This window comes from Triticum aestivum, chromosome 4A (genome assembly GCF_018294505.1).
Source record: "Triticum aestivum cultivar Chinese Spring chromosome 4A, IWGSC CS RefSeq v2.1, whole genome shotgun sequence".
Taxonomy (NCBI): domain Eukaryota; kingdom Viridiplantae; phylum Streptophyta; class Magnoliopsida; order Poales; family Poaceae; genus Triticum; species Triticum aestivum.
In genome coordinates this window covers 277,761,220-277,833,308 of record NC_057803.1, presented here as the reverse complement: position 1 = coordinate 277,833,308, position 72,089 = coordinate 277,761,220, and positions in this window count along the sequence as shown.

The window sequence follows — 72,089 nt, the reverse complement described above, 5'->3', positions numbered from 1 at the left end:
ATTGAAGAAATTGGCCACATCCCCATAAGGATTTCGTAGGATTTACCTCCGTAACTATTCCTTATGGATTCTATTGCTCCCGAAGTCCGACCTTTTACTTGATGTTCTAGTTATCAAACCATATCTATGAATGGGATACACTAGCACATCAAGGAGAACATTAGAAGCGGAGTGCTAAATGTCTCTCGGTCGATTATCCAGATTTTATTTCCTTGGCCCCGCCAATGGTGAAATCTGAGAAAGTGTTATCTTCCTTTGCATCTGCATCATCCATCATCATTCATCATGGTAGCAAGTTGTGTTGCCAGGATCCTTGACACGGATGTTGGTAAAACCTTGATGATTGTGGAAATGCTCAAGTTCTTGAGAGCATGCACAAGCGTTAGGTGTTACCATCGGCATTAACTAGGGTTGCTCTCAACTTCCTCGGTTATGCTATAACTTCTCAAACAGTGAATTCACTCTCTATTGTTGGGTTCTTCCCCCAGTTACCAGAATCATTCCCAGCATTTGCATTTCGTTCCCAGCTTGCACCGCCAATGTGCCATTCTACCATGGGTCTCTTCCATTTCCGGTGGTAAGCAAGTTCATCCATTACGTTGTCTTCAACAAGGTAATCCACATCATCCAAGTCCAAGTATGCCATTCTACCGACCACGCCAATCGATTGCTGTGATTTGCCTTAGGCTGATATAGAGAGTCTCAATGATCTCTATATCAAAGGTAATTCTTTTTGCCACTTAAGATAATAATCTACGAATCACCCTTCTCCAGGATGTTTCGTCGTGGTATCATGGCAATTCAACTCCTCGCTACGTGACAACCGTTCACCACCCTTTTAAGCGTGGAATTATTGTCCACCTAGTGAACCTTCGTCATCCGTTTCTTTCCACCCCTCTTGATGTGTATCTCGTGTCTCAACCCGAGAGATGGTGCTATGTCTCATTCCGTGAGTAATCCTGAGTTGTTCGATCTTCGAGGAGAACGACCCTTCCAGAGTCTCCTTCTTCTCTCCATGTCATGTTGGCAGGATTTCTCAGAGCAAGACTTCAAGATAAAGATGGTGATTGAATCAATGTTCATTTGGCGTGCAACCTGGATCGTGAAGATTATACTAGTCTGCGTTACCCCTTCACCTTACCCTACGCTTGAATCTCGAGACGAGATTCTTGTTTAGTGGGGGTGAGTTGTCACATCCCTAGTTCTGGCCTGTCCTATGCTTGCTTCCATCTGAGCATCATGTTTAAATTTTTGAAAAACCTGAACTAAGGAAGTCAGAAGCCTCAAAACCCTAAATAAAAGAAGGGCAAAAACCCTAAAATCTCATTCATTGTTCCAAAATGTTCTTCTTAGATGTTTAATATTTTTGGCAAGGGTTTTGATCTAAACCAAAAATAATGAACATTTTAAAAGGATTTATTTTGGGATTTTGATTTTAAATCAAAACTATTTTGAATTTGAACTTATATCCAAATATTACTGAATATACCAGCATCCCCACGCCCAGCCAGTTAGGCCACGAGCTCCGCCTTGGATCCGGGAAGCTCTACCACGACGCACGCGACGCCGGGTGCCCTGAAGCCACGCCATCACCGCCATCTTCATCGCCACGGCCGGCGATCGCCGCCGTTCGATTCGCAGCACCGAAGACGCCCCCGAGCTCGCTGACCACCTCATCGGTCTCCCTGTGAGCTCCTGCTGCCTCCTCTTTGCTCGCCCCCTCTGTTCCCGTCCCCTAGCTCCATCTTCCGACCACGGCCGAGCTTGCCGCTGCCGTGCCATGTCGTTGCCGTGGCCAGGGCCATCCCAGCGTGCGCCTGAGTGCGTCACCATGTTCGCCGCCCTCCCAGGAGCCCGCAGCGCCCTTCGGTCTCTCCTCTAGTGCTCTATAGCGCCACCCCAGGATTGCCCGAGCTGCTGCCGCCGCCAAACCTCGTCGCCGACCACTTTTCCAGCCACCCCAGCACCTGTCACCGCCACCACTAGATGCGCGCCACTGCGCGCGTTCGAATGCAACAAACCACGGCCGAAACGATGCCATGTGGCTCGTTTCCGAGCCCTCCGCCGCGTCTGGACTCGCCGGCGGCTAAACGCCGGCGACCGCTGACCCGATGACCGGCGTGGGTTGACCCACTGCCCGGTTTGACCCCCCCTCTCTCTCACTGACCTGCGGGCCCCGCCCGGCTAATTAGGTTAGGTTAGTTTAACTAAGCTAGGTTAGTTTAGTTAGACGCTGACACTCGGGACCCACCGGTCAGGGGTTGACCGGACTGTGCCACGTTGACCTGCTGACGTCATCATGACATCAGGCTGACGCAATAAGTATTTTCTGGATTTGAAAATATTCAGGAAATTCCAGAAAATTGTATAAACTTCAATAAATCATAGAAATTCAACCGTAACTCCAAATTAAATAATTTATATATGAAAAATTATCAGAAAAATCCAATCTATCCATCTGTACCATTTTCATGCATGTTAGAACAACTTATCACTACTGTTTAGGACAAATGAAGTGAATGACATTTAAATAACCACATATGGAGTTTGAATTTGAATCTTGGATTCAAACCAACTTCATTTAATCTGGTTTTAGGTGCATTAGCCCAAAACACATTCATATTGCCATGTCATAGCATGCATCATATTGTGCATTGCATTGATCGTGTCTTTTCTGTATTTGCCGGTATTTGTCCCCTCTCGATAGACGTGTACCGACGATGTGATCGATGACACCAATGAAGAGCTATATCATCTTCAGAAGTGCCAGGCAAGCAAAACCCCCTTGTTCATTCCGATAAAATCCCACTCTCTCGCTCCTGCTCTCTTTTACTGCATTAGGACAACAACGACATATTTGTTACTTGCTGCGGTAGCTGAACCCCTTTATCCTTTGCATGACCTGTCATTGTCACAGTAAATAGATGAAACCCACTAGCATGAGTAGGAGTTGTTTGAGCCCTGATGTGCCTACTCATTCATGCTTGTTTGTCATGCCTGCTACTGCTTAGAGTTGAGTCAGGTCTGATTCATCGGGGATGAATCAGAGGCGTGTGAACATGTCCTACTGTGTGTGAGCTAAGTGTGTGAACACGATTTGGTAAAGGTAACGGTGAGAGGCCATGTAGGAGTACATGGTGGGTTGTCTCATTGCAGCCGTCTTCAGGAACTGAGTTCTGTGTTTGTGATCCATGACCAGTTACTACCACACATTGGGTTCCGGTAACTCGACCCCTCTCGACTTATTAATCAACATGATCTCTGTCCAGGAGTTGCAACTAGTTTCTGGTGTTTGTAGGTAGTGTTAGTAGTCTACCAAGTGGCACCCGGTACAGGTGGGCTTGGGACAGACTAGGCACAGTGGCACGGTGTACCAAGCGTACATCCACCCGTCAAGGTGGGCTTGGGAACCCTGCACACATCGTTTGGGGCCGTAAGCGACACCCCGGCCGGATCTCCTTGCGGATGGAACCTGAATAGGCGATAAACCTGGACTAGAGACTTGTTCGATTAGTCAGGTCGTGGCCGACTCCCTCGCCCGACTTCCGCTTGAAGGTTGCCGAGGTACATGACGTGTACAGGGCGGTAAGTGGCGAGAGCGTGTGTGAAGAAGTACACCCTGCAGGGTTAACATCATCTATTCGAATAGCCGGATTCCTCGGATATGGAAACTTGGACCCCATTGCATAGTTCATAGACAAGTGAAAGTGGATACCCTAAAATACGCAAGATAAGCGTGAGTGCTATGGATGGCGTTCTCGTAGGGAGACGGGAGCGGATCCATAGTGGTGTATTGATATGGTGAATATGTGGACTCGTGTGCGCCACCTCAAAAGAGTTACTTGCAGTCGTAGTTCAGGATAGCCACCGAGTCAAAGCTGGCTTGCTGCAGTCAAACTCCACCATCCCCTTTGTTGATAATGATGCATGTGTAGATAGATCTGATGTAAGTCTTGCTGGGTACATTTGTACTCACGTTTGCCTATTTTATGTTTTTGCAGAGATACTTCAGTGTCACTAGTAGTTCCGCTTGGACTTCGACGTTTAGCTTGATACCTTAGCTACGATCTTGTGCCCTCGGCAGGATCTGATCGATAGTCAGGCTTCTCAGCCTTTTTCATTTATAGATGTCTGTACTCAGACATGATAGCTTCCGCTTGTGCTTTGACTTGTATGCTCTGATTGTTGGGTCATGAGACCCATGTTTGTAATGTCTCGCTCCTCGGAGCCTATTGAATAAATTACTTGAGTCGTAGAGTCATGTTGTGATGCCATGTTGTATCTGCACATATCGAGCATATTGTGTGTATGTTATTGAAATGCTTGGTATGTGTGGGATCTGACCATCTAGTTGTTTATCTTTAGTAGCCTCTCTTACGGGGAAATGTCTCCTAGTGTTTCCACCGAGCCATGGTAGCTTGCTACTGCTCCGGAACACTTAGGCTGGCCGGCATGTGTCCTTCTTCGTTCCTGTGTCTGTCCCTTCGGGGAAATGTCACGCGATGAATACCGGAGTCCTGTTAGCCGCTACAGCCCGGTTCACCGGAGTCCTGCTAGCCCAGTGCTACAGCCTGGATTCACTCGCTGATGACCGACACGTTCGATGCTGGGTCATGGATGCCTGTCCCTGTAAGTCTGTGCCACTTTGGGTTTACGACTAGTCATGTCAGCCCGGGCTCCTTATCATATGGATGCTAGCGACACTATCATATACGTGAGCCAAAAGGCGCAAACGGTCCCGGGCAAAGGTAAGGCGACACCCGTGGGGATACCGTGCGTGAGGCCGCAAAGTGATATGAGGTGCTACAGGCTAGATCGATGTGACATCGAGTCGGGGTCCTGACAGCGTTGGTATCAGAGCTTGACTGCCTGTAGGATTACCAAGCCAAACTGGTCGAAGTCGAGTCTAGAAATTCTTTAGTTATATAAGGGAATTGATTGTGGGATGGAACGTAAGGCTCTTTTTACTCCTTATACCTCATGGCCTTCTGATCTGAGTCATCATCTTCTCTTCTACGGGGATTAAGAACTAGGCTATCTCTTCTTTCTATCAGGATCACGTGTTACTAATCAGTGGACTTATAAGATTGTTGGACTTAAGCCTCGTTTCAGTTCCTACTACTTCTGTATGTTAATTATTGATCTCGAGACCTTGATATTGTGCTTCTGAGTGGTTATGCCACCATTTTGTGAATGTCTCAAATCTTTTCTGAGCATTTACAGCCGTTATGCTGTCCGAGTCATTCCAGGTTTCTAAATAGTCTGATGCATTTGCAAAATCCTTTCCCTCTGGTTTCGATGTTCCTTTATGCCAGCTCAATCACACTAATTGTTGAGTTGAGGTACTCCGTTACCTTGGCATATATGTTGGAGATATTATTATGACCCTAGGTGTCTTAGGGGATCATCTAGTAATTTAGCCATGATTTGTGTTCCCAGTGTGATGATTCTGGCCATCATTCTCGAAAGCATCCCGTGATGCTACTTAGTAATAGGTATTCTGTTCCTGGGTTCTTGAACCCGAGATTCACTCTACCTACTTCATGTTGATAGTAATTGCTAGTGCCTTTAGGATATTAGTAACCTTTGCGATAGTCCTTGAAGTCCGTGGTATCTTCTTCTTCCAAATACCATGAACTACTTATGGCAGAAGTTCCTCGTTGAACTGAAATATCACAACAGGATTATTCTTGATGAGTTCTCCATTATATATTGTGGCTCTGCCAGTTCTACCTTTCTGCATGGGTTATCCGGAAAAAATATGTTGAACTTCGTTCGACATGCTAATCCATGCATCCACAACTCAGAAAATCATATGTTCTTTTGAGTTGACCCATCTTAGTTGTTTCCGACCCTCGCCTATCAATTGATAGTCAAGAGTATGCGTGCATTCGTTCGTCGATGCCTATTACCCTTGTGGTCCGCCAAGCCATTCTATTTTAGAATGAATAGGAGAAACAAACTCCAGTACCTCATCCATATCTAGGATTGGGTCAAAGTAGTTGTATTCCGCAGATCAAATGCCAATCCAGCTTTTGGTTCTGTTCTACCTTGGAGTATTACCCCCTTTATGTCAGAATTGTCATGAGAACTGCACCAACTTTCATGAATTTTGACGTAGTAATACTTCTCACCATCATTAGTCATTCCTCGGCCATCGTGTTGATGCAACCGGAATACCGACAAATGAATTGTGATGTGTGAAATCAATACTCCCAGCAACCTCGTTGCTTGGTAGTTAAGGGACAATAATTTCATTCTTAGCGTGTTGGTTTTTGAATCATCCTTCTAAGACTGATCGTGCTACCTAGTCCTTATTTCGGTGCACCCTTCGATTGATGAGTTAGGATCTTGTCAAGTCCTCACTCATTTGATCATATCGTCTTGCCCTCAAAAGCGAGATTGTTCTCAAGCTTAGTAACATACCGGTGGTTCGTGATTTTCCGAATATCTTCTTGGAAGTATTACCAGGTTGTCACCTGACTGCTATGTTGAGCTCGTGATCAAGTCGGGTTCTTGTGAACCACCCTTTCTCCAAGAATCTGTGATGGATATCCCGGAGCTAGTTGGTTAAGCTAGACAACAACGGCGGTAAGTGGTGAGAGCGTGTGTGAAGAAGTATACCCCTGCAGGGTTAACATCATCTATTCGAATAGCCGTGTCCGCGGAAAAGGACTTCTGGGTTGCTTATATCAGTTCATAGACAAGTGAAAGTGGATACTCTAAAATACGCAAGATAAGCGTGAGTGCTATGGATGGCGTTCTCGTAGGGAGACGGGAGCGGATCCATAGTGGTGTATTGATATGGTGAATATGTGGACTCGTGTGCGCCACCTCAAAAGAGTTACTCGCAGTCGTAGTTTAGGATAGCCACCGAGTCAAAGCTGGCTTGCTGCAGTTAAACCCCACCACCCCTTTGTTGATAATGATGCATATGTAGTTAGTTCTGATGTAAGTCTTGCTGGGTACATTTGTACTCACGTTTGCCTATTTTATGTTTTTGCAGAGAGACTTCGGTCTCACTAGTAGTTTCGCGTGGACTTCGACGTTTAGCTTGTTACCTCAGCTACGATCTTGTGCCCCGGCAGGATCTGGTAGATAGTCAGGCTTCTCAGCCTTTTTCAGTTATAGATGTCTGTACCCAGACATGATAGCTTCCGCTTGTGCTTTGACTTGTATGCTCTGATTGTTGGGTCATGAGACCCATGTTTGTAATATCTCGCTCCTCGGAGCCTATTGAATAAATTACTTGAGTCGTAGAGTCATGTTGTGATGCCATGTTGTATTTGCACATATCGAGCATATTGTGTGTATGTTATTGAAATGCTTGGTACGTGTGGGATCTGACCATCTAGTTGTTTATCTTTAGTAGCCTCTCTTACGGGGAAATGTCTCCTAGTGTTTCCACCGAGCCATGGTAGCTTGCTACTGCTCCGGAACACTTAGGCTGGCCGGCATGTGTCCTTCTTCGTTCCTGTGTCTGTCCCTTCGGGGAAATGTCACGCGATGAATACCGGAGTCCTGTTAGCCCGCTACAGCCCGGTTCACCGGAGTCCTGCTAGCCCAGTGCTACAGCCTGGATTCACTCGCTGATGACCGACACGTTCGATGCTGGGTCATGGATGCCTGTCCCTGTAAGTCTGTGCCACTTTGGGTTTACGACTAGCCATGTCAGCCCGGGCTCCTTATCATATGGATGCTAGCGACACTGTCATATACGTGTGCCAAAAGGCGCAAACGGTCCCGGGTAAAGGTAAGGCGACACCCGTGGGAATACCGTGCGTGAGGCCGCAAAGTGATATGAAGTGTTACATGCTAGATCTATGTGGCATTGAGTCGGGGTCCTGACAGGAATATACCGTGTTGGATCAATGAACAATCACACACGATTTTCTCTTGAAAACTGTTTGCGTTAGGCCACCTTGCGCAAACATTTACCACATAAAAACTATGTGTGATGGAGAGCCTTTGCCAGACAGTTTCTTATACGGACCGTGTGTGATACATTCAATAACGCAGATGATTTAACGGGAAAAAATGTTTGTGATGTACCTGTGAATGGAAACGTTTTCCTTGGAGCGACTGTGTGGGATGTACTTGCGACCGGAAACAATTTTGCCATATAATTGTATTTTTTAGCTCTACTATACGTATTTCCGTATTTGAGCACTCGCCGATCGCACATGTTCTCATTTTGCCGAGCCTGCGTGCTAGGAGGGCATATCCCCGACGGTTTCTGGGTCGTGTGGGAAGGACCCCCTATCACCGACACTCACGTAGTGACGCTTCCAAATGCCGTCGCGGAAAGGGGCTAAAAACCATTTGTTAAGGATCTCGTTGTACTAGTGAGCTCTCATTCCAGGAAGAGCGCGGCTCGCGTGTTCTCCTGCTCCCGCGGGTGTGTAGCACCGTTAACGCGGCATGGCTCGAAGATCGCCTGGTGGCACGGTTGCAGCGCAGCGCGGGAGTGGGTGGTGGTGATCCGTGCCGCCTATGGCCGAAGACGCTGGGCGGTGCGTGGGCTGTGAGGAGCGTGAAGTGGAGGTCTGATATGTCTCCAATGTATCAATAATTTTTTATTGTTCCATGTTATCATATTATCTGTTTTGGATGTTTTATATGCATTAATTGTTGGGGAACGTAGCATGCAATTTCAAAAAAAAATCCTACGATCATGCAAGATCTATCTAGGAGATGCATAGAAACGAGAGAGGGAGAGTGTGTCTACGTACCCTCATAGACCGAAAGTGGAAGCGTTAGGTTAACACGGTTGATGTAGTCGAACGTCTTCACGATCCAGCCGATCTAGTACCAAACGTACAACACCTCCGAGTTTAGCACAAGTTAAGCTCGATGACGTCCCTCGAACTCTTGATCTAGTGGAGGGTCGACGGAGAGTTCCATGAGCACGACGGTGTGGTGACGGTGATGGTGATGTGATCCTCACATGGCTTTGCCTAACCACTATGACGCTATGACCAAAGGAGTAATCTGTGGTGGGGGGCACCGCACACGACTACGGGAACAATTGATGTGCTATGGGGTGCCCCCTGCCCCCGTATATAAAGGAGGGGAGGAGGAGGCCGGCCACCAAGGGTCACGCCATGGGGGGACTCCTACTAGGACACCACTCCTTGTAGGATTCCCCCCCCCCTTTTCCTTTCTCATCGGAGGGGAAAAGGAAGGAGAGGGAGATTGAGAGGGAAAGGGGGGCGCTGCTCCCTCCCCTAGTCCAATTTGGACTCCATGGGGGGGGGGGGCGCGGCCACCCCTTGCGGGCTCCCCTCCCCCTCCACTAAGGCCCATGTAGGCCCAATAATTCCCTGGGGGGGGGGGGTTCCGGTAACCCCTCGGTACTGCGAAATATACCCGAACCTTTCTGAAACTACTTCAGTGTTCGAATATCATCGTCCAATATAGCAATATTTACCTCTCGACCATTTCAAGAATCCTTGGCATGTCCGTGATCTCATTCGGGACACCGAACGAACTTCGGTCACCAAAATACATAACTCATAATAGAAATCGTCATCAAACGTTAAGCGTGCAGACCCTATGGGTTCGAGAACTATGTAGACTTGACCGAGACACATCTCCGGTCAACAACCAATAGTGGAACCTGGATGGTCATATTGGTTCCTATATATTCTATGAAGATCTTTTATTGGTCAAACTGCAATAACAACATACGTTATTCCCTTTGTCATCGGTATGTTACGTGCCTAAGATTCAATCGTCGGTATCCTCATACCTAGTTCAATCTCATTACCAGCAAGTCTCTTTACACGTTCTGTAATGCATTATCCTGCAACTAACTCATTAGTCACATTGCTTGCAACACTTATAGTGATGTGCATTACCGAGAGGGCCCAGATATACCTCTCCGATACTTGGAGTGACAAGTCCTAATTTTGATCTATGCCAACCCAACAAAACACCTTCGGACACACATGTAGAGCATATTTATAATCACCCATTTACTATGTGACGTTTGATAGCACACAAGGTGTTCCTCCGGTATTCGGGAGTTGCATAATCTCATAGTCAAAGGAATATGTTTAAGTCATGAAAAAAGCAATAGCAATAAAATTAACGATCATTATGCTAAGCTAACGGATGGGTCTTGTCCATCACATAATTCTCCTAATGATGTGATCCCATTCATCAAATGACAACACATGTGTATCGTAGGGAAACTTAACCATCTTTAATTAACGAGCTAGTCAAGTAGAGGCATACTAGGGACACTTTGTTTTGTCTATGTATTCACACATGTATCAAGTTTCCGGTTAATACAATTTTAGCATGAATAATAAACAGTTATCATGATATAAGGAAATATAAATAACAACTTTATTATTGCCTCTAGGGCATATTTCCTTCGGTCTCCCACATGCACAAGAGTTAATAATCTAGATTACATAGTAATGATTGTAACACCCATGGAGTCTTAGTGTTGATCATGTTTTGCTTGTGTAAGAGGCTTAGTCAACGGGTCTGCAATATTCATATCCGTGTGTATTCTGCAAATCTCTATGTCTCCCTCCTTGACTTGATCGCGGATGGAATTGAACCATCTCTTGATGTGTTTGGTTCCCTTGTAAAATCTGGATTCCTTCGCTGAGCCAATTGCTTTAGTATTGTCACAAAAGATTTTCATTGGAACCAATGCACTAGGTATTACACCTATATCGGATATGAACTCCTTCATCCAGACTCCTTCATTTGCTGCTTCCGAAGCAGCTATGTACTCCGCTTCACACATAGATCCTACCACGACGCTATGCTTGGAACTGCACCAACGGACAGCTCCACCATTCAACATAAATACGTATCCGATTAGCGACTTAGAGTCATCCAGATCAATGTCAAAGCTTGCATCGACTTAACTATTTACGACAAGCTCTTTGTCACCTCCACAAACGAGAAACATATGCTTAGTCCTTTTCAGGTATTTCAGCATGTTCTTGACCGTTGTCCAGTGATCCACTCCTGGATTACTTTGGTACCTCCCTGCTAAACTTATAGCAAGGCACACATCAGGTCTGGTACATAGTGTTGCATACATGATAGAACCTATGGACGGGGCATAGGGAATGACTTTCATTTTCTCTCTATCTTCTGCAGTGGTCGGGCATTGAGTCTGACTCAACTTGACACCTTGTAACACAGGCAAGAACCCTTTCTTTGACTGATCCATTTTGAACCTATTCAAAACTTTATCAAGGTATGTGCTTTGTGAAAGTCCAATTAAGCGTCTTGATCTATCTCTATAGATCTTGATGCCTAATATATAAGCAGCTTCACCAAGGTGTTTCATTGAAAAATTCTTATTCAAGTATCCTTTTATGCTATCCAGAAATTCTGTATTATTTCCAATCAACAATATGTCATCCACATATAATATTAGAAATGCTACAGAGCTCCCACTCACTTTCTTGTAAATACAGGCTTCTCCAAAAGTCTATATAAAACCATATGCTTTGATCACACTATCAAAGTGTATATTCCAACTCTGAAAGGCTTGCACCAGTCCATAAATGGATCGCTCGAGCTTGCACACTTTGTTAGCACCTTTAGGATCGGTAAAACCTTCTGGTTGCATCATATACAACTCTTCCTTAAGAAATCCATTAAGGAATGCAGTTTTGACATCCATTTGCCAAATTTCATAATCATAAAATGCGGTAATTCCTAACAAGATTCGGACATACTTAAGCATCGCTACAGATGAGAAGGTCTCATCATAGTCAACTCCTTGAACTCCATTAGGGTTAGTCTTCTCCTTGAAGATCCACTTATTCTCTATGGCTTGCCGATCATCGGACAAGTCAACCAAAGTCCATACTTTGTTCTCATAAATGGATCCCATCTCAGATTTCATGGCCTCAAGCCATTTCGCGGAATCAGGGCTCATCATCACTTCTTCATAGTTTGTACGTTCATCATGGTATAGTAATATGACTTCCAGAACAGGATTACAGTACCAATCTGGTGCGGAACATACTCTGGTCGACCTACGAGGTTTGGTAGTAACTTGATTTGAAATTTCATGATCATCATCATTAACTTCCTCACTAATTGGTGTAGGCATCACTGGAACTGATTTCTGTGATGAGCTACTTTCCAATTCGGGAGAAGGTACAATTACCTCATCAAGTTCTACTTTCCTCCTACTCACTTCTTTTGAGAGAATCTCCTTCTCTAGAAAGGATCCATTCTTAGCAATGAATATCTTGCCTTTAGATCTATCATAGAAGGTGTACCCAACAGTTTCCTTTGGGTATCCTATGAAGACACACTTCTCCGATTTGGGTTCGAGTTTATCAGGTTGAAGCTTTTTCACATAAGCATCGTAGCCCCAAACTTTAAGAAACGACAGCTTAGGTTTCTTGCCAAACCACAGTTCGTATGGTGTCCTCTCAACAGATTTAGATGGTGCCCTATTTAACGTGAATGCAGCTGTCTCTAAAGCATAACTCCAAAACGATAGTGGTAAATCGGTAAGACACATCATAGATTGCACCATATCTAATAAAGTACGGTTACGACGTTCGGACACACCATTACGTTCTGGTGTTCCAGGTGGCGTGAGTTGCGAAACTATTCCACATTGTTTCAAATGAAGACCAAACTCATAACTCAAATATTCACCTCCACGATCAGATCGTAGAAACTTTATTTTCTTGTTACGATGATTTTCCACTTCACTCTGAAATTCTTTGAACTTTTCAAATGTTTTAGACTTATGTTTCATTAATTAGATATACCCATATTTTCTCAAATCATCTATGAAGGTCAGAAAATAATGATACCCGCCGCAAGCCTCAACTCTCATAGGACCGAATACATCAGTATGTATTATTTCCAATAAGTCAGTGGCTCGCTCCGTTGTTCCGGAGAACGGAGTCTTAGTCATCTTGCTCATGAGGCATGGTTCACTAGCATCAAGTGATTCATAATCAAGTGATTCCAAAATCCCATCAAGATGGAGTTTCTTCAGGCGCTTTACACCAATATGACCTAAACAACAGTGCCACATATAAGTTGCATTATAATTATTAACTTTGCATCTTTTGGCTTCAATATTAGGAATATGTGTATCACTACAATCGAGATTCAACAAAAATAGACCACTCATCAAGGGTGCATGACCATAAAAGATATTACTCATATAAATAGAATAACCATTATTCTCTGATTTAAATGAATAACCGTCTCGCATAAAACAAGATTCAGATATAATGCTCATGCTCAACGCTAGCACCAAATAACAATTACTCAGGTCTAAAATTAATCCCGAAGGTAGATGTAGAGGTAGAGTGCCGACGGCGATTACATCGACCTTGGAACCATTTCCGACGCACATCGTCACCTCGGCCTTAGCCAATCTTCGTTTAATTCGTAGCCCCTGTTTCGAGTTGCAAATATGGGAAATAGAACTAGTATCAAATACGTAGGCGCTACTATGAGCATTAGTAAGGTACACATCAATAGCATGTATATCAAATATACCTTTCACTTTGGCATCCTTCTTATCCGCCAAATACTTGGGGCAGTACTGCTTCTAGTGACCAGTCCCTTTGAAGTAGAAGCACTCAGTTTCAGGCTTCGGTACAGACATGGGCTTCTTCCCGGGAGTAGCAACTTTCTTGCTATTCTTATTGAAGTTCCCCTTCTTCCCTTTGCCCTTTTTCTTGAAACTAGTGGTCTTGTTAACCATCAACACTTGATGCTCCTTCTTGATTTCTACCTCCTCAGCCTTTACCATTGCGAAGAGCTCGGGAATTGTCTTTTCCATCCCTTGCATATTATAGTTCATCATGAAGCCTTCATAGCCTAGTGGCAGTGGTTGAAGAACTCTGTCAATGACACTATCATCAGGAAGATTAACTCCAAGCTGAGTCAAGTGGTTATCGTACCCAGACATTCTGAGTATGTGTTCACTGACAGAACTATTCTCCTCCATCTTGCAGCTATAGAACTTGTTAGATACTTCATTTCTCTCAACTCGGGCATTTGCTTGAAATATTAACTTCAACTCCTGGAACATCTGATATGCTCCATGACGTTCAAAACATCTTTGAAGTCCTGATTCTAAGCCGTAAAGCATGGCACACTAAACTATCGAGTAGTCATCAGCTTTAGTCTGCCAGATGTTCATAACGTCTGGAGTTGCTCCTGCAGCGGGCCTTGGACCTAGTGGTGCTTCCAAGACATAATTCTTCTGTGTAGCAATGAGGATAATCCTCAAGTTACGGACCCAGTCCGTGTAGTTGCTACCATCATCTTTCACCTTAGCTTTCTCTAGGAACGCATTAAAATTCAAGGGAACGTTAGCACGGGCCATTGATCTACAACAGCATAGATATGCAAAAACTATCAGGACTAAGTTCATGATAAATTAAAGTTCAATTAATAATATTACTTAAGAACTCCCAGCTAGATAGACATCCCTCTAGTCATCTAAATGATCACATGATCCATATCAACTAAACCATGTCCTATCATCACGTGAGATGGAGTAGTTTTCAATGGTGAACATATCTATGTTGATCATATCTACTATATGATTCACGTTCGACCTTTCTGTGTTAGTGTTTCGAGGCCATATCTACATATGCTAGGCTCGTCATGTTTAACCTGAGTATTCTTGCATGTGCAAAACTCTCTTACACCCGTTGTATGTGAACGTAGAGCTTATCACACCCAATCATCACGTGGTGTCTCGGCACAACGAACTGTAGCAGTGGTGCATACTCAGGGAGAACATTTAAACCTTGAAATTTAGTGAGGGGTCATCTTATAATCCTACCACCGTACTAAGCAAAATAAGATGAATAAAAGATAAACATCACATGCCAAAAAATGTGAGATGATATGGCCATCATCATCTTGTGCCTTTGATCTCCATCTCCAAAGCACCGTCATGATCTCCATCGTCACCGGCTTGACACCTTGATCTCCATCGTAGCGTCGTTGTGGTCTGACCAACTATTGCTACTACAACTATCACTACTGCATAGTGATAAAGTAAAGCAATTACATGGCGATTGCATTTCATACAATAAAGCGACAACAATAAGGCTCCTGCCAGTTGTTGATAACTTTTGCAAAACATGATCATCTCATACAACAATGTATATCACATCATGTCTTGACCATATCACATCATAACGTGCCCTGCAAAAACAAGTCAGACATCCTCTACTTTGTTGTTGCAAGTTTTACGTGGCTGCTACGGGCTTCTAGCAAGAACCGCTCTTACCTACGCATCAAAACCACAATGATTTTTCGTCAGGTGTGATGTTTTAATCTTCAACAAGGACCGGCCGTAGTCAAATTCGATTCAACTAAAGTTGGAGAAATAGACACCCGCCAGCCACCTTTATGCAAAACAAGTTGCATGTCTGTCGGTGGAACTGGTCTCATGAACGTGGTCATGTAAGGTTGGTCTGGGCCACCTCATCCAACAATACCGCCGAATCAAAATAAGACGTTTGTGGTAAATAGTATGACTATTATCTCCCACAACTCTTTGTGTTCTACTCATGCATATCATCTACGCATAGACCTGGCTCGGATGCCACTGTTGGGGAACGTAGCATGCAATTTCAAAAAAATTCCTATGATCACGCAAGATCTATCTAGGATATGCATAGCAACGAGAGGGGGAGAGTGTGTCTACGCACCCAACCGATCTACTACTGAACGTACGACACCTTTGAGTTCAGCACACGTTAAGCTTGATGATGTCCCTCGAACTCTTGATCCAGCAGAGGGTCGAGTGAGAGTTTTGTCAGCACAACGGTGTGGTGATGGTGATGGTGATGTGATCCGCGCAGAGCTTCTCCTAAGCACTACCACACTATGACCAGAGGAGTAAACTATGGAGAACAATTGATGTGCTATGGGGTGCCCCATGCCCCCGTATATCAAGGACGAGAGGAGGTTGGCCACCAAGGGGCACACCATTGGGGGAGTCCTACTAGGATTCCACTCCTAGTAGGATTCGCCCCCCCCTTTCCTTTCTCATTGGAGGGGAAAAGGAAGGAGAGGGAGAGGGAGAGTGAAAGGGGGACACCACCCCCTCCATAGTCCAATTCAGACTACCATGGGGGGGGGCACGGCCACCCCTTGCGGGCTCCCCTCTCTCTCCACTAAGGCCCATGTAGGCCCAATAATTCCCTGGGGGGTTCCGGTAACCCCTCGGTACTCCGAAATACACCCAAACCTTTCTGAAACCATTCTGGTGTCCGAATATCATCATCCAACATATCAATCTTTACCTCTCGACCATTTCAAGAATCCTCGTCATGTCCGTGATCTCATCCGAGACTCCGAACAAACTTCGATCACCAAAACACATAACTCATAATACAAATCATCATCGAACGTTAAGCGTGCGGACCCTACGGGTTCAAGAACTATGTAGACATGACCGAGACACATCTCGGTCAATAACCAATAGCGGAACCTGTATGCTCTTATTGGTTCCTATATATTCTATGAATATATTCTATCGGTCAAACCGCAATAACAACATATGCTATTCCCTTTGTCATCGGTATGTTACATGCCCGAGATTCGATTGTCAGTATCCTCATACCAAGTTCAATCTCATTATCGGCAAGTCTCTTTACATGTTCTGTAATGCATTATCACACAACTAACTCATTGGTCAGATTGCTTACAATGCTTATAGTGATGTGCGTTATCAAGCGGGCCCAGAGGTACCTCTCCGATACACGGAGTGACAAATCCTAATTTTGATCTATGCAACCCAACAAAACACCTTCGGACACACCTGTAGAGCATCTTTATAATCACCCAGTTACATTGTGATGTTTGATAGCACATAAGGTGTTCCTCTGGTATTCGGGAGTTGCATAATCTCATAGTCAGAGGAATATGTATACGTTATGAAGAAAGCAATAGCAATAAAACTTAACGATCATTATGCTAAGCCAACAGATGGGTCTTGTCCATCACATCATTCTCCTAATGATGTGATCCCGTTCATCAAATGACAACACATGTCCATGGTCAGGAAACTTAACAATCTTTGATTAACAAGCTAGTCAAGTAGAGGCATACTAGGGACACTTTGTTTTGTCTATGTATTCACACATGTATCGAGTTTCCAGTTAATACAATATTAGCATGAATAATAAACATTTATCATGATATAAGGAAATATATATATAACAACTTCATTATTGCCTCTAGGGCATATTTCCATCATTAATATTCTATTTTATATGATTTTTGGGACTAACCAATTAACCTAGAGCCTATTGCCAGTTTTTGTTTTTTTCCTTGTTTTATAGTTTCACAGAAAAGGAATACCAAACGGAGTCCAAACAGAATAAAACTTTCGTGATGATTTTTCTTGGACCAAAAGACACACGGGAGACTTGGAGTGCAAGTCAGAGGAGCCTTGAGGTGGCCACAAGGGTGGAGGGCGCGCCCAGGGGGTGGGGCATGCCCCTCGACCTTGTGGGCCGCTCATAGCTCCCCTAGCCTAATTCTTTCACCTATATATATACTAATATACCCAAAAAGCATCCAGGGGAGCCACGAAACCACTTTTCCACAGCCGCAACCGTCTGTACCCGTGAGATCCCATCTTGGGGCCTTTTCGGGCATCCTGCCGGAGGGGGAATGGATCACGGAGGGCTTCTACGTCAACACCATTGCCTCTCCGATGAAGTGTGAGTAGTTTACTTCATACCTACGGGACCATAGATAGTAGCTAGATGGCTTTTTCTCTCACTTTGATTCTCAATACCATGTTCTCCTCGATGTTCTTGGAGATTTATTCGATGGAATACTCTTTTGCAGTGTGTTTGCCAAGATCTGATGAATTGTGGATTTATGATCAGCTTATCTATGAATATTATTTGAATCTCCTCTGAATACTTATATGCATGATTTGATATCTTTTCAAGTCTCTTCGAACTATCGATTTGGTTTGGCCAACTAGATTGGGTTTTCTTGCAATGGGAGAAGTGCTTAACTTTGGGTTCAATCTTGCGGTGTCCTTTCGCATTGACAGTAGGGGCAGCAAGGCATGTATTGTATTGTTTCCATCGAGGATAAAAAGATGGGGTTTTCATCGCATTCCTTGAGTTAATCCCGCTAAAAATGTCATCTTGCTTAATGCGTTACTCTATTCTTATGAATTTAATACTCTAGATGCAGGCAGGAGTTGGTCAATGTTTGGAGTAATAGTAGTAGATGCAGAATCGTTTCAATCTACTTGACACAGACACGATGCCTATATTCATGATCATTGCCTTAGATATCATCATAACTTTGCGCTTTTCTATAAATTGCTTGGCAATATTTTTTGTACCCACTGTAATAACTTCTATCTTGAGAGAAGCCTCTAGTGAAACCTATGGCCTCGGGTCTATTTTCCATCATATAAGTTTCCGATTTACAATTCTAGTTTCCTATTTACTTTATTTTGCAATCTTTTACTTTCCGTTCATAAACCAAAAATATTACTTTACTGTCTATCCATCTCTATCAGATCTCACTTTGTGAATAATGGTGAAGGGATTGACAACACCTTTCTCGCGTTGGTTTTAGGTTGGTGTTTGTTTATGCAAGTATTCTGTGGCTTGTTTCTTAGTCTACTTCTGGATTGATACCTTGGTTCTCAAAACTGAGGGAAATACTTACACTCCTTCGGTGCATCACCCTTTCATCTTCAAGGGAAAAACCAACGCAAACTCAAGAGGTAGCAAGAAGGATTTCTAGCGCCGTTGCCGGGGAGATTTACGCCAAGTCAAGTCAAGATTTGATCTCCCTTCAACTTGCCAATTCTTGGCGCCGTTGCCGGGAAGATTTACGCCAAGTCAAGTCAAATTTTGATGTCCCGTCAACTTGCCGATTTCGGACGCCGCTGCCAGGTAGATCTACACCAAGCCAATACATACCAAGTACCCATCATAAACTCTCATCTCTCGCATTACATTATTCGCCATTCGCCTCTCATTTTCCTCTCCCCCACTTCTAAAATGATTTTCGAAAAGATTCACCTTTTCTTTGCCTCTCTTTTGTTCGTCTTCTTCACTTGCTTTTTGTGTGCTCATGTGTTGGATTGCTTGCTTTGTCACGATGGCTCAAGATAATACAAAATTGTGTGACTTTTCCAATACCAACAACAATGATTTTATTAGTACTCCGATTGCTCCCGATGCTAATGCGGAATCTTGTGTGATAAATACTGCTTTTGCTGAATCTTGTTATGAAAGATGAATTATCCGGCCTTCCCAATGAAGATGTCGTATCCCATCTTAATAATTTCGTTGATTTGTGCAATATGCAAAAGAAAAAAGATGTGGATAATGATATTGTTAAGTTTAAGATATTTCCGTTCTCTCTTAGGGATCGCGTTAAAACTTGGTTTTCATCTTTGCCTAAAAAAGTATTGATTTATGGAATAAGTGTAAAGATGCTTTTATTTCCAAGTATTTTCATCCCACTAAGATCATCTCCCTTAGGAACGATATTATGAATTTTAAGCAACTTGATCATGATAATGTTGCACAATCTTGGGAGAGGATTAAATTGATGATTATAAATTTCCCTACTCATGGTTTGAATTTGTGGATGATTATACAAACCTTTTATGCTGGATTGAATTTTGCTTCTAGAAATGTTTTCGATTCAGCCGCGCGAGGCACTTTTATGGAAATTACCTTAGGAGAAGCTACTATGCGCCTAGATAATATTATGGTTAACTTGGCATACTGAAAGATCTTCCACTAGTAAAAAAGTGCATGCAATTGAAGAAATAAATGTTTTGAGTGGAAAGATGGATGAGCTTATGAAATTGTTTGCTAGTAAGAGTGCTCCTATTGATCCTAATGATATGCCTTTGTCTACTTTGATTGAAAACAATAATGATTCTATGGATGTGAATTTTGTTGGTAGGAACAATTTTGGTAATAACGCGTATAGAGGTAATTTTAATCCTAGGCCGTTTCCTAGTAATTCCTCCAATAATTATGGTAATTTCTACAACAATTCTAATGGAAATTATAATAAGATGCCCTCTGAATTTTATAATAGTGTTAAAGAATTTATTAGTTCGCAAAAGAATTTCAATGCTTTGATTGAAGAAAAATTGCTTAAGATTGATGATTTGGCTAGGAACATGGATATAATTTATCTTGATGTTGATTCTTTGAAACATAGATCTATTCCACCTAAGCATGATATCAATGAGTCTCTCAAAGCCATGAGAATTTCCATTGATGAATGCAAAGAAAGAACCGCTAAGATGCGTGCTAAGAAAGATTGCTTTATAAAAGTGTGTTCTTCTAGTTTCTGTGAAAATAATGATGAAGATCTAAAAGTGATTGATGTGACTCCTATTGAATCTTTGTTTTACAATGTAAATCTTGATTAAGATGGGACTGGAGATGAGTCAACTTCACTTAGAAGGCATCCCAATGATTCAGAGTTTTTAGATCTTGATGCAAAAATTGATAAAAGTGGGATTGAAGAGCTCAAAATTTTAGATAGCAATGAACCCATTGTTTTGGATTTCAAGGACTTCAATTATGATAATTGCTCTTTAATAGATTGTATTTCCTTGTTGCAATCCATGTTGAATTCTCCTCATGCTTATAATCAAAACAAAGCTTTTACTAAACACATTCTTCATGCTATGATGCAATCTTATGAAGAAAAACTTAATTTGAAAGTTTCTATTCCTAGAAAATTTTATGATGAGTGGGAACCTACTATTAAGATTATGATTAAATATTATGAATGCTATACTTTGTGTGATTTGGGTGCTAGTGTTTCCACGATTCTGAAACCTTTATGTGATGTGTTAGGTTTCCATGAATTTGATGATTGTTCCTCAAATTTGCATCTTGTAGATTCCACTACTAAGAAACCAATGGGAAGAATTAATGATTTTATCAATGTTGCAGATAGGAATTATGTGCCCATAGATTTCATTATTCTTGATATATATTGCAATCCTACATGTCCTATTAGTCTTGGTAGACCTTTCCTTAGAATGATTGGTGCAATTATTGATATGAAAGAAGGAAACATTAGATTTCAATTTCCATTAAGGAAAGACATGGAACACTTTACAAGAAATAAAATAAAATTGCCTTATGAATCTATTATGAAAGCCACTTATGGATTTCTTGTCAAAGACGATAATACTTAGATCTATTCGTGTTTTTATGCCTAGCTAGGGGCGTTAAACAATAGCGCTTGTTGGGAGGCAACCCAATTTGTTTTTGTTCTTGCTTTTTTAGGTCCTGTTTTGCTTTGAATAAATCATCTAGCCTCTCATTAGATGTGGTTTTGTGTTTTAATTAGTGTTTGTGCCAAGTAAGACCTTTGGGATAGCTTACGATGATAGTTGATTTGATCCTGCTGAAAAACATAAACTTTTTCGCCTAGCAGATTAGTTTTATTTTTTACAGGGCACGATAAAATACTGATTCTTTTCGCAGAGGATTAATAAACAAGTTATCTAGGACTTCCTAATTTCTCAGAATTTTTGGAATTACAGAAGTATTCTAAATCTCCAGATTGCTATAAACGGTTCTGTTTTTGACAGATTCTGTTTTTCTCGTGTTGTTTGCTTATTTTGATGCATCTATGGCTAGTATTGGGGGGTATGAACCATGGAAAAATTGGAATACAATATATATTACACAAATATAATAAAGAATGAGTTGACTACGGTTGTGTATTTTTACAATATTACAATATTATGATATACTGGCTTATGTATTTTTACAATATTATGCAATCCCTGTGCCTGCATAAGGAAAATCTGTCCAGGCGGTTTACCACCGGACGGGTCAAAACACCCAACACAACTTGGTAAGCAACTATGGTTACAGCAATAATAAATCATACCTGTGATATAAAACATTGCTGTTGGTTTACCAATTGTGATTTGAAGAAAGGTGAAAACCCAACTTCCACAATGCCATGTTGGTATATATATATATATATATGATATAGAACCGGGTTGTGATGAACACTGGTCGATTGCTGGAGACAAAGTGTCAAAGCCAGACCAGTTTTGAGGGATGCCAGATTACCTTTAATTGTATATTTTAACAGAAGATCCGTAAGCCATGCCGGGTTAAAAAACTCCGGTTTAACATAGACCTCACGAAAAAGAAAAACTTGGGAAAAAGCAAACAAAAAACTGTAGTCGAGGCTTTTTGAGGGCTGCCAGGCCCAAATCGAGGCTTTTCATGGGCTGTCAGGCCACTGAGTTAAACCATTTTGGCAAAGCCTTTTAAGATGGCCCTCCAACTAACCAATCATCGTTTTAACTTTGACAAGTTCAGGGTCTCAATGAGAGTAACTGTCAAACATTCGACGGGTCGTGCCAGGATTACCTGGATAGGAGTGGCTTACTTGATGAAGGCAGGTTAACCCGGGGTTTTAGGTGAATACACCAGGCTTCCAAGCCGTGGGTCGATACCCAGCTACAAGGGTCCTTTCAAACTCTTTGGTATTTGACGCAAAGAGCCCCCAAGTAACTTTGTGAGCTGTGCTCAATGGGTGCCTATGTTTGAGTTGTGCGTAGCAACAAGACTCTCTTTGGCCCCTTGGGTGTGAAGCTCCCAAGCTTTGTTGTGGCGTGATATCTGCATCAAGAGGGTAGTAACACTATGTTCTCTTTGGTGCATACACCTATGTTTGAACAGGAAGCCCCCACGTTAACAGATATTTGAAGAAAAAACGGTGGAAGCCCTGCTTGATAGCAAGGATGCCGGTTTATTATATTAATCATAATATATATATTGTTGAAATATGTACATATGAAAAGCCTGTGGCTTCAAGTGTAATTAGGCCGTAGGAGAGCTATGTTCCATGGCCGTCGGGTCTCCTCCTCAGAGCTACGTGAGTCTTCTTGAACGTCAATGAGGTAGTATGATCCGTTGTGCAGATTTTTGCTGACCACAAAAGGCCCTTCCCAAGGTGGCGATAATTTATGCATATCAGTCTGGTCTTGAATGAGCCGAAGTACCAAATCGCCTTCTTGAAAGGTTCTTGTCTTAACCCGGCGGCTGTGATAACGCCGCAGGTCTTGCTGATAAACCACCGACCGAGCCAAAGCCATGTCTCGCTTCTCATCTAACAGGTCCAGCGCCTCTTGGCGTGCTTGCTCGCTATCCGCTTCAACATAATTCACGACCCGGGGCGAGTCGTGACGAATATCACTTGGGAGGATAGCCTCAGCCCCATAGACCAGGAAAAAGGGTGTATATCCCGTAGATCGGTTTGGGGTGGTATTTATGCTCCATAACACAGATGGTAATTCCTCCACGCAACAACCCGGCATCCGCTTCAAAGGGACCATGAGCCGAGGCTTGATACACTTTAGGATTTCTTGATTCACCCTCTCAGCTTGACCATTGGACTTGGGGTGAGCCACGGACGCTACATCAAGCCGGATGTGCTCTCGTTGGCAGAACTCCTCCATCTCACCTTTAGAAAGATTCGTACCATTATCTGTGATGATGCTATGTGGAAAGCCGAAACGGAAAATAATCTTTTTGAGAAATTGAACCACCGTGGCTGCATCACATTTACTGATGGGCTCCGCTTCAACCCATTTGGTGAACTTGTCAACCGCCACCAACAAGTGGGTCTTCTTGTCTTTAGAACTCTTAAAGGGTCCAACCATATCAAGCCCCCAAGTAGCAAACGGCCAAGTGATGGGGATCATGTTTAACTCCTGAGCAGGAACATGAGCACGACGTGAAAATTTCTGACAAGCGTCACACCGCTTTACCAAGTCTTCTGCATCAGAATGAGCTGTCAACCAGTAGAACCCATGTCAGAAAGCCTTAGCAACCAAGGACTTTGAGCTGGCATGGTGACCGCAATCCCCTTCATGGATTTCCCGTAGAATCTTTTGTCCTTCTTCAGGAGAAACACAACGTTGGAATACGCCTGAAACGCTAGAACGGTGCAACTCGCCATTGTGAACAACCATAGACTTGGACCGCCGGACTATCTGCCTGGCGAAAAGTTCGTCTTCTGGTAATTCGCGCCGGTTCAGATACGCCAAATATGGAACCGTCCAATCCGGAGTGGCATGTAAAACGGCTACCAACTGGGCCTCCGGATCAGGAACAGCTAAATCCTCCTCTGTAGGCAACTTTACAGACGGGTTATGCAAGATATCTAGAAAGGTATTAGGTGGTACCGGTTTACGCTGAGATCCCAGTCGGCTTAGAGCATCTGCTGCTTCATTCTTGCGCTGGCTGATGTGCTCCACCTGATAACCCTTAAAGTGACCTGCTACAATATCCACCTCGCGCCTATAAGCCGCCATGAGCGGGTCTTTAGAATCCCAAGTACCAGAAACTTGCTGAGCCACCAGATCAGAATCTCCAGAGCATCGAACCCGTCTTAAGTTCATTTCCTTAGCTACACGAAGACCATGGAGCAAGGCCTCGTACTCCGCAGCATTGTTAGTACAAGGAAACATTAAGCGGAGAACATAACAAATCTTATCTCCTCGAGGGGAAGTGAGGACAACTCCAGCCCCCAAGCCTTCCAGCTGCCTGGATCCATCAAAGTGAATGGTCCAGTATGTATTATCCGGTTTGTCTTCTGGTGCCTGTAACTCGGTCCAATCATTGATGAAGTCCACAAGCGCCTGACATTTGATAGTTGTTCGGGGTGTATACCTCAAACCATGGGGACCAAGCTCGATCGCCCACTTCGCAACCCGGCCAGTTGCCTCTCTATTCTGGATTATATCGCCCAAGGGAGCAGAACTGACCACTGTGATAGGATGACCTTGAAAATATTGCTTGAGTTTCCTACTTGCCATGAAAACTCCATACACTAGCTTCTGCCAATGCGGATATCTTTGCTTTGATTTGATCAGTACCTCACTGATATAATAAACAGGTCGTTGAACCAGATATTCTTTTCCGGCCTCCTTACGCTCAACCACAATTGCCACACTGACCGCCCGGTCGTTGGCAGCCACGTACAACAATAGAGGCTCATTATCAACTGGAGCAGCGAGGACTGGCGGTTCAGCTAGCTGCCGCTTCAATTCCTCGAATGCCGCATTGGCGGCGTCAGTCCAGACGAATTTATCCGTTTTCTTCAACATCTGATATAGGGGAATCACCTTCTCTCCCAAATGGCTGATAAATCGGCTGAGGGCTGCAATCCGGCCCGCCAGACGCTGAACATCATTGATACAGGCCGGTTTAGCCAAGGATGTGATTGCTTTGATCTTCTCTGGATTTGCCTCAATACCCCTGTTAGACACAAGAAAACCCAAAAGTTTGCCTGCCGGAACACCAAAAATGCATTTGTACGGGTTGAGCATCATCTTGTAAACCTGAAGATTGTCGAACGTCTCCTTGAGATCATTTATCAGGGTTTCCTGCTTCCTGGATTTCACCACGATATCATCCACATAGGCATGAACATTACGCCCGATCTGGTTGTGAAGACAATTCTGCACACAACGCTGGTAGGTTGCTTGGGCACTCTTGAGCCCAAAGGGCATAGAAACATAGCAGAAGGCTCCAAAGGGAGTGATGAAGGCTGTTTTCTCCTGGTCCTTAACTGCCATCTTAATCTGATGATAACCTAAATAAGCATCCAGAAAACTCAGGCGCTCACAACCCGCCGTTGCATTAATGATCTGATCAATATGTGGGAGAGCGAAAGGATCTGTCGGGCAAGCTTTATTCAAATCAGTGTAGTCCACACACATACGCCAAGTGCCATTTTTCTTAAGAACAAGCATCGCATTAGCCAACCATTCGGGATAAAACACTTCGACGATAAACCCAGCTGCCAGCAGCCGGGCTACCTCTTCGCCGATGGCCTTGCGTATTTCTTCGTTAAAGCGGCGATGGTACTGTTTGACCGGTTTAAACTTAGGATCAATATTTAGCGTGTGCTCAGCGAGTTCCCTCGGTACACCTGGCATGTCAGAAGGTTTCCATGCAAAGATGTCCCGGTTCTCATGGATGAACTCGATGAGCGCGCTTTCCTATTTCGGATCTAGATTTGTACTGATACTAAACTGCTTGGATGAATCACCAGGGACGAAGTCAACGAGTTTAGTCTCATTAGCCGGTTTGAACCTCAGGGCCGGGTCATGCTCCATTGTAGGCTTCTTCAGAGGGGTCATGTCCGCCGGATCAACATTGTCTTTATAGAATTTCAGCTCCTCTGTTGCACAAACCGATTCAGCATAGGCCGCTTCACCTTCCTTGCAATCCAAGGCAATCTTTCGACTCCCATGTATTGTGATCGTCCCCTTATAACCCGGCATTTTGAGTTGTAGATAAACATAACAAGGCCTCGCCATGAACTTCGCGTAAGTCGGCCGTCCAAATAGCGCGTGATATGGACTCTGGATTTTCACCACCTCAAAGGTCAACGTCTCAGACCTGGAATCAAGCTCATCTCCAAACACAACTTCCAAAGCAATCTTCCCCACAGGGTATGCCGATTTACCTGGTACTACACCATGAAAAACAGTGTTTGACGGTTTAAGATTCTTATCTGTCAACCCCATGCGATGGAAAGTCTCATAATACAGGATGTTGATGCTGCTCCCTCCATCCATCAGAACCTTGGTAAACTTATAGCCCCCTACCTGAGGGGCTACCACCAAAGCTAGTTGACCCGTATTGTCAACCCAGGGTGGGTGATCCTCTCTGCTCCATACAATGGGTTGCTCCGACCATCGTAGATAACGTGGTACGGCCGGTTCAACAGTATTGACTGCCCTCTTGTGAAGTTTCTGATCTCGCTTGCACAAGCTAGTAGTGAACACATGATACTGTCCGCTGTTCAACTGTTTGGGGTGACTTTGGTAACCTGACTATTGATGATTCCCTTGGTTATTCTACTGGTTATTACCATGGTTGTTCTGATGGCCCTGGTTGTTCTGAAATCCAGAGTTTGAACCGCCGCCTCCATGGAAACCTGGGCCTGAACCACCTAGTGGATCCTGGCCATACCGGTATAAATCAGAATTTTTGAACTCTCTCATTATGTGACAATCCTTCCAAAGATGTGTGGAAGGGGCCTCCTTGGTTCCATGCTTCGGGAAGGGCTCGTTTAACAAACGCTCTAGATTCATGCCACGCTGGGGCGGTTTACCTTTGCAACGCTGCATATTTGTGTTAGCCACCAAATCTGAATTATCCGCTTTACGCTTACTGTTATTCCCATGGCCCCCTTGGTTGTGGTGCTGCCCTTTTGCACCGCCGTTCTTCTTTCCCTTCTCCGGTTTGTCCTCCTCTGAATCCGGATCCTTGGTATTATCTGAATCGGCATACTTGACTAAAGCGGCCATGAGTGTTGACATGTCATTGCAATGACGTTTGAGCCTTCCCAACTTCTGTTTTAACGGCTTGAAATGGCAATTGCCCTCCAACATTAATACTGCGGTATCTGAATTAATACGATCTGACGAATGCAAAATCGTCGAGACCATTTAACCCAATGGGTCATGGACTCCCCCTCCTCTTGGACACAAGCGGCCAGATCTACAATTGACATTGGCTGCTTGCACGTGTCCTTGAAGTTCCGGATAAACCGGCGCTTTAATTAGGCCCATGAATCAATAGAGTTGGTTGGCAAGCTCTTCAACCAAGTGCGAGCTGTTCTTTCCAGCATCATGGTGAAATATTTAGCACATACCACCTCATCCACATCTAACATCTCCATTGCCATCTCATAGCTCTCCACCCATGCCTCTGGCTGGAAATCGGCGTTGTAATTTGGTACCTTATGAGGTCCCTTGAAATCCTTGGGCAATCGCACATTACGCAATGCGGGAGTTAAACATGGTACCCCTAGGGAACTAAACATTACCCCTGGCTCCACGGAGGCAGTGCGGTGAACCGGAGTATGTTGTCGGTGGTGCGCACTGCTGGACACGGCCGGTTCATCTCCCACGTGTCTGCTTTAACTCTGGATTGGTCGGGGAGTGGAATGAATCCTCTCACGGCTGTGTGAATATGCTTGCTGTTGATTCAGTGCTGTCTGAAGGAGATCCCTGGCCCGACGCGCTTCCACTGCAACTGGTGATTCGCCATCGGTTGGGAGAGCCGCCAGGCGTGAAGCGGCGGCCACAATATTATCCAACGGGTTGGAATAATGCCCGGGCGGCGTTGAAGATATAACGTTGTTCTGGCGAGGCAGGTTTGTTGCGCGTGGCTGAACCTGTGCTCCTGCTTCTGGTGCCCCCGCCCGGTTTGGCGCGGGTTGGTTACCAGCTCCTGCACCTGGCATGTTGAAAAGATTCTGCGGCTCATAAACCGACGGCAGACGTGATCGGTACCTTCTTATCATGACCTCTTTTGAAGCATTATGATCTAGTCTAATCCGGTAAGCCTATGCTTCCAACTCGGCCCGCTCTGTGGCCATCCTGGCGTTCTCTACTGCCAGGTCCGCTTTAGCCTGGGCTATTTGATCTTTCACTTTTAGAATCTCCGCATCGTGCTGATACCTAGCTGCTGCGTCCACCTCCGCGGACATCAGTGCCGCTAGAGCGTCGAACAAATCAGACAAGACTTGGGCCGGAGGCGGCGCCGAGCTTCCTGCACCTGCTGGCGTGGCTGTCGTTGAACCGGAGAGTACTGCTGCGGCGGTAGATGAATGAGGCGCCGGTCGTGTGCCGGCCATGAAGACAGCGGCCCGGTTTGGCAAACCGGGGGAATCCGGAATACTGTTTCCCTCGGATCCTCCCTCAATCCGGCCGTCATTCAACTGGTAAAGCGATTCGGTTTCTCCGGAAGACTCGTCATCACTGCGGACTATGGTTTCTCCATCGGAGATCGGTTCCTCTTCGTAACCCGAACCGTGGACGACACCTATGAAAACATGCCTGGCCTCAGGCTGAACCGGTGAAGAACTTGCATGCCGAGCCGTCTCGATGATGTCGGTGCAGGTGTTCGGCTCGGGGGCCGGTTCGCCGATCTTGCTGATGAAGACGTGAATCCCACCAAAGGGGACCCGGTACCCGTATTCGATTGAATTAGCCTCGGGACCCATCCTGCGTTTTCGATGTAGAGCTTGCCGCGGCGACTCTTCGTCATCCGGCCCACAGCGTATCCCTTAAGTCCATTGAAGCTGCCCTCCAAGAACTCGAAACCATCATGCGATAGCCCCACGGTGGGCGCCAACTGTCGTGGAATTGTCACGGCAGATGTCCTCATGAAAGGACTTAGTCGTGGAGCCATCGCTACGGGTTAGCTTGAAAGGGTTAAACCGGACAAGGGGACACGAGAGTTTTATACTAGTTCGGCCCCTTCGATGAAGGTCAAAGTCTACGTCTAGTTGTGATTGGTATTACTGGGGTTTCGAAGGCCAGGGAGCGAGTCCGCTTTGTATGGCTTCGAGTTGTCCTTTTTTCTCTCCCTGAACTGCCGCCGGGTCACCCCTTTATATACTCAGGAGGACCCCGACCGGTCTACAGAGTCCCGAGGCTGGCTCATACAAGTGTCCGCCTCGGTCTCTTCTTTCTTATCTTACAATGCAAGTTTATACAATCATGGCAGTTTACTATCATGGGCCCTAAATCGCCTGCGGGCTCTAGGCCTCTAAGTTTCATCTGTAAAGCGCCATCTTCTAGGTTTCCTTGGGCTTCAGTATAACTGAAGGTGAACCGGCCCCTCGTTGGCGGTTTACCGTCAGTAGTTATATCCTCAACAGGCAGCAAGGCATGTATTGTATTGTTGCCATCGAGGATAAAAAGATGGGGTTTTCATCATATTGCTTGAGTTAATCCCGCTACATCATGTCATCTTGCTTTATGCATTACTCTGTTCTTATGAACTTAATACTCTAGATGCAGGGAGGAGTCGGTCGATGTGTGGAGTAATAGTAGTATATACAGAATCATTTTTATCTACTTGACATGGACGTGATGCCTATATTCATGATCATTGTCTTAGATATCGTCATAACATTGCGCTTTTCTATCAATTGTGCGGCAGTAATTTTTTCACCCACCGTAATAACTTCTATCTTGAGAGAATCCTCTAGTGAAGCCTATGGCCCCCGGGTCTATTTTCCATCATATAAGTTTCCGATCTACAATTGTAGTTTCCTATTTACTTTCTTTTGCAATCTTTTACTTTCCGTTCCATAAACCAAAAATATTACTTTACCGTCTATCCATCTCTATCAGATCTCACTTTGCAAATAACTGTGAAGGGGTTGAAAACCCCTTTGTTGCATTGGTTGCAAGTTGGTGTTTGTTTGTGCAGGTATTCGGTGGCTTGTTGCGTAGTCTCCTACTGGATTGATACCTTGGTGCTCAAAACTGAGGGAAATACTTACACTCCTTTGCTGCATCACCCTTTTCTATCCAAGGGAAAAACCAACGCAATCTCAAGAGGTTGCAAGGTCTTCTTGGGCGGAAGGTGCTGCCCGGGCAGGCCGAGCGGCCCACTGCTCAGCGTGCACTCGAGGAGTGTCAACCATGATAGATTCGAACTATAGGGTGCATGCGAAGAACTCAACCTCCTTAGTCTGTCAACTCATCGATCTCTCAGCCTAGCTCAATGAACTGAGGAAGAATGGGACAAGGCAGTTTACCCACGTTCGGGCCACCTTGCGGTGTAATACCCTACTCCTGCTTTGTGGTGGATTAGCCTCGAGGCGAGCTGAGGATGACCTAGTACAGGGGAAGAACATCCTCAGGAGGTGTGTTCTTGTGCTTGTGTGAGCTGGTGAGGATGGTCTGGATGATCCGTGCCCTATGGTGGCGGCTAGTCTATATTTATAGTGGCCTTGGTCCTCTTCCCAAAATGAAGGCGGGAAGGGATCCCTCAACGACCAAATTCAAAGGGAGACAACTAGTACATCTTATCCTGACGGAAGGTCGTCTACAGCTGCAAAGCATCTGGTCATGATGTCGTGGTGGGCTTGACGATGACCTCTGTCCTGCCAGCCTGGTGGTCTTGGTCTTGTAGCATAGAAATGGAAACCTTTGGTTGATTCCTCGGGACTTCACGCCTACGCTTGCCTCTTTAGCACCAAAGAGGAAACCTATTGTACCGCGACCGCTGGCGCTTGCCTGGCCTAGGTCGTGATGGCTTGCGTCATCTGAACCTCACGAGGTGAGGGCTCGCATGGAAATCTCCGCTCCTCAGGAGCCAGCCTGAGGAGGCCACTCCTTCTGGAGGTCTTGGCATTATTCGCCTCGCGAGGCTTGGCCCCTTGTGAGGGTCTTGTGTCGTTCATGTTGAAGATGGGTCATACTAGGCAGTTGATGGAGCCACACCATGGCCCGTAGGAAGGCAAGTCTGGGTACCCTGGTTCCTAGAATGTCGACAGTATCCTCTAAGGAAATTTCAGTCAAGAATAAATCCTGTGATAAGGATGAGGCACCTAATGTGGCAAAGCAATCCACAATTCATTCTGAAGAGTTGGCCAAGAGGGATGACTCCCTGTATTCAGATCCTACTGAAAAGGAAAACAAGCAGACCCAGCCAAACAAAGCTGCAATTTGTGGTAAGCAAACTGGTGAGCAATCTACACCACTTTGGAAACACCTCCTGCAACAACATTATGAAAAATTCCAAACAAGGTGCTTCTTTGATGGTGCTACAAAATTTACAACTCATGGCCTCTTCTTCCTCAAATGCAGACCTGTCTGATGAAGGTCTTCAATTATGGCAGTAAGACTTTGCAAAAAAGCCAGCAGAGGCCAAAGACATCTTTAAAGTTAAGGTACCAGTAAGTTGATTCAATTTTATCATGCACCTACTCATGACACCTGATAAATTCATTTGGCCTGTGCATATGCTGAAATCAACACTTTGGGAGCTTTTAACACCAGACAATCTACATGAACAAGCAATTAGTTTCCATATCCCTGATAAGTGTATGGTCTCACAGGCACCAGTGTGCAAAGAAGCTGCTGCCAAAAACATAGACATGGAAAGAGAAGGAGAACTTAATCCTTCTGAGGAAGCAAACAATGAACAAGCCCTCATGCTTCCCTTTGGAACTGAGAACCCAAGGAAAAGGAGGGGTGACAAAACTCCCCTAGTGGAGACAGAGGTAAGAAGGAGTGACAGGATAAGCAGAGAAAATGCTGGTTTTAGGAGAACTTCATTATCAAACAATAAATGTATACCATGTAATGCTATGCCCCCTGTTCAGACAAAAACAATGGTTAAGAACCTTATAAGATCTTTTTGCAAGGTGGCTGCTGGAGAACTGGAGCTCAAGCTGGCAAAGAAGTAGAAGAACAAGCAGCCTTTGATGGAAATGGGCAAGGTTTCCTTGGCCATGGAGGAAGAAAATGTTGCAAACCATCCTAAATGATTAGTACATCAACTAGTTCTACTTGTACGGGTCTGTATCCCACTTTTAGAACTGACAATGATGCTGCTTTGGTCAGAACTATTATGATGTTTTGTGTTATGTATGAGATCTGCCTATCTTGCTGTTAGACTAAACCGTTAATCTGTAATGTCAAGCTATGAGCCACTATATTACTCAGTTGCTGTGAGCTTTGTGATTATGATATGCTGAAATGGTCTGTTTCTAGTCTGATCAGCACAGACTCTGAAATCTTTCATCATGAGTAGCAACAGGACATGGAATATTTTGAACTGGAATATTAGAGGATTAAATGCTGAGTCCAAATGGCTATACTTGAAACAAAAAATAGAGGAAAGTGCTTGTTCAATAGTTTATCTGCGGGAAACTAAAAGAGAGAATTTTGATCTGGCTTATATTAGGAACTTCTGCCCCACTAGGTTCAACATATTTGAGTATCTGCCTTCTATTGGAGCTCAGGTGGCTTGCTGGTGGTATGGAATGGGACCCTTTTCTCTAGCGAACAAATCTTCCAAAACAGATTCTCACTATCCATTCAATTTACTAGTTACTTATCGCACCAAAGTTGGATCTTAACAAATATCTATGGCCCTTGTGAACACAATGACAAAGCTGTTTTCATAGATTGGTTCTCAAATATTCATATGCCTCCAGATGTGGACTGGATTGTCATGGGCGATTTCAATTTCATTAGAGACCCACAAGATAAAAATAGGCCATGAGGAGATGTTAATGATATGTTACTTTTCGATGAGGACATCAACAACCTTAGATTAATTGAGTTTCCTATGAAAGGCAGAAAATACAGCTGGAGCAAAATGCAAGACAACCCACTTTTAGAGAAATTGGATTGGTTTTTCACTTCAACATCCTGGATGACCTCTTTCCCAGTTACTTTTGCACTTCCCCTAGCCAGGCCAATTTCAGACCATGTACCTTGCATGATAAAAATAGGAACCATGATTCCAAAGTCTAAGATTTTCAGATTTGAAAACTATTGGCTGCAGCATAGTGATTTTAAAATCACTGTTTCATCTTCTTGGAACATCCCAGTAGGACATACTGATGCAGCTAAAGGTATCAATGCAAAGTTGAAGAATTTGAGAAGAGCTCTTAAGAAATGGGCCAAAAGTATTTCTTGATTGAGAAATAAAATTGATCACATCAATGCTAGAATTTTCCTTTTGGTTCTATTTGAAGAATACAGAGCATGATCTGATTTAGAATGGAACTGCAGAGAGATCCTCAAAGGAGAGTTAATGATACTACTGCAAAATCAGAAAATTTATTGCATGCAAAGAGGAAAGATTAAGGGAGTAAGATTTATTGATGAAAATACCATTTTTTCATACAAAGGAAACAATCAACCACATACATAATTACATTGCTGTGTCACAAAATGAGGAGCAGGTGGAGTTTACTGATCATGACAATCAAGCAACAATTCTCTGAGAAGCTTTCAAAAAGAGAATGGGAAAAACACATAACACAACAATGCACTTTAATCTCAATTCACTTTATGGCAATGTTGAGGACCCAAGTATGTTTGCTAAACTAGAAGAACCTTTCGCTGATGAAGAAATCAACTAGGTGGTTGAAGAACTCCCATCAGACAAATCACCAGGGCCAGATGGGTTTAATAATGAATTCTTTAGTCATGTTGTGATATTATTGGGCCTGATGTCAGGAGATTGATACATGATTTCTATAAAGGAGATATATACTTGGAGTGCGTAAATACCTCCTTCATCACTCTCATACCTAAAGTGGCCAACCCTGCAACTCCTAATGATTTCAGGCCAATTTCGCACCTCAATAGTTGTCTCAAGATCATCACAAAATTGCTTGCCAAAATATTACAAAAGATTATATTGAAGGTGATACACATCAATCAGTATGGATTCCTGCAAAACAAATCAATACGTGATTGTCTTGGTTGGGCTTATGAATATATATACACCAATGTCACAGATCAAGAAGAGAATGTGTTGTCCAAAAACTAGACTTTGAGAAGGCCTTTGATACCATTGACTTCAAGGCTTTAATAAGCATTTTGCAAGCCAAGGGCTTTGGGAATAGATGGATCATGTGGATGAAATTACTATTCCAGAGTGCCTCTTCTGCCATACTGTTAAATGGAGTCACATGAAAGAAATTCTATTGCAAGCAAGGTGTCAGACAAGGTGACCCACTATCACCTCTTCCTTTTGTCATTGCAACGGATCTTTTGCAGACAATTATAAATAAAGCAATGAGACAAGGTCTTATATCCCCACCTTTGACCTTCAACTCAGCTCCAGAATTTCCAGTGGTACAATATGTAGATGACACACTGGTTGTCATACAAGCAGACACAAGACAGTTATTCTGCCTAAAAGCCCTACTAAACACATTTTCAGATGCCACTGGTCTGAAAGTGAACTACAAAAAGTCGAACCTCATTCCAATTAACTTGACTGAGGAAAGGATAGAGATCATGACACACACTCTCAATTCACTACTAGGGAAAACCTTATACACAGAATCTTACTAGCAGCACGGCCTAAAATAGGGCGCTACTGCTGCTTAGTGGTAGCACGACAGAAAAACTGTGCTACTGGTATGACATAGTAGTAATGCGGGAGCAAAAAACCTGCGCTGCTACTAGATGATTTCCACCCTGCCCCCTCAACAGACAATAGTAATAGCGTGGGTATAAAATCTGCGCTACTACTAGATGGATAGTTGTAGCGCAGATGGGACACATCGCGCTACTGTTGTGCCACCAACCGTCAACTCCACATTCTCATCACGCCACCCACCCCGAGCAAGATAGATCTAGATCAAGACTGCTCACTCCACTCCCCACCAGCCTGTCCATCATCGTCCTCTGTCGGAGATGCTTCGTCGACTGGCCGCATGGCGGCCCCGTCCAGGCGGCACCCGGGCCGCCGCCGCCGCCTACCGCTCCTCAGCTGCAGCCTCCTCCTCGGTCCTGCCCGACGCGCTCGACCGGAGCTCCGATGCCTACGCCCGCAATGCCGCCGCCGTCGGCGGCCTCCTCTCCGACCTGCACTCCCGTGTCTCCCAGGTGTGAGTGTGCCGCCGGTCTCTTTCCCCTTCCTCGACCCGACCCCTTCATCTCTCTGTCACCTGACAAAACAGAGGGCACTGGGCGGCGGAGGCGCGGGGGCGGTGAAGCGGAACGAAGGGCGGGGGAAGCTACTCCCCAGGGACCGCATCAACTGCCTGCTTGACCCAAGGGCCTCCTTCCTTGAGCTCTCTTAGGTCAGCCATCGATGTCACATAGACCCCTTCTCCTTCAGGTGACTAGTTTTATCAAGCGACAGCGTGAAATAAAATCTGTAATAGTGTGTTCACCTGCTTATCCTAGTTGACATGCGTAGATGCGTGATTTACTGCCGACCTGCATGTGTAATCCATGTTTGTGACCCACTAATAGGTCTAATTTTAGTTGGCCAATGTTGATATTCTGCACGTGTAAGAGGATCTGGTTCATGTGAAGGGCTTCGGATGGTTTTCTTCCTGCATTATATTTCTTGCTCATTGGTTGTTAGTGCTTAGGTTGTACTAGTAGCAGCGGCAAAAGTACAAGAAGGGCTTCAGATTTCTCATTTGCGCAAAGAATAAGTTCAGTCAATCTAATAAGTGATTACGCAACCAGGTTTACTTTACTCAAGTTCAGTTTTTGTCGTGCTGCTGCATCAAGATTTCCCCTTGACAATTTTTTGTTGTATCCTTGATTAATGTTGTAGGGATTAATTCCCACATCTGTCTGAAGGTGTCCACCAACGTACTTAGGTGAAAAGATTGAGTTTTCTTTTTGCGCCGGTGATGAGCTTCTATGCGATGGGGGCGTGCGCCCGTGCTGTATGTGATCGATGGAGGCGTTGGATGTGGAGCAGCGGACCTGGAGTGCGGACCAAGCGGTGGATCTAGAGCGACGCCGGAGCAGTGGAGCGTCGGACCAGCGGAGCGGCATCGTCATCCTGATGGTGTCCCCACCTTGGTAGCGCGGGCCCTGCCCCGCCACGCCATGGTGCCACGGCATCGTCATCATCATGGTAATCTCCTTGTCGTCCATCCATCCATCCAACACCGTAGTTGATTTGTTAATCTTGCATGTCTTTGTTAATCTTCTCATGAAGCTTCTGTAGCTTCTGTTACTCCAACTTCTGTAGCTTAGTCATGAATGTGCAGCTTCGCCAAGGCCAACCTTTGTTAGTCATGAATCGTCCTTCGAAGTAGCTTGTTGATTTTCTGTAGCTTTGTTAATCTTGCAGTTCCCTTGCTACTACTGCTAACCTGTAACATTGGATTTAGTGAAATAAAGTTGTACTCCTAATTCTGAAATGAAGTTATAAATTTGTCTGAAATGAAGTTGTAAATTTGAAGCTACTGCTACTAGCCTGTAACAACTTCTACTCCTAATTCTGTAACTAAGCTACTGCTGTTAGCCCGTAACACTGGATTTGACAAAATTTGACTGAAATGAAGTTGTCACACTGGATTTGTCAAAATTTCTCTAAAACGAAGCATATTTACCGACCTCTATTAAGTTTCAGTAATATTCAGTGGAGTATGTACTGTAATATTTGAACATTATAGTAATTTCAGTTGTTGTTAACTGCTGTAGCATTAGGAGTAGTTTTACTGCAGCACAAGCATTGGGAGTACTGTAAATGGATTAAATGGAACCTCTCTTTAGTTAACTGAAACCTTTTTCAGTCAGTTTAACTGAAACTTTTTTTAGTTACTTCAAATAAAACCTTTTTCTGTTAGTTTAAGTTAACAGAAACATTTTCAGTTACTTTAATTAAACATGCAGTATAGAGCTACTCATTTGATTCATTTGAAGAGAGGAGTAATTATTTTTCCTTAACAGAAAGTTCTCATCTCTTTTCTTCTCTTCTCCTCTTTTCTCTTCTTCTCTTCTTCTCTTTGCTGCTATTAAGTTAGGACTTGCAGATGATGATTGTTGTTGTTAGAAATCATGATTGCTTAGTTTAGTGTAGGACTTACAAGCAGTAGTGCTTGCTTAGTTTAGTTTCCGTTAGAGTAAAATAGGATAGTTAGATTAGCTTCAGTAGCTTAAAATGGAGTACTCCGGTAGGTAACAGAGATCAATGAACTTGTAGTAGATCAAAATGTTCAGTTAACTTGCATTTGCTGTAATTTTAGTAGTTTAGTTTTTGTTGTCAAACTTCTGCTGTTGTTGTCATATTCATACTGTACTTTCCAAAGTTCGATAGCACGTCGTCCATAGCATAAGTTGTTGATCAAAGAAATGGACTTAAATTGAAGCATTACCAAGAGTTGCTGCTGTTGTTATTGACCTGCTGCTGTTGTCATTGACCTGCTGTTGCTGTTGTTGTAGGAGAAGAAGGAGAACCCCCAGGAGAAGAACGAGTAGGAGAAGAAGGCCCTAGATCGTTGCTGCTGGAGCACTGAGGACCTAGGATCTATGACCTGGGCGTGCTACTGGATCCGCCTCCGGATCGCTGTTGCTGGAGACGAGGATAAGAAGGGGACATGGGCCTGGGAGCGCTGAGTAGAAGTAGGGTACCTGGGCGAGCGGAGGAGAAGCAACCCGCTAGTGGCAAGGCACGAGGATGACATCGACCGGGGCCAGCTAGAGCCGAGGGCTAGGGAGAGGGACATGATGGTGTCGCAAGTCACGACGGCGGCTGTCGTCGGTCAGGTGCGGCCCGTTGAGGCTGCCCGATGTGTAATAGCAGTAGAGCTTACTTAGGTAGTTGCTATGCACAACACTGTGTGATTTGAATTATACACGAGTTGCCGCTACAATGAGGAATTGTGTGATGGAATGGAATTGGTTGATTTTATTTTTTTAATTCCTAATAGGTTAGTAGTAGCGTGGGAAAAAACTGTGCGCTACTAGTATATAGGATACTAGTAGCGTTGGTTGTGTACCCACACTACTACTATTTCATTAGTAGTAGCGCGTGTACGTAATAGAAGTAGCGTGGGTGGCACACGCTACTAGTAACAAAGTTAGTAGTAGCACGGGTTTAACCCACACTACTGCTAACTATTAGTTGTAGCGCGATACTAATAGCGTGGGTACCCACGCTGCTAGTAGCCATTTTACCCGCGCTGCTAGTAGCCTTTTTCCTAGTAGTGATTGCTAGAGGGGAAGCTTCCCAATCACATACCTTTGCATGCCACTCATTCTGCAAAAACCCAATGTGGAACAATATATGCCCCTGGTGAGAAAGATAGCTAACAAACTCATGGGACTTGCCACTTTCATGACTCAGGCAGGTAGACTACTTCTGGTGAAATCAATCCTCTCTTCACTACCAATCTTTTTCAGGTGCGGCCTGGATATTCCTGAAACAATCAAGAAGCAAATAACTAAATATCTCAGGCACTGCCTTTGGAGAGGTTCTGATATGGAAGATCATAGGCCTGCTATGGTTAAATGGCAGACTATCTGCAGACCAAAGAACCAAGGAGGGTTGAGGATCAAGGACCTGAATATTCAGAACAATGCCCTTATGCTCAAAAATCTGCAAAATTTTTACAACAGGCAAGATATCCCCTGGGTTAATATAATTTGGGAAGCATATTACAGTGATGGTCAACTCCCAGGTGAGAAAATCAAGGGATCTTTTTGGTGGAAGGCAAATCTAAAGCTGGTGGATCTTTTCAAAACTATGGGCAAATGCAACCTAGGTGATGGCAAATTAGCCGCCTTCTGGTATTATCTCTGGTCATCTAATTGTCTGCACCACAAATTCGCAGAGTTACTGTCCTTTGCAAAGAACACACACATTTCAGTCCACACTACCCTACAAGCTGAATTCATGGAAGACCTATTTCACTTACCACTGAAAACACAGGCATATTAGCAGTTCTTACAACTTGAAGATATATGTGATGACATTGAAGCCTCATAGCACATTAATTCCACCAACACCCGGTCTTACATTTGGGGATCCCAGTAGTTCTCCACTGAGAAAGCCTATAGGGTTATGATTGGCATAACAACTGTACCACCACACCTTCAATGGATATGGAAAAGTTCATGCAGCCAAAGTGCAAAATGTTCTTCTGGTTGGTGTTGCATGATAGGGTAAATACAAGGAACCTGCTCAGGAGGAAAACTTTCCACTTGGAAACATACAATTGTGCACTCATGGGATGTCAACATGAAGAAACATTATTTCACCTATTCCGGGAATGCCCTTTTGCAGCAAGGTGTTGGGATTTTATATGCCCAAATAGAGACACACCAACATCCATATGGGAGGCTATCCAAGATTCAGTCAACAAATTGAGAGTACCATTTGCAATGGAAATTGTTATCCTGGCATCATGGACCATTTGGATCTCCAAGAATAACCTAATCTTTGAAAATATACAACCTTATTTTAATAGATGGAAGGCAATCTTCATCAAGGAACTCAATTGGCTCAAATACGTGATTAAGGAGAAGCATGTTGCTTTATTCACCACATGGCCAGATCACCTGACCTAAGAGTCCTTTTCCCATGTATTTTAGTTTTTTGATTTATTTCTTTTTGCTTTGGTTAGCCTTTAGCCTTTTCTTGTTTTGCCTCTGGCACTACTGGAATTAGGATCTTTGCCGTTAGCCAGCTCTTTGTCGTGTGCTAGCTGACGACAAAGAAGGTCTTTGCGATCAGCTTACGGAAAACTGATGGCAAAGAAAGAGCTGATGACAAATATCATGTTTGCCACTAGCCAGCTCTTTGTCGTCTGCTAGCAGACGGCATAGAAGCTTTGTCGTCCGCTAGCAGACGGCAAAGAGGGAGGGTGGCCCACTAACGAGAACCACCTAACGGCCACTTTCTTTCCCGTCTGCTAGCAGACTACAAAGAAAGTGGCCAACCTAACAGCCGTTCCCATCGGCCCCAGCCCACCACCTAGGCTCTTTGTCGTCTGCTAGGAGATGGCAAAGATATTTGACCTAACTAAAAAATGGTCAGCGCCCCACCCCTCTCTCTCCCCTCACCTCACCCACGCCGCCCCTGTGCCCGAGCCGCTGCCACCCCGCGCCAGCCCTAGCTCGCTCGGCCGCGCCACCCTGCAAACGCAGGCCGCGGCGGCCGCCCTCCCTGCCCCATCACCGGAGCCGCGCCGTGCCGCCCCGACCGCCCCTCCGCCGGAGCCGCACCATCACCGGCCGCCCTTCCCCTCGGCCTCCCCAACCCGCGCCTCCTCCCTGTGGTGAGTTTATCTATTTTTTCAGTTTTTTTAGATTTAGTTTAAGTTTGTTTAGTTTACATTAGGTTAGTTTAGTTTACTTTAGGTTAGTTTAGTTTAGTTTAGGTTAGTTTAGGTCAGATTTAGTTTAGTTTAGTTTTTTTCTTTTTGTTTTTTAAGAATAAACAAGAAAGATAAAAAAAAGAAGTAAAAGAAGCAGAGGAAAAAGAAGAAGATGAAAAAAAGAAAATAAGTAGTAGTAGTAGTAGTAGTAGTAGTAGTAGTAGTAGTAGTAGTAGTAGTAGTAGTAGTAGAAGAAGAAGAAGAAGAAGATGATGATGATGATGAAAAAAATAAGAAGTAGAAGATGAAAAAGAAGTAGGAAAAGTAGAAAAAGAGGGTCGCCGATGGTCGAGGGTCGTGGAGGGAAACGAGGGTCACCGTGTGGTCGAGGATCGACGGGAAAAGGAGTCGGGGTCTAGGGGTAGAGTATCGAGGTGTCGAGGAATCGAGGAGAAAAGGGGTTGAGGGATCGAGGAAAAAAGGGGTTGAGGGGTCGAGGATCGACGGGAAAAGGAGTCGGGGTCCAGGGGTCGAGGATCGAGGTGTCGAGGGGTCGAGGAGAAAAGGGGTTGAGGGTCGCCGAGGGGTCGAGGGGTCAAGGATTTGCCATCCCGACCCCGACACCCCGACCCCAACACGACACCCCGACACGACACCCCAATACCGCGACCCCGACACAGCACCCCGACCCCGACACCCCGACCCTCAACACCTCCCGAAATAGGTGGTCTTCAGCCTTCCAAAGGATGACATGGTCATATATTTTTGAATTATGAGTTAGGTCATATATTTTTCGATTTATTGATCCCGGAGCATATATAGACGATGAAGAGTAATATTAGTAATGTAAGGTATTCAATTATTATTATGTACATATATATATATATATATTATTAATTAGTTCATGTTATTAGGTATTCAATTTTTTATTATGTTCATGAAGATGATACACACTTGAGTTTTTTATTATGTTTATGTTGTACTAATTTTGTTTACTCTTTGTCATTGCAGGTGTTGACAGATGGTGGGTGCGGGTCGAGAGCGCTCCAAGCCTGCTTCCTCGGCGTGTGCTGGGAGGGCTGTTTCCATTCCACCCCAACACCTCCAGAGAGCGCTGCTAGATAGTATGCGACACCACTGACGGGTGCTTCTTCTTCGGCCGGGTGAGGTCGGCGGAAGATGGAGAGGGGTCCTAGATGTGGACGTGGCGGCGGGAGAGGTAGCAAGGCTGCTACGCCTTCCTCGCCGCCACCCCCAACTGACTCTCCTGACCACATGACAGCTCTGTCTGAGGTGGACCCGTCTTGGACTCCAGTCCATGAGCCTTGGGCCAACGAGCCTCTGGTCGCCGAGCCTTCATCGCACAAGACTCGGGTCCCAGAGTCTTTGTCCCACGTGACTCCGGAGGCTAGTGGCCATGCTGATGGTGGCGAGGACAACTTTTCTGAGCATATCTATAGCGAGGGTGAGCTAGTTGAGGTGGGCAAGAAGGTCTACCAATGTGGTGGTACAAAGCTCCCGTCCGTGTCGGCGATCCGCGGTCATAGGTGGTTGATTGAGGCTAATGGGGAGAAGTAAGTGCATTTACTCTTTTTTAACCTTTTGCCTCCATGTTTCTTCAAATTAATATCTAATGTGTTGGTCTTGTCATACATCATGTGTTGAAAACACGCCCCTGGTGTCCGGAGGCCCAACCAGGTCCTTACTATGCTTTGCCGACACCACTTCCCGGGGTGGGTGACGTTGCCTGGTGAGGGTGAGGTTCCATAGCTAGCACTGGGCTGGGAGCAATACGTGGCCGCCCCGACCCCGCCGGAGGAGAGGGTCGACGGTGTCTTGTGCGAGACGGTGGCCGACATTGTGATCCGACGGTTTTGGGTAATTTCTCCTTTACAGAATTAAAAATCAACAATACCTAGTGATCCGATGAAGTGCCGTGCCAAGTTTCTGAGTAAGAGAAGTACATGAAGGTAATTACCTATTCTTAAGGCCTTGTACTTAGTTTCCTTGATTTGATCCGTAGGCGTAGCGCTAAAATGTCTCTTTGTCTAACTTAGGTGCCCCGAGATGGTGTGCGGATAGGATGGAGTGTTGGGAGGCGTTGGTGGATAAGTGGTTCTCTCTCCAATGGCTAGCCGTCCACAACAAGGCCAGGGATAAGTGTGCCCAAATGCTAGGTGTGCCACACCATCAAGGGAACTCCAACCTGTTTGAGTACAGGGATCACTGGGTATGTGGTTCCCTTCACAATTAATGCAATTTCATTGTTCATGCTAGCTTGAGACCTTAACTAATATTTTGTTCCTCTCTTTTAGGAGCGAGACAACAAGAAGGACGTGCCACTGTTGTTCGACCTCTATGTCAAGGCCCATACTACCCCGTACAAGAAGGCCAAGGCATTCTGTGAGGATGATCTCGATTATCCAGAGAGCTTCACCAACATCTCCTCCCACAACAAGCTCGTGAGGTACAGAGACGTTGGGAAGACGAGGAAAGGGGAGGAATTCAACCCGAGTCAGAGTCCTTTTGATCCAAAGATCGTGATGCTATCTGGTGGCGGGAGGTAACATGGCTCGGTACCATGACGCCCCAAGACCGTTGCGCCAGGTGTCTTCCAGTTATTCGCTGTTGTTGCCTTGTCATTTGCTTGCGTGTCGCATCTTGTCATGTCATCATGTGCATTGCATCCTCATGTTTTCAAAACTTGCATCCGTCCGGGTTTCCCCGTTCCTTCCGTTGTCCGTTCTGAGTCCAGACACACTTGCACGCGCCTGCGGCACGTCCGAAATATTATTTTATAAGTGGACGGAGAATGTTCTCGGAATGGGTTCAAAGTTGGCATGCGGTGTTGTTATGTTGTAGGTAGGCCGCCTACCAAGCTTCATCGGATTCGGAGTCCGTTTGACGCCCCAACGATTATCTATAGCGGCAATAGTAGCCAGTCTTTCGTCGGACGTTTCGGTCTCCGAACTGCTACTGGGCCTCTCTCTCTCTCTCTCTCTCTTCTCTTAGCTCGAGCCCTTCTGCACAGCCCACAAGTTCCAACCGATCCCTCGCGTGCGTGTCCGAAACTTCCCCGGACCCGACCCGGACAGTTGTCACCGTTGGGTCCGGATCATCCCCAAACATCTACAAAACATCTCTGTTTTGTTAATTGGACTTCCTAACATATTTTTTTCCGTCCGCCCGATTACAATCGGAAGGATGAGATAGCCCCTAGCCTAACCAACCCGCTATATATACTAGTCTAAACCGGGACCAAATCCCTAATTTCTAGGGATCCTACCAAGCGCCGCCGCCACTCTCTCGGGATCTCCTCCCGACCCACCTGCTCCTCTATTTCCGCCCTAGCCATCCCTTCGATCCATCCATCCAGTCGATCCAGCCACCTCCTCGATTTGCAAACCGAACCAACCAGCTACCTCCTCCCGATCTGCCTCCATGCCTCCTCCCTCCGTCGACCGCAAGCCAGGAGCCCGAGCTCCTCTTCCCGAGCCGCAGCCACCCCGCAGCCGTCCAACCTTGTCGGCCTCCAGGACCTCTGCTCCTCCTCTGTCTTCTTCTCCTCCCTCTCCCGTTTTCTTTCTCTCTCACGCACCTCCCTCTCTCTCAGGTACGCCATGAGCAGCGCCATGGATGGGCTCCTCTAGCCACCGCCAAGTCCTTCCGCTGCGGCCTGCTTCGCTCCGAACCCCCGCCCGGACTCCCCTCTGCCGGCCTTCAACACCGTCCAGGACCCGGATCCGCCCCTTCGCCCCGCTCAATGGAGCTCTGCTCCCAGCCACCACTGCCCTGCTCGCCTCCTCTGCTTCGACCTTGCGCGAGGAGGATGACCCAGCGCCAAGTCCCGCTTGCCCATGCCCGTTGACTCTGTCTATGAAGCCCATCTACCTACCAGTTGCACCAGCGTGCTGATCCAGCCCCGCCAAGGCCCACCTCCAGATCCGGCTTGCCTTGGCTTTCTCCACAGATCTTGGCCTTGGCCCATGGTGAGGCACCGGCACCCCAGCGCCCAATGTGCTCCGTACGCCCAGTTTTGGCCCGATAGGGTTTTTTTCCCTGCGCTGCAATTTTCTTTATTTCCAGCGAATAACTGTTTTACAGAAAAGCCCCTGCTGTTCATGCATTCAATAACTCTCAAACCATGCATCCAAACTAAACAAACCTAATATGAAAGATGCTTAGAATTTTATCTAGTTTCATAATATGCCACTTTCATCGATGTTAAAAATGTTTAATGTGCTATTTATTTAAATTTCCTTAAATAACTTGCTAAAATGCTTTATTTCATAACTAATTAACCTAGCTCCGAATTAAATAAATTATATATGTAAATGGGGTAGAAAAATGCCTAGTTTAACATGGTGTACTTGTTTTGCATGTTTAGCAAACCTAAAATTGTGTTTAGGGCAGAACAGTGCCAAATCTATAATATGCATATGGGGATTTACTAGAATTGTTGTTCGTTTCTTCTGGCCTCATTTAAACTTGACTAGATAGGTAGTTTTATTTTGCTTCACCCTCTTGCCATGTTTAACAACATTTAATATTGTGGGGTACCTAAACGAGAGAGAACTAAATAAGTCCCGTGGTGTTTCGTCAATATGCAACTCGTTGCATATTGAGCTCCACTTAGCTTGTAGTTTTGCTTGTGCACTTTGCCATGCCTTGCCTCTTTAAACCGGACATGCATCATACTTGATTGTGCATCATGCCATGATTATGTGATGGTTGTTTACCATGTTGGTTGCTTTCTTTCCGGTGTTGCTTCTTCGGGTTGGTTCTGATAACGTCGTGTTGTGAGGATTCGTTCGACTACGTCTGTTTGTCTTCTTCATGGACTCGTTCTTCTTCTTTGCGGGATTTCAGGCAAGATGACCATACCCTCGAAATCACTTCTATCTTTGCTTGCTAGTTGCTCGCTCTTTTGCTTTACCTATGCTGCGATACCTACCACTTGCTTATCATACCTCCCATATTGTTAAGCCAAGCCTCTAACCCACCTTGTCCTAGCAAACTGTTGTTTGGCTATGTTACCGCTTTGCTCAGCCCCTCTTATAGCGTTGTTAGTTGCAGGTGAAGATTGAAGTTTGTTCCTTGTTGGAACATGTTTACTTGTTGGGATATCACAATATCTCTTATTTAATTAATGCATCTATATACTTGGTAAAGGGTGGAAGGCTCGGCCTTATGCCTGGTGTTTTGTTCCACTCTTGCCGCCCTAGTTTCCGTCATATCGGTGTTATGTTCCCGGATTTTGCGTTCCTTACACGGTTGGGTTATAATGGGAACCCCTTGATAGTTCGCCTCGAATAAAACTCTTCCAGCAAGGCCCAACATTGGTTTTACAATTCGCCACCTAGCCTTTTCTTTCCCTTAGGTAGGCCTGCCCAAGGGTCATCTTTATCAAACCCCCTGGGCTAGTGCTCCTCTGAGTGTTGGTCCAACCAAGAGCACTGTGCGGGGCCGTCCCTTCGCAACTTGGGTTACGTTGGCTCCCGTACGCTTAGCTTATCCGGTGTGCCCTGAGAACGAGATATGTTCAGCTCCTATCGGGATTTGTCGGCACAGCAGGTGGTCTTGCTGGACTTGTTTTACCATTGTTGAGGATGTCTTGTAACCGGGATTCCGAGTCTGATCGGGTCTTCCCGCTAGAAGGAATATCCTTCGTTGACCGTGAGAGCTTGTGATGGGCTAAGTTGGGACACCCCTGCAGGGATTTGAACTTTCGAAAGCCGTGCCCGCGGTTATGGGCAGATGGGAATTTGTTAATGTCCAGTTGTAGAAAACCTGAAGTTGATCTTAATTAAAATACATCAACCGCGTGTGTAACCGTGATGGTCTCTTCTCGGCGGAGTCCGGGAAGTGAACACGGTGTTGGAGTAATGCTTGACGTAGGTTGTTCTAGGATCACTTCTTGATCATAGTTGTTCGACTGTGATTTTTCCTTCTTTCTCGCTCTCATTTGTGTATGTTAGCCACCATATATTGCTAGTCGCTTGCTGCAGCTCCACCTCATACCTTTTACCTTACCTATAAGCTTAAATAGTCTTGATCGCGAGGGTGTGAGATTGCTGAGTTCCCGTGACTCACAAATACTTCCAAAACCAGTTTGCAGGTGCCAATGTTACCGAGCAGGTGACGCAACCAAGCTCAAGGAGGAGCTTGATAAACATCTTGTCCTGTGTGTGGTTCCATCCTAGTCGATCAGTAGTGGAGCCCAGTCGGGACGATCGGGGATCTATGTAGCATTTGGGGTAGTCTTCTTTTATTTTGGTTCCATAGTCGGACCTTGATTGTATCTGGATGATGTAATGCTTTATTCATGTATTGTGTGAAGTGGCGATTGTAAGCCAACTATGTTTCTCTTTCCCTTATGTATTACATGGGTTGTGTGAACATTACCTCACTTGCGACATTGCTTTCAATGTGGTTATGCCTCTGAGTCGTGCTTCGACACGTGGGAGATATAGCCGCATCGAGGGTGTTACAAGTTGGTAATCAGAGCCATCCCCGACCTTAGGAGCCCCCTGCTTGATCGAAACGCTGACGTTATTGAGTCTAGGAATGTTTTGAGTCATTTAGGATTATATATATCGGAGAGTTAGGAATTCTTTTTACTCATCAGTCCCTTCGTCGCTCTGGTGAGGCATCCTGACGTAGAGTTTTGACTCTTCTCTTCTCAAATTTCACTAAAAAAAAATTTAGGATTATGCGGGTATCTTGGAATCGTTCTGATGGTTTTGTGACGAGAACATTGTTCTTGGTGCCTCCTGACATTTAGGGGTTGTGGCAGTGTCCCGGGGAGTTGAGCTCCGAGGTGTTGTCGTGAAAAATTTATCGTTGCAGTTCTGGAATACCTGAGATTAGTTTCGCCGACATCGAAAATCTCTTTTATGAAGTTGTTGGTGAGATAACCTTGACGCCACCCAGTACTGGGGCGGGAGTTCGGGAGTATTGCCATAACTCGTATAACGGATGCTTTTCGAAGGTTGAGGTAAACGATTTCCGAAGGTTTCTTGGTTATGTGTTGAAGTATGGATACAGCTGGATGTAGGATTTGCTAGTTTTGGGTGAGATATTATGCTTCCCCTGTATCCCCAACACCCGATTGCATAACCGGAAAATTTCAGGAGTTTATAAGTGGGAATTAAAGTAGCTCTTAGGATATCTTTCCGACAAATGTATGATATGAAATTGGGGTTCGACGTCTAGTGGTCCGCCTATTCACGGTTGGTTTTACAGTGGTCTCGTTGTGTCTTAAAGAGTCCTTGGCTATGCCGACTCGGGGACACTTCGTATGTCATGTGCACTGCCTTGTACATGATGGTGCTGTATGATCGAGCCCGTGTAGGCCCCACCATGAAAACTTCGGATGAAATCTCTATCATATGTTTGTTCCGGCTTATTTTGCAAGCCAATCCTTTGTTTTGTTTTGAGTTGTGGTATTCGAGTTGCTTCGAAGTCAAATGTTGATTCCATACTTTTCCTAAGCGGTTTCTCATACTCCTATGTGAATACCAAACCTTCATGATAATCGACACTGTCATGTCAATCCTTTTCAACCGATGTGCTTCTCTTCAAGTGGATCCGATCATTTCAACATCAGCAAGATCTATTACTAGTTCTTCTCAACGGAGTTATCTTCATTCGTTCCAAGTTGACTTTGTTTTTCCCACCCACCCACCCCTTTTTCTTCGAGGACTCAGATTTCTTAATCAACTATCCATTTTATCGATGGAAGTCTCTCCAGTCTTATCCGGTGTTTCTCATGAAGATTCTAATGGAGCTTCTAGTTCATCATTCTTCGTTCTTTTTCTTCTCCAGTGGTTTAAATTCAAGCGTTATTGATCATATCTTTTTCCTCGTTTCAAATACCCTCTCATGCCGGTGCTCCTCATTTTCATTCACTTCTCGCTATTCATTTGTTACGGAGTGCTGAAGATATCTCGAAGATTCGTGTTTCCACTCTGCATTCGTTCAAGATCTTTCGAGTATGTTATCTCATTCAAGCCATTTAACTCAACCGGCGCAATATCTCTTTTAAATCTTTTCAACGGTGTATCTTTTGAGTGGGCCCTAACCCACAGGTCTTTTTCCAGGATCTAACCTGACTTCTTATTTGTCCAAGGCTATCCTCAAATTCTTTTCGAAGTTTTGACGTAAGAATGAATTTTCATCAGTCAGGTGTTTTTCTCCAAGATCTTTCAATTTCTTTTCATTGTTGGCTCAACTTTTCCATTCTTCATTCTGGAGTGCCTCAATAATTCTTGTTGGTGTTTCTCATCGCCATTCTCTGCATATGAAGACCGAAGAAGACTTTTCTCTCAATCTTGCTCCATTTCTCTTCAAAGATTCGTGATTCTAGCTTGTTGCCTTCCTCTCATAATTGTTTCCGATTGTGAGAATTCTTTTCACCCATCCGGAGTAATTCAGGAGTATTTTTCAGTTTGATTATCCGGAGGCCCTCATCTCAGAATATTTCATTCTCAGCTTTCAGCTGTCGTTCTCAAAATCTTACCGGTGCATCATTCAAATATTCTCTAATCAATTCATGATCTATTCGCTCTCATGTATCTAAATCCTAGCAAGCATCTTCATTCATTTGCTAATTTTACCCGGTGTTTCTTTATCTCTCATTCCTTCTTTCCAATCCTACCGGTGATTCGTGGAAGACCTTCTCAAGTTTGCGATATATCTCTCCGAATCCTTTGTACGAGAATAAGTAGTATGCAAAATCCGTGCTTGTCATCAATCTGAATTGGTGAAGGATATGCATAACATAATTCTTATTCTTGCTTCATCCAAATGATGGATTCGTTCCTCCGGAGTTTGTTCACAATGTATAATTCTCGTTGTCAATTTTTCATCTACTCTTTTTCATGGAGTTCCAACCTCTCTCAATTATTTCACCACGGAGATTCATCTAAATCGGTACACGGATTCACCTTGCGTTTTCAACTTCTTTTTCCTTACGTTGGATCATCCTTTTGTTACCGGAGTTCTTCATGGAGACTCTACATCATGGTTCATAAAGGACTTAATTCCTTCTCCAAGTTTTCATCGAGATTCTTTTTAAGGAGCTCAAGCATTTTTCATCTTGCAATCCGGAGTGTAATTATTTCTACCGTATCATTGGAGGTGGTATTATGTCATTCTTGATAATTTGAGCTCATGTTTCATGATCCAAATGTTGTTAAGAATGAGTTATTTTAAATCCATCAATCTCGTCATTGGAGTTATCTTGGGTTATATTTCACCTAAAGCCATCCCTAAGGATTGTTGCTATTTATGGTGCTGATAAAGGACCCAAGTCTTTATTTATCCTCCCGATGAAATAAGTTTCTCGTCTCCTTGTTCTTATCAATCCAATTCTGTTTCCCGTCAGTGGCAGGTTGTCACCTCGTAATTTGAGATGTATTCCATAAGACCATATCAAGCTTATTCTTTTCGCTGTTGGTTTTCCAACAACTCCGTTCTAGCATTTGTTGTAAGCGTGCTCTCTCAAGATCTTGTTTTCTCCTCCGTTCATTCCATGCCTTTCTCTCATTTCTTCCGGAGGCACTGTGATGATGCTCTCTTCGACCCATCATCTTGTTTGTCAAGATCTTGTGCAATTCCTTCCATTTATAGTCGGAGTGCTGTCCAAATTGTGTCAGTCTTTTTTTCCTTCTCTATCTTGTTTTAACCGGAGTGCTATCGTAATTGATCCTTATCTTTCCTTGTACATCTCGTTTCTACCGGAGTGCTTGGATGTACTTCTTGTCCATCGCAACCCTTTCCTTATGTCTTTCAACCTACAAGGTTCCCGTAATCTTCCTTGATCCTCTTTGCTAACGAAGTGTTTTCAACTTTGTCCATCTCCGTTGTATTCTTTCTTTCCAGTTGCTCAACCTCACAAGGTTCTTTGGTTTCACTCATTGGTCAGAGAAGCAACTTAGTTTTACCTCTTACTCTTCCTTTTCCCTCCGGTGCCATTCTAGATCTCGGGACGAGATCCTCTTGTAGTGGTGGAGTGTTGTGACGCCCCGAGACCGTTGCGCCAGGTGTCTTCCAGTTATTCGCTGTTGTTGCCTTGTCATTTGCTTGCGTGTCGCATCTTGTCATGTCATCATGTGCATTGCATCATCATGTTTTCAAAACTTGCATCCGTCCGGGTTTCCCTGTTCCTTCTGTTGTCCGTTCTGAGTCCAGACACACTTGCACGCGCCCGCGACACATCTGAAATATTATTTTATAAGTGGATGGAGAATGTTCTCGGAATGGGTTCAAAGTTGGCATGCGGTGTTGTTATGTTGTAGGTAGGCCGCCTGCCAAGTTTCATTGGATTCAGAGTCCGTTTGACGCCCCAACGATTATCTATAGCGGCAATAGTAGTCGGTCTTTCGTCGGACGTTTCGGTCTTCGAAACAGCTGTCGGGCCTCTCTCTCTCTCTCTTCTATCAGCTCGAGCCCTTCTGCACAGCCCACAAGTTCCAACCGATCCCTCGCATGCGTGTCCAAAACTTCCCCGGACCCGACCCGGACAGTTGTCACCGTTGGGTCCAGATCATCCCCAAACATCTACAAAACGTCTCCGTTTTGTTAATTGGACTTCCTAACATATTTTTTTCCGTCCACTTGATTACAATCGGAGGGACGAAATAGCCCCTAGCCTAACCAACCCGCTATATATACTAGTCTAAACCGGGACCAAATCCCTAATTTCTAAGGATCCTACCTAGCGCCGCCGCCACTCTATCGGGATCTCCTCCCGATCCACCTGCTCCTCTCTTTCCACGCCTAGCCATCCCTTCGATCCATCCATCCAGTCGATCCAACCACCTCCTCGATTTGCAAACCGAACCAACCAGCTACCTCCTCCCGATCTGCCTCCATGCCTCCTCCCGCCGTCGACCGCAAGCCAGGAGCCCGAGCTCCTCTTCCCGAGCCGCAACCACCTCGCAGCCATCCAACCTCGACGGCCTCCAGGACCTCTGCTCCTCCTCTCTGTTTTCTTCTCCTCCCTCTCCCATTTTCTTTCTCTCTCACGCACCTCTCTCTCTCTCAGGTACGCCATGAGCAGCGCCATGGATGGGCTCCTCCAGCCGCCGCCAAGTCCTTCCGTTGCAGCCTGCTTCACTCCGAACCCCCGCCTGGACTCCCCTCCGACGGCCTTCAATGCCGTCCAGGACACAGATCCGCCCCTTCACCCCACTTGATGGAGCTCTGCTCCCAGCCACCGCTGCCCTGCTCGCGTCCTCTGGTTCCACCTTCCACGAGGAGGATGACCCAGCGCCAAGTCCCACTTGCCCGTGCCCGTTGACTCCGTCTACGAAGCCCAGCTACCTACCAGTTGCACCAGCGCGTTGGTCCAGCCCCGCCAAGGCCCACCTCCAGATCCGGCTTGCCTTGGCTTTCTCCACAGATCTGGGCCTTGGCCCATGGTGAGGCACCGGCACCCCAGCGCCCAATGTGCTCTATACGACCAGTTTCGGCCCGATAGGGTTTTTTTCCCCGCACTGCGATTTTCTCTATTTCCAGCGAATAACTGTTTTATAGAAAAGCCCCTGCTGTTCATGCATTTAATAACTCTCAAACCGTGCATCCAAACTAAACAAACTTAATACGAAAGATGCTTAGAATTTTATCTAGTTTCATAATATGCCACTTTCATCAATGTTAAAAATGTTTAATGTGTTGTTTGTTTAAATTTGCTTAAATAACTTGCTAAAATGCTTTATTTCATAACTAATTAACCATAGCTCCGAATTAAATAAATTATATAGGTAAATGGGGTAAAAAATGCCTAGTTTAACATGGTGTACTTGTTTTGCATGTTTAACAACCCTAAAATTGTGTTTAGGGCAGAACAGTACCAAATCTATAATATGCATATGGGGATTTATCGGAATTTTTGTTCGTTGCTTCCAGCCTCATTTAATCTTGACTAGATAGGTAGTTTTATTTTGCTTCACCCTCTTGCCATGTTTAACAACATTTAATATTGTTGGGTACCTAAACGAGAGAGAACTAAATAAGTCCCGTGGTGTTTCGTCAATATGCAACTCGTTGCATATTGAGCTCCACTTAACTTGTAGTTTTGCTTGTGCACTTTGCCATGCCATGCCTCTTTAAACCGGACATGCATCATACTTGATTGTGCATCATGCCATGATTATGTGATGGTTGTTTACCATGTTGGTTGCTTTCTTTCCGGTGTTGCTTCTTCGGGTTCGTTCCGATAACGTCGTGTTGTGAGGATTCGTTCGACTACGTCCGTTTGTCTTCTTCATGGACTCATTCTTCTTCTTTGCGGGATTTCAGGCAAGATGACCATACCCTCGATATCACTTCTATCTTTGCTTGCTAGTTTCTCGCTCTTTTGCTTTGCCTATGCTGCGATACCTACCACTTGCTTATCATGCCTCCCATATTGTTAAGCCAAGCCTCTAACCCACCTTGTCCTAGCAAACCATTGTTTGGCTATGTTACCGCTTTGCTCAGCCCCTCTTATAGCGTTGTTAGTTGCAGGTGAAGATTGAAGTTTGTTCCTTGTTGGGACATGGAGATGTTGTTCCTTGTTGGAACATGTTTACTTGTTGGGATATCACAATATCTCTTATTTAATTAATGCATCTATATACTTGGTAAAGGGTGCAAGGCTCGGCCTTATGCCTAGTGTTTTGTTCCACTCTTGCCGCCCTAGTTTCCGTCATATCGGTGTTATGTTCCCGGATTTTGCATGCCTTACGCGGTTGGTTATAATGGGAACCCCTTGATAGTTCGCCTTGAATAAAACTCTTCCAGCAAGGCCCAACATTGGTTTTACCATTCGCCACCTAGCCTTTTCTTTCCCTTGGGTAGGCCTGCCCAAGGGTCATCTTTATCAAACCCCCGGGCCAGTGCTCCTCTAAGTGTTAGTCCAACCCAGAGCACCGTGCAGGGCCGTCCCTTGGCAACTTGGGTTATGTTGGCTCCCGTACGCTTAGCTTATCCGGTGTGCCCTGAGAACGAGATATGTGCAGCTCCTATCGGGATTTGTCGGCACAGCGGGTGGTCTTGCTGGACTTGTTTTACCATTGTCGAGGATGTTTGTTTTACCATTGTCGAGGATGTTTGTTTTACCCCCGGGACATTATCAGGATTTGTTTTACCATTTGTCGGCACAACGGGAGTCTGATCGGGTCTTCCCGCTAGAAGGAATATCCTTCGTTGACCGTGAGAGCTTGTGATAGGCTAAGTTGGGACACCCCTGCAGGGATTTGAACTTCCGAAAGCCGTGCCCGCGGTTATGGGCATATGGGAATTTGTTAATGGCCGGTTGTAGAAAACCTGAAGTTGATCTTAATTAAAATACATCAACCGCGTGTGTAACTGTGATGGTCTCTTCTCGGCGGAGTCCGGGAAGTGAACACGGTGTTGGAGTAATGCTTGACGTAGGTTGTCCTAGGATCACTTCTTGATCATAGTTGTTCGACCATGCTTTTGCCTTCTCTTCTCGCTGTTAGCCACCATATATTGCTAGTCGCTTGCTGCAGCTCCACCTCATACCTTTTACCTTACCTATAAGCTTAAATAGTCTTGATCGCGAGGGTGTGAGATTGCTGAGTTCCTGTGACTCACAGATACTTCCAAAACCAGTTAGTAGGTGCCAATGTTACCGAGCAGGTGACGCAACCAAGCTCAAGGAGGAGCTCGATGAAGATCTTGTCCTGTGTGTGGTTCCGTCCTAGTCGATCAGTAGTGGAGCCCAGTCGGGACGATCAGGGATCTGTGTAGCATTTGGGGTAGTCTTTTTTTATTTTGGTTCCGCAGTCGGACCTTGATTGTATTTGGATGATGTAATGCTTTATTCATGTATTGTGTGAAGTGGCGATTGTAATCCAACTATGTTTCTCTTTCCCTTATGTATTACATGGGTGGTGTGAAGATTTCCTCACTTGCGACATTGCTTTCAATGCGGTTATGCCTCTAAGTCGTGCTTCGACACGTGGGAGATATAGCCGCATCGAGGGCGTTACAGGTAGCCATTGGGGATGGACTGATATGTTGTCCTAGAACACTCCCGAAGATCAAGAAGCGTCAGACGAGCTTCGATCCTGAGATATGGCCTCGTCCACGACCAATGGATCTCGCCATCGAGGCTAGGGCCTAGGAGCTTTTGGCAGAGGTAAACAGGTAGGCGGCAGAGAGGGAGAGGTACATGGAGGAGAGGACGGCTAGTCTGTTGGAGGCAGAGAGGAACCGAAACGATGCATCTCACCGGGCCCTATATGAGCTTCTCGTGGTAAGTTTCTCCTACCTATTAGCCAAATCATGCACATAATGTTTGTTTCATTACTAACTAATATGACGGACTCATGAAAACAAAATGAGTAGACCGTGTGCAAGAACAACGGTCAGACCCCTCCACTGATGCCCCAGATTGGTGTAGTGCCCATGGTGAGTTTCATTTGAATGGTCATTAGTTACTAGTATTCACATTTGAGTTGCATCATGCTAACGAGACATTGCAAATGATCTTTGGTGTAGCATGCCTCCCGACAAGCATCGACTGATCCTTCTCCGTCTGGCACTGGCGCAACCCCGACCGGTCCTGCACCTCCATGATGATGGTAAGTTTTCCTAAGTGTTTTGCTTCAAAAATGCATATTTAGCTTAAGAAATGACCTATTTAGCTCCAAAATGACCTATACTTAGCTTATTTTCCTCAAAAATGACATAATAACCTCACTTAGCTCCAAAATGACATACTTTACCTAGGATTGCTATAAAATGACCTATACTTAGCTTTTTTCTTCCTAACTCACTTAATATGCTTAGTTAGCTAAAAATGGCATAACTACCTAGGATAGCTCAATAATGATCTATACTTAGCTTACCTAGTTCATTTATGACATAAATAGTTTACTTAGGTAAAAAATGGCATAATAACCTTTGTTTAGCTCCAAACTGTCATATAATTAGTTTGTTTTCCTCCAAAATGAGAAAATAACCTTACCTAGCTCCAAAATGACCGATTTCAACTAGGATAGCTATAAAATGACCTACACTTACCATTTTGTCCTCCAAAATGAATAAATATGCTTAGTTAGCTCAAAAAATGGCATAACTACCGTGGTTAGCTCAAGAATGATCTATACTTAGCTTCTTTAGTTCATTTATGACATACTTAGCATACTTAGGTAAAAAATGGCATAATAACCTTGGTTTAGCTACAAATTGTCATATCATTAGTTTATTTTCCTCCAAAATGACCTACACTTACCATTTTGTCCTCTAAAATGAATAAATATGCTTAGTTAGCTCGAAATTGGCATAACTACCTAGGTTAGCTCAAAAATGACCTATACTTAGCTTCTTTAGTTCATTTATGACCTACTTAGCATACTTCGGTCAAAAATGACATGATAATCTTGGTTACCTCCAAAATGACATAGACTTAGCTTATTTTCCTCGAAAATGACATAATAACCTTACTAATCTCAAAAATGACCTATTTACCTATCTTAGCTCTAAAATGACCTACACTAAGCATTCTTTACCTAGCTTACCTAAAAAATGGCATAATTACCTAGCTTACCTTACTTAGAAGAAGAAGAAGATAAAGTAGAGGAGAAAATGAAAGAGAATGAAAATTCTTCTTCTACTACTACTTCTTTTATTCTTCTTCTTCTAGCTAGTCTTCTTCTTCCAGTGTTCTTTTTCTTCTAAGTTTCTTCTTTCCCAATTTGCATATTTGCTTTAAATGAGGAAGCTTGCGTTGATGGAGTCGACTCATCTCCTTGTGCTTCCTTTTTGTTTTGATTTTGCAGGATGAACAATGTGAAACTTGCTACCTATATATGTATGTATGGATGAAACCATTATATGCTTGTTGTTGGATATGTTGGCTAGCTATATATGTTGCATATGGACTTTTGATTTGGTATGTATATGTGTTGGATGATCATATCCATATGGCAGGGATATGATTTGGTATATATATGTGTTGGTATGCTTGTTGAAAGTATTTTCAAATGTGTGTGTGTGTGTGTGTGTATCTGTGAAATTGATTGAATTTAAGAAAAAACAGGGGCTATACAGGCACTTTGCCGTCTGCTGGTAGACGGCAAAGAGCTTTGCCCTCAGCTAGTAGACGGCAAAGCTGCCACGTGTCAGCTACCTATGAAACCTAGGGTGCACTGGGCTAGCCTATATGGAATGCTTTGCCGTCTGCTGGCGGACGACAAAGATCTTTGTATCTTTTCCGTCTGCTAGCAGATGGCAAAGCATGCCATGTGTCAGCTACCAGGGGGCATCTAGACTGGCCTATTTGGGCACTTTGCCATCCATTGGCAGATGGCAAAGAGGCAAAGGTCTTTGTCATCTGCCAGCAGACGGCAAAGCACGCCGTTAACCCCTAACGAACCTCAGCTGCCACTTGTGCCGTCCAGGCCCTTTGCCATCTGCTGGTAGACGGCAAAGATCTTTGCATCTTTGCCGTCTGCCAGCAGACGGCAAAGAGCCCTTTGCCATAGTTTGTTCAGCCGGATGCGTTGGCGTCTGCTGGCTGACAACAAAGGCCTTAGCCGTCCGCCGGGCATGCCTTTGCTGTCAGCCATGGTAGACGGCAAAGTGCCTGATTCCTCTAGTGTGGGGATCTCCTCAAGCCCTTTGTTATCCTTTATTTTTTGTACCTTTCATTGTACTTCTGCCCCTTGGAATTTTTTAATATAATAAAAATTGCAATGGGACTTTGCCCTACTGTGTACAGTCAAAAAAAAAATTATGTGATGAATTCATGATTGGGGCACAACCGCATTTCTAGCGCATATCAAGGTGGATATCATTACAACATACCATGTACTGAATGGAGAATACCAGATGATGGCTTACACTCTTCACAAGCTACAACATGAATACATCAATACATAGCAATCATCATAAAGAAGAGTAGGATCCGACTATGGATGAAATCAAACAAAAAGGAAGAACGACATCCACCCTGCTAATCCTGGGCTCCCGACCCAGAACATACCCCTTGATCAAAGAAGAAGAAGAAGTAGAAGAAGAACACCAAACAGATCAAGCATCAGTCTCACGTCAGATCATCACATTACCTCTACGTGCACTTGTCGTTGCAGTAATTTGTGAGCCACGAGGACTCATCAATCCCATAACCATGGGTATTAAGACAACCAAAGCTTAATGGGTATGGGATGGATAAGTGGTCAGGTTGCAGCAAGCACTAAGCATTTGTATGGTGGCTAACTTACAAGTACAAGAGTAAGAAGAGAAACTACGCATAACGGTCGCAATCTAATAATGATCTAGAAGTGATCCTGAACTATTTACGAGTCAAATATAACCCCCACCATATTCTCGTCTCAAACACACTCGAAAAGAGACGGTCACGGTTATGCACGCCGTTGGTGTATTTTAATTCGGACCTAGTGTCAAGTTCTCTACAACAGGTGTAGCGACCCAACCTCAAATGGTCAAGTCTCTATGCTTCAGTGCCATCCGTGGATCGGTAATGCTAACAGACACAGTACTCGAAGGATTTATAACAGAGTGGCAATCACACACTTATTACCTTGAATGTCTCAAAAGAGAACTTATTACAATAAATATGGCCTAAGGCCATCTAATTAAGATAACAGCGAAAGGCTTGGAAGCTAAAGTGAGTCCATCAACTCCAATGGCATAGCTGAGTGCATGAAAAATGATGTACGACATCTTACTCGTTGTCTGAAAAGTCTGCAACATGATACGTTGGAGCCCGAAAATGGGTCAGCACATGGAATATGCTGGCAAAATAACACAAGAGAATAATGAATAGATAAATGCTGACACTACATGCATATATCGCTGGTGGAGGCTCTATGGTTATATTGTTTTGCAAAAAGCCAATTTTTTTCCTACAACAAAGGAATATATTTTATTTTAACTATCATGGTAGTTGAAACATCATTGAGAAGGTTCCTCCAACTCAATCCCAATTAATGTAGTCACTAGCACATATGCTCGTGCATTGCAACGGGAGATAAAATAGTATGCAGTTAAAGTCAGTGAGAATTATATGTGCAAGCAAAACCGTATGTGCACACGAAGAAAAGAAATGATTAGCTTCTCAGTTTCGCAGCGTGTCGAGGAATCAATCCGTTATTTTTCCATTCATTGATCGATGGTGTTTAAGAGTTTTGTTATGTCATCGTACGTCGGGGAAGACCCATGAGTTATTCAATCTACTTTTCCTTTCAATCCTTCCAATCTAGGGGACTTTATGGTATGAAGTTTCTGAATATTATAGGAAACATGAACAATATTTTAAATCTGGAATAGTTTTTTGAAAATAATATACACTTTTTAAAACGCGAACAAAATATGAAAGGAAACATCTTTTTCAGTTCACAAATATTTTCTAAAAACACCAATTTTTTTATAAAAACATTAACATTATTTGACTTTGTGAACATTTTTAAAAAGGGAACACATGTTCAAAATTCATAAGATTTTTAGAAAATGTGTATCTTTTATACAAAACATTATTTCTAATTATGAAAATTTTAGTAAAACAGAATATTTTTCGAATTTGGAGCATTTTTGATATGAAATTTTCTTTTTAGACATCTCAAACTATTTTAAAAAAGAATAATTGTTTTTGAAAAAATGGGAACCTTTTTGTAAGTTCCGAATATTTTTTTAAAATAGCAAGAAATTGGAATTCTTAACATTAAAAAAAACAAATCTGAAGTCTGAACTTTTTTGAGAATTTGGAAGGGAAAAAATAGATAGGAAAGAGAATAAAAATAGAAGTAAAACACCGAAATAAAGAAAATTGGGATAGCCCATTATTGGTTGTCCTGTGCGAAACTCCAACTAAAAACATGAAAATTATTTAAATTTGTGAACATTTTCTAAAAACATGAACATGTGTTGAAAATTCAAAAAATAGAAAATGTGTATTTCTTTAAACGAACATTATTTTTTATTATGAAAGATTAACAAAAACGAGAATATTTTTCAAATTTGGAGCATTTTTAAATGCTATTTGATTTTTAGACATCTCGAGCAATTTTGAAAAAAATAATATTTTCTAAAAAAATGGGAAACTCTTTGCAAGTTCGGAATATTTTTTAAAATAGTAACAATTTTTTTTGAATTTTGAACATTTTCAAAAAAATCGGAACATTTTTGAGGATTTTTAAATTTAAGAAATAAATTCTAAAAGGAAAATAAACTTGGAAGAGAAAAAAGAGATACGGAACTAAGAATAAAAATAGAAGTAAAACACAGAAAAAAAGAAAAATTGGCCAGCTCAATATTGGTTGTCCATTGGGAAACTCAACTATTTTTCGCCCTATGCGGAAAATAGAATTTTCCCAAGTGCGTGGGCAGAAAAATACGTGGGCTGGCTTTGCTGGGCCATAGCATGCGGCCCACATACGAAAATTCTCTTTGTAGCTAACAAACATATATATAAATTTAGTACCACCTCGGATATATAGGAAACAAAATTATTTTTAGCGGTGAACGGATGAAAAAATTGGCGAAACGCACCTTGCTTTATTAGTAGGTATAGATTACCATCCCAACAAATTAATTTAGAGTGATGAGATCAAATCAATAATTCAAGTACCAGATACTCAAGATGTCAATAACCGGGGACAAAGCTAACCATGATTAGTTTACACACTCTGCAGAGGTTTGCGCACTTTTCCCCACAAGACTCGATCTTCTCCGTTGGATTTCTCGCACTACAGGGTGTTTGAGAAAATGGATGACCGAGACACAGTCTTTCATAAGCATTAACTCTTTACTCTGCGTGGACCGTTACACCTACTTTCCCCTACATCTGTTAGCCCACCACTGAAAGATGTCACACAACATACTCAACTATGCCAGAGCCCATAATGGCTTGTGGCTACACACAGAAGTTTCTAGCATGAATAATCTTATGATCCCTTTGAGCCTGGCTGGCGGACCGTAGGATGATCACACGGGTACTCCGGGATATCCTTGGACAACACTGGATTATCCAGGTGCCCACAAGCAATCCACCCAGATGTGTATTAAAGTTGCCACCTTAAGTTGAACCATTAATTAACACCTCTCATCTGTCATGGATACACTCAATCCCAAACCACGTCTACGAGCATAGCATGGAAATGTAAGCATAACGTAGAAGTAACTCCTAGGGGTCTGATAATAAAACAGGTAATAGGTTCTACCTCATCATCTACTTCCTAGATCCACATGTTAAGAGATCCTACTCATGCCATGTGTGAGAGTTGAAACTAATGCATAAAAACTGGGTGATAAAGGGGTATGATCAAAGTGTTACTTGCCTTGCTAATGATCCGCAAAACCGAGAGACTCGTAGTAGCACGCTTCGCACTCTGGGTATTCTATCACAAACAAACAATAATATACATAAAAAACAAGCAAAGATGCATGGGTAAAACTCAAATAAGAAGATCTAACCAGAAAGTTCAACTAAAGAACTCTAGTTTGCAAAAAGAATCAAATCAAACGGAGCAACGAAACTCACACTACGAAAGAAACAAGATCCGATTACTAATCTGGACTAAAGTCAAATTTTACAGTACCAAAATCTTGTTCAAGTTGTTTAAACGAAAAGAGGGCTTCGAGACGAAGATCTAGGCACTTGTTTCACCTAATTCGGAGAAACGCGTGAAAAGATATATTAGATCGAAGATTAGGGCAAAAATCATGATCGAAAATAATCGCGGAAAAACCCTGGAAAAAGAAAACTGACGAACAGGCTAACGAACGAACATTTGTTGTCTGCGACTAACGGATGAACATCGTTCGTTAAAACGAACGTATGGACGAACATCCGCGATTTAACTAAACCGAGAAAAACCGAAAAGAAACCAATCTAAAAAACGAACTAGGGTTTAAAAACCCAAACAATTTTCTTGTGAAAGCCGGCGGCGGCTACCTCGGCGTGGTCGGCGGCATGCGGCAGCGGCAGGACGGTGGAATGCGACGCGCGGCGGCGTGGCGCTACGGCGGCGGCGGCTTAGGGTTTCGGGCGGGGCTGACGGCTTGCTGGGCCTTGGGGTCGCGGGGGCGCGGCTTATAAGGCCGGCCAGGTCAAGTGTCCATGTCGGACACGGCCCGGTAGGCTGGTTACCTTTTTTAAAATAAATCCCGTCGCAGAAAAACAAATAAAATAAATACTAAACAGAATCCAAAAATCCTGAAATAAATTTTCACGGTCCTCTAATAATATTACGGACAATGTGAACATTTATTTAGACCTCTAATGCAATTTTGAAAAACATATTTTTTCCTAATTCAAATAAAATCGCAATAAAACCCAAATAAAATAACTTATTTGATTTTAATATTTTTCCTCTAATATTTCATTTATTTTGGAGAAGTCATATTATCTCCTCTCATATATTTTAATATGAAATATTTTCGGGAAAAAAATAATCAAAACCAAATGATCCTCTTTTCAAAATTTGAGAAAACTCAAATATGAAAATAACGAAATCCCCAACTCTCTCTATGGGTCCTTGAGTTGCTTAGAATTTCTAGGATCGCAGAGCAAAAATGCAATAAAATATGATATGCATGAATGACCTATGTATAACATTCCAAATTGAAAATTTGGTATGTTACAAACCTACCCCCCTTAAGATGAATCTCGTCCTCGAGATTCAGGTTAGCTAGAAAATAGGTGTGGGTGGTCCTTGCGTAGATCAGCCTCTCGTTCCTAGGTGGTTTCATCCTCGGTATGGTGACTCCACTAGACTTTGCAAAACTTGATAACCTTCTGCGAGTAACTCGGCTGGCAAACTCGAGAATCTTTATAGGTATCCCCTCATATGTCAAATCACTATCCAACTGAATTGCTTCCAGGGGCACCATATCTCTCAGAGGGATATTGCCATCTCAGCATGACACTTCTTCAACTAGGAAACGTGAAACACATCATGAACTCCTGACAATCCTTTTGGGTAATTCCAACTTGTAGGCAACCTCTCACATGCGTTCCAAAACACGGTACGACCCTACAAATCTTGGGGCTAACTTTCCCTTAACTCCAAAACGTTTAACTCCTCGTAGAGGTGATACCATCAGATATGCTGTCTCCGATTTCATAGACTACCTCCTTGTGTTTTGAATCTGCATAACTCTTCTGTCGGGACTGAGCTACCTTCAGTCTTTCTCGTATCAGTTTAACCTTCTGTTCGTACTCCTTAATCAAATCCGGTCCAAACAACTGACGGTCTCCAACTTCATCCCACATTGACGGTGCTCTGCACCTTCGTCCATACAGGGCTTCGAACGGTGCCATCTTCAAACTGGCCTGGTATCTGTTGTTGTAGGAGAACTCCGCGTAGGGAAAGTTGTCATCCCAACTAGATCCATAGTCTAGCGCACAAGCTCTCAACGTGTCCTCCGGAATCTGATTTACTCTCTCAGTTTGTCCATCTGTCTGCGGATGAAATGTTGTACTGAACTCTATCCTGGTTCCCAAAGTCTGGTGCAGCTGGTGCTAAAACTTTGATGTAAACTGCATCCCTCTATCTAATACAGGTCCTCGGAACTCCATGCAGACATACGGTCCTGGTCACATATATGTTGGCCAACTTTGCGCTTGTATAGGTGGTCTTCACGGGGATAAAGTGAGCGACTTTGGTCAAACGATCCACTACTACCCAGATAGAATCATATCCTGATCGTGTCCTGGGTAATCTGGTGATAAAATCCATGCCAAGCTTATCCCACTTCCATTCGGGTATCGGCATAGGTTGCAGTAATCCTGCTATCTTCTGATGTTCTACCTTCACTCTCTGACATACATCACATACGGCTACATACTGGCAATATCCTTCTTCATTCCAGTCCACCAGAAACACTCCTTTAAATCCAAATACATCTTGGTGTTTCCGGCGTGTATAGAGTATGGTGAGTCATGAGCTTCCTGTAATATCAACTTCCTGATCTCTGCATTGTTGGGCACAAACATATGGTCCTCAAACCACAGTGTGTCCTGCTCATCCTCACGAAAACCTTTGGCTTTGCCTTCAGCCATCTTCTCCTTTATCTCGGCAATTTCTTTGTCATCCTTTTGAGCTTCTCGAATCTTTCCCAACAATGCCGACTGAACTTCCATGGTTGTAACAAAACCTCTAGGAACAATCTCTAAACGAAGCTCCCTGAGATCTTCTGCTAACTCCCTTGGCAAACCTCCTGTTATTAAGGTATTGGCATAACTTTTCCGGCTCAAAGCGTCTGCTATGACATTGGCCTTCCCTGGATGATAATGCAATTTCATATCATAATCCTTGATAAGCTCCAACCATCTCCTTTGCCTGGGATTCAACTCCTTCTGTGTGAAAATGTACTTCAAACTCTTGCGATCCGTGTACACATCACAATGGTTCCCAATAAGAAAATGTCTCCAGGTCTTGAGTGCATGCACTACCGCTGCCAACTCCAAGTCATGTGTGGCATAATTTAACCCATGCGGTCGAAGTTGTTGTGAGGCATACGAAACAACTCTTCTGTCTTGCATAAGTACTCCTCCAAGTTCTAAGCGAGAAGCGTCACAATACACATGGAAATCCTTGCGTATATCCGGCAGAATTAGCACTGGGGCCGTAGTCAAACATTTCTTCAACTCCTGGAAACTTGCTTCACATTCTTCAGTCCAATGGAACTTGGTGTCCTTCTTTAGCAATGCCGGCATGGGCTTCGCAATCTTGGAAAAAATTCTCAATGAAACTCCGATAGTATCCCGCGAGTCCAAGAAAACTACGGATCTCTTCAACTGAGGTGGGTGCCAACCACTCAGTGACTGATTTAACCTTGGTAGGGTTCACTGCTATACCTTCTCATGATATAACATGTCTAGGAAATCCAACTTCCTTCAACCAAAACTGACATTTGCTAAACTGATGTCCCCTGAGCTTCTCAAGAACCAAACGCAAATGCTCCTTGTGTTCCTCTTCATCCTTCGAGTATAACAAGATATCATCAATGAACACCACAACAAACTTATCCAAGAATTCCATGAACACCTTGTTCATCATACTCATGAGGTAGTGGCGTTAGTCAATCCAAATGACATAACCGTATACTCATATAGCCCATACCTTGTGGTAAAAGCTGTCTTAGGTATATCCTTTTCTCGAATCTTCAGCTGGTGGTATCCTGATCGCAGGTCGATCTTCAAAAACACTTTAGCTCCTTGCAGATGGTCATACAAATAATTGATCATCGGCAGTGGGTACTTATTCTTGATTATCACTTCATTCAATGCCCGATAATCAATAACCATTCTCAGAGACTTATCCTTCTTCCCAACCAAGAGCACTAGGGCTCCCCATGGTGATGAACTTCGTGAATGTAACCTTTCTCCAACAACTCCTTGATCTGCTTCTTAATCTCCTCCAGATCATTTGCGGGCATCTGGTATGGTCTCTTCGATATCGGTCCGGTGCCTGGCAATAACTCTACCAAAACTCAATGTCTCGATCTTGGGGCATGCCTGGTAATTCCTCTGGAAATACATCTGGGTAACCCTTCACTACAGGCACTTCTTCTTGAACAACTCCCGTGAGAGAATTTACGTGAGTGCTCTTAGGGTTATGCCAGGATACATACTTGATCCCTTTTCCCTCCGGGGTGGTGAGTAAAATGGACTTACTGGCGCAATCGATGTTTCCTCCATACATCGATAGCCAATGCATACTGAGTATCACATCCAATCTTCGGGATTCCCAAATTATCAAGTCTAAGGGGAAAACATGCCTACCTATGGTTAATGGCAACTTAAAACATCCCTGACTAGCCATATACTCCGCTCCTGGTGAGCTTACTAACATGGGTGTCCTAAGTACCTTGGTGGGAAACTTATATTTATCCACGAATCCCCTTGAAATGTATGAATGCGATGCACCAGTATCAAAAAGAACTATTGCGGTAAATGACTTAACCAAAAACTTACCGATAACTGCATCAGGCTGCTCTTCAACGTCCTCCACATTCACGTGGTTCACTTGTCCCTTGTTGAATCGGTTAAGCTTCTTCCAAGAGTTTCCATTACCATTCCCATTCTTTGCTTCAGAACACTCGGTGGCGTAGTGTGTAGTCTTCCAGCACCTGAAACAAGTAATGTGACTCAGGTCCTTCTTGGCGGGCATTGCTGGGTTAGAACGGTTTTGATTGTTGCCTGCTCCATTCCCATTTCCATTCCTAGGGCTGTTGTGGTTATGCGGAATTCCTCCATTATGGTTATGGCCTCCATGGTTATGGGTAAATTCTCTCGGGTTCGGGGTGAGACGGGGTTTCTGCTGAGCTCCTGAGTTGTACTTCCCTTGCCCATACTTCCTCTTGCGGCTCTCAATCTGCTGCTGCTTCCCTTCAATTATAAGAGCCTTATTGTAATGCCCTCGATGCGGCTATATCTCCCACGTGTCGAAGCACGACTTAGAGGCATAACCGCATTGAAAGCAATGTCGCAAGTAAGGCAATCTTCACAACATCCCATGTAAATAGATAATAAAAGGGGAAGGTACATAGTTGGCTTACACTCGCCACGTCAAACAAAGTACATAAATAGCATTACATCAACCAATCACTCATGGTCCGACTACGGTACCAAAATAAAAGATCAACCCAACATGCGACATGGTCCCGATCGCGCCAACTGGGCGCCACTACTGATCATCAGGGAAAGACACATAGTAACGGCGTGAGTCTTCGTCGAACTCCCACTTGAGCTCAAGCGCATCATCCCAGGTAATATTATGAGCTTTGAAGTCTTGACGGAATTCATCCCAGGTAATCACACGGCCTCCTCTGGAATCCTTGTACTGCTGGAACCATTCTGCAGCTTGGCCTTTGAGTTGGAAGGAAGCGAACTTGACAAAGTCCTCATGCCTGACGTTACTGCACTCGAAATGCTTGCACAAGTCCACGAGCCAATCATCAGCGTCAGTTGCCTCAACACAATTGCTGAAGGTCTTTGGCTAGTTAGCAAGGAACTGGCTGAGTGTAGCAAAGTGATTCTGATTGTTGCCTTGGTTGCCTTGGTTCGCTTGGTTGCGCTCTTGAAGAATTTGCATGATCAACTGCGTGTTTTAATTGGTAGCAGCCATCACAGCTTGCCATGCCTCCGGAGGAGGAGGAGGTGGTGGTGGATCCTGATTCTGATTCTGATTGCGGCTCTTAGCGGGAGCCATCCTAAAGAGGGTGACATCCGTTAGCACATTGACAGATAAAATTGGAGCTGAATCAAGCGGGTTGAAATTGCAACATATGGTCTTCACATCCGAACAAAATGAACGAATGCATTCCAATTGAAATGGTCACATATCCATAAATTGAGAAGCCACTTAGAATTTAGGTAGAGGAATAAATCAACAAGGTACGGAACAAGAACGAATACTCAGTAAGAAATCCCAATCTCAAACCGAATATCCGTGGAAGAAGAACTAGAGCTACAAGAATTCCCACCTATGAAACTCCCGAACCTTTCCGGTTATGCAATCAGGTGTTGGGGATACAGGGGAAGCATAATATCTCACCCAAATCTAGCAAATCCTACATCCAGCTGTATCCATCCTTAAACACATAACCAAGAAAAACTTCAGAAACCATCTACCTCAACCTTCGAAAAGCATCTGTTATACAAGTTATGGCAATACTCCCAAACTCCCGCCCCAGTACTGGGTGGCGTCGAGGTTATCTCACCAACAACTGCATAAAAGAAATTTTCGATGTCGGCGAACTAAACTCAGGTATTCCAGAACTGCAACGATAAAATTGTGACGACAACACCTCAGAGCTCAACTCCCCAGGACACTGCCACAACCCCTAAATGACAGGAGGCACCAAGAACAATGTTCTCGTCACAAAACCATCGGAACGATTCCAAGATACCCGCGTGACCCTAAAAAAAATTTAGTGAAATTTGAGAAGAGAAGAGTCAAAACTCTACGTCGGGATGCCTTACCAGAGCGATGAGGGGACTGGGGAGTAAAAAGAATTCCTAAACTCTCCGATATATAATTCCTAAATGACTCAAAACATTTTTCTAGACTCAACAACGGCTGCTAAAAACGATCAAGCAGTGGGGGCTCCTAAGGTCGGGGAAGGCTTTGATACCAACTTGTAACGCCCTCGATGCGGCTATATCTCCCATGTGTCGAAGCACGACTTAGAGGCATAACAACATTGAAAGCAATGTCGCAAGTAAGGAAATCTTCACAACATCCCATGTAAATAGATAATAAAAGGGGAAGGTACATAGTTGGCTTACAGTCGCCACGTCAAACAAAGTACATAAATAGCATTACATCAACCAATCACTCATGGTCCGACTACGGTACCAAAATAAAAGATCAACCCAACATGCGACACGGTCTCGATCGCCCCAACTGGGCGCCACTACTGATCATCAGGGAAAGACACATAGTAACGGCGTGAGTCTTCGTCGAACTCCCACTTCAGATCAAGCGCATCATCTAGAATGGAGTCATCAGGCCCTGCATCTGGTTTGGAAGTAATCTCTGAGCCACGGGGACTCAGCAATCTCGCACCCTCACGATCAAGACTATTTAAGCCTATATGTAAGGTAAGGTAATATGTGGAGCTGCAGCAAGCGACTAGCATATATGGTGGCTAACCTGTCCGCAAAAGAGAGCGAGAAGAGAAGGCAAAGCACGAACGAAGAACTAGAGAACCAACTACGACAAACATTACTCCAACACCGTGTTCACTTCCCGGACTCCGCCGAGAAGAGACCATCACGGTAACACACACCGTTGATTCATTTTAATTAAGTTAAGGTTCAAGTTATCTACAACCGGACATTAACAAATTCCCATCTGCCCATAACCGCAGGCACGGCTTTCGAAAGTTCAAATCCCTACAGGGGAGTCCCAACTTAGCCCATGACAAGTTCTCACGGTCAACGGAGGATATACCTTCTCCCAAGACATTCCGATCAGACTCGGTATCCCGGTTCTACAAGACAACTTCGACAAGTTAAAACAAATCCAGCAACACCGCCCGAATGTGCCGACAAATCCTGATAGGAGCTGCACATATCTCATTCTCAGGGCACAATCAGATGAGTGCTCCATAAAACTAAAACCAAACCTCGAGTTTCCCCGAGGGGGCGCTGCACAGGACTCTAGTTTGGACCAACATTCAGAGGAGCACTGGCCCGGGGGGGGGGGGGGGTTAAATAAGATGACCCTTGGGCTCCGGAAACCCAAGGGAAAAAGAGGCTAGGTGGAAAATGGTAAAACCAAGGTTGGGCATTGCTGGAGGAGCTTTATTCAAGGCGAACAGTCAAGGGGTTCCCATTATCACCCAACAGCGTAAGGAACACAAAATCCGGGAACATAACACCGATATGACAGAAACTAGGGCGGCAAGAGTGGAACAAAACACTAGGGAAAAGGCCGAGCCTTCCACCCTTTACCAAGTATATAGATGCATTAAGATAACAAGATAATATAATGATATCCCAACAAGAAAAATAATGTTCCAACAAGGAACGGTCTCCAATCTTCACCTGCAACTAGCAACGCTATAAGAGGGGCTGAGCAAAGTGGTAACATAGCCAATCAACGGTTTGCTAGGACATGGTGGGTTAGAGGTTTGACATGGCAATTTGGGAGGCATGATAAGAAAGTGGTAGGCATCGTAGAATAGGCATAGCAAAAGAGCGAGCATCTGGCAAAGCAAAGATAGAAGTGATTTCGAGGGTATGATCATCTTGCCTGCAAAGTTGTCAGAGTTGACTCGATCCTCGAAAACAAACTCAATGGGCTCCTAGTTAGCAAAATCATCTCCCAGCTCTACCCAAACTATAAAAAGAAGCAAAAAAGGACACAATCAACCACGTGCAAAGCTCAAACAACATGATGGAAACATGGTATGCTATGCGGGATGCGATATGTGATGCATATGCAAGATTTGACAAGGAATGATTGAACCTGGCCTCAACTTGGAAATCCAAGTGTGCCACTAGAAAGGTGAGGTGATTTCGGTTGAAATCGATATAAAGAACACCGGAATCGGAGGTACGGTTTGGAAATGGCAAGCAAAACAAATATGGCACCGGTCTGCAATAAACAGCAAGTAGCCATCTAAATGCATCAAGATATTTATGCTACATCACACAAACATGGCAAAAAAATACATGCCAAGTATCCACTCATGATGCTTAACAAAATATGAACACTGAGCTACGGCCAATTTATTCATTACCAGGTTCAAACAAGCATGGCAAAAGTGCAATTGGTAAACATATTTCAGACTTGGTGAAATTAACACAAGCCTGGAATTTTAGATCAGGTAGCACACTTTGGAGCACGAAAACTATATGCTACAGGAACTTAACATGGCAAAGCAAGGCTTGGCATGAAGCTACTCAAAAATCTTAACAAAAGTCCCTTAGTGACCTTGAGCCAAAAGGGATCAGAAAATACATTTGCAAGCATGTGAACATGGCAAAAACATAAACAGATTACAGACTTAGAGAAATTCCAGGACATGACAAAAACAGATTCAACATGGCATCTTTACAACCTTGATTAACTCACCACAAGGCATGTCATGGCATTGAACAAACTCTAGCATGAAGTAGACATGAAAATGAAGCTAACCATGTGCCAAACCACCTCGTAGCATGTTTCAAATAAATCACACAAAAATGCCAAAACAGCAATATGATGTAAAATGACATGTATGCAAACTTGCTTAAATGCAGAAAATAATGCCACCACTGGATTGGTGGGATTTTTCTACCCAAAAACATATATAATATGTTGGGGTTGCTGTAGAGAAATCATCACAAGTGCAATAAGTTAGAAACTGCCCTAAATGGAATATGACAGAAATGACATTTTCCTTATTTGGAAACATCCAGATATGGACTTGCCCGAAACGCGGGGATAAGGGAAAAAAAGAAAGAGGAGGGCGCTGAGAGGCTGACTGGTGGGACCCTTCTGTCATAGAAACAGCGATCCCAGAAGAGAGAAAAAAGGGGCTCTAACACACTGCCCTTGGGGGGATTCGAACCCTGTTCTGCCGGGTGGATAAGTAGGGTCGCTACCACTGGGCTAGGATCGGTATGCTGGTTGGAAAGGGGCTCGGGTCTACTTGACACAACCCAGGGCCATGGCTATCTTCTCCATACGTGCACAGGGAAGACGGTGATGGCACCGGCGAGCGGCAGCGCAACTAGCGGAGCAGAGGAGCTCCGGTGGGCGCACGGGATTGAGAGGGGAGCACATGCGTGGTTGCGCGCGTGCAACAGAGGACTGGGTGCTCGAGCACGAGCATAGCTCTGCTCGGGGCCATGGCGTTCGCGGCGAGCAGGGAAGCAAGCAAAGCGGCGGGAGGCAAAACCGGGCGCGCGGGGAAAAGTGGTGTGGGTGCGCGTGCAACAGACGAAGCTGCTGCGAATGTGCGAGTGCGCGTGCGGCAGATCGAGTACGAGCTCATGCTCGTCTCGGGTATGGCGGCGGCAAGGCTGGGCAAGGCTGCTGCTCCTCACGTTCGAGCGCACACGTGAAGGATGGGGCGTGAGGCGACTGCATCTAGGCAGGAACCGGAGCGCGGGGACGCACGGGCGCGCTGCAGCAAAAACACAACAAAACCACAGACTTCGCTGGAGCATTGGGAGCACAACAAAGACATGGATCTACCGAGTCTCACGGGGCCCTATATGCCATGGAAAGAAAGGGAGAGGTAGGTGTGTTTCCCAGCTCACCCTAGGACACGATGGGGTAGACGGGAACGAGCCGTAGACGACGCGATGGAGCTCTGAACTTGACAGGGCTACTTTCCGCTAAGCAGAGGAAGAAAACGGCCGAGGGAGTCGATCTGGAAGCCTTGTGATCACGTGCGGCGTGGAAGAAGACGTAGGGGAACTTGGCGTTCCTCTCCATGGTGGCAGAGGGGGTCGGAGGCGCGGCGTAGACGGCTACTCCGAGCTCGAGCTCAAGCTCGGCCAAAGCATGGTGGGCAGGGCGACGTCATGGTGTGGCTAGCCTTACCTGGCGGCGGCGAGGGAAGAGGAGGGCCTGGATGGACAGAGGAGAGACCGAGGTAGGGTTTGGACATGCTTTAAAGGGGCTAGGGGCATCGGACGACCGTAAAATCAACTGGGGCATCGATGTGGACATGCTGGATGCATGCCGTACAAGAGGTTGACGACATCTCTATACGCGTGGGCTGACTGGGCCGGAAGAGGTAAGTGGGCTGGCTAGCTAGAGGGAAAAAGGCCCAGGTGGCTGCACTAGGGGGGGGGGGCTCTCCCCTTTTTCTTAACTCTGTAAATTTAAATTCACAGCTGTAGAAAAGGAAAAGTCAAGGGAGGTTTGAGAGGTATATGGCAGAAACAAAAATATCCCCAAGCTCCTGGAAATATGCTCTATTTAATAAAATTGGTTTGGACTATTTTAAAGATAGAAAAATGAAGCAAGTTTGAATAAAAT